General features: G+C 45.9%; 3 protein-coding genes across 3 annotated transcripts in view; 1 reads left to right on the top strand and 2 right to left on the bottom strand.

The window, feature by feature from the left end:
* The first annotated feature begins 5639 nt into the window (after nt 1-5639).
* Nucleotides 5640-9732, top strand: MRPS22 (mitochondrial ribosomal protein S22). Its single transcript, XM_073674432.1, has 8 exons — nt 5640-5798; nt 5872-6020; nt 7258-7422; nt 7508-7651; nt 7729-7812; nt 7890-8035; nt 8592-8694; nt 9504-9732. Exons 1-8 carry the CDS (start codon nt 5720-5722, stop codon nt 9588-9590), a joined length of 957 nt encoding a protein of 318 aa, XP_073530533.1. The 5' UTR covers nt 5640-5719; the 3' UTR covers nt 9591-9732.
* Nucleotides 9733-12568: 2836 nt separating this feature from the next.
* Nucleotides 12569-39324, bottom strand: COPB2 (COPI coat complex subunit beta 2). Its single transcript, XM_073674430.1, has 22 exons — nt 39187-39324; nt 35389-35526; nt 35217-35303; nt 33428-33554; nt 32636-32784; nt 32391-32537; nt 32199-32298; nt 31612-31754; nt 31268-31467; nt 31031-31141; nt 28127-28215; nt 26430-26536; nt 26199-26342; nt 25804-25934; nt 23470-23677; nt 23279-23389; nt 21241-21455; nt 21039-21131; nt 20643-20823; nt 20479-20547; nt 12995-13120; nt 12569-12903 (listed from the first exon to the last, which is right to left on the bottom strand). Exons 1-22 carry the CDS (start codon nt 39187-39189, stop codon nt 12811-12813), a joined length of 2772 nt encoding a protein of 923 aa, XP_073530531.1. The 5' UTR covers nt 39190-39324; the 3' UTR covers nt 12569-12810.
* A 25513-nt stretch (nt 39325-64837) lies between these two features.
* The window catches only part of LOC141258011 (retinol-binding protein 2-like), a 13912-nt gene continuing 6942 nt past the window's right edge, over nt 64838-71807 (bottom strand). Inside the window, exon 4 of the mRNA XM_073673003.1 lies at nt 64838-65010. Coding sequence (XP_073529104.1) covers nt 64957-65010 — 54 coding nt within the window. The 3' untranslated portion in view covers nt 64838-64956. The remainder of the gene's footprint in view (nt 65011-71807) is intronic.

Genomic DNA, 71807 nt, shown 5'->3' with positions numbered 1-71807 from the left:
ATCTATATGTGATACTCACACAAAAGAACCCAGCAGTACAGAAAATGTTTGAACAGGTAAGGTGACGCTGGGTATAATGGGGCTGGATGCACAGCGGGGTGTGAGAAATCACTTTCTTTGCTGGTTACACCGTGTACAATAATCATTCTTGTGTTCTAGAATAAATTATATTGTATAGAATTGTAATTTGGATTTTTTTGCTTCAATTGTTATTAGGATATTATTGTCAGAAACCAAGCTGCTATAAGGGCTTATTCAGACGTCCATATTTCACCCACTTCAGTTTTTCACAAACAACACATACCCATTATAGACTATGCGGCTGTTCACATGTGCCTGTTTTTGCTGTGTATGCAAAAAAGAAAAAACTATACGGAGATATATGTCTGTTATTGATCAAACTCGTTAGTTCACCTCTATGAGTCCATGAAAGACTCAGCCACCATACTGACGGCATCCTAATACTGTCCGGTTATCACTAACTCTTTGCTAGGAGGAACTGGAGATACCGCCAACTGTTTTTTTTTGTATATGAGAAAAATGTATGAAAAACTTATGGTAAAAGCAGATCCACTGCTGAAAATCTGATGCCGTGCACTGACGGAAATCATTCAATTTTTTCACGCATGAGAAATACCCGACGTCTGAACGAGGCCATAGAGAGAGAGCGACTCGTTACAGGATCAAGACGATGACACTAACTTGGAGAAAGAGAAGACATCAACTGCGAGCCGCCGGGTTAGCTATAGTGCAGAGCGCCTGTCAGAGCTGATATTATCTACCACTGTACAGAGGCAATAATGATCTTTGTGCACTGGTTTTGATCCAGTAACAATAATATTTAGTCCCTAAGTGTTAGTCATGGTAGAGGTAATATTGCCCATATTATTTACGTCTTGTAAGGTGGTATTATTGCTAGTGTTTTTTGTACAGTGTGTTTTGGCTAGCACATTCTGTATGTAATATGCACTATATAGTGAGTTATTTGATAACTATATACATTTTTGTTAAAACCTCATTTGCAGAATAATTCTAGAACATTAGGATGGATAATACATACATGTGAACATACATTTAATTTTTCCCAGAGCAACACACGGCTCTTCAAAGAAGTGAATTTAGGTGTTTTTTGAATTCAGTGAAGTATTGAGAGATGGGGATAATGTGGCCGATTGTGCGGTGGTGGCTACCTCTACCATCCAACAGTGAGGCAACAGTGACACCTGGTGGACAATAGAGAGAACACAGGCTCAATTATCTGTTAACATGCATTGTTTTTTTTGTGGCATTTATGTTGTGTTTTCTACAATAAGTATAATGTGATTCCAGAAGGTATCTTGGAATTACATCATCTATCAGTTAGAACAACTTCAAAAAGATCCCTAAAAACATCCAGAAAAAAAGTCATGTAAAGCACTGAAATTTTAAAATGCAATTTGTTAGCTCAAAAAACACTGTATCAGACCCTCAAATGTTTTTGTTTTTGTTTTTTTGCATTGGATGTTTCTTTGGTAGCGCTCTGTTCTAGTCACCTGACCGCTGCAGTCAGTCACAGGCCCCATCATAGCCTTTGCTGCCAGCAGACCACCTGAGCGGTCTGTGCTGGATCCATGGGGGTAACAGCAGGCAAGTATGTCTCGATTTGTTATTTTTAGGCCATCCCTGCTAAAGAGAAGTTTTTATTAATGATGGAAAATCCTTTAAAAGTGATTGGCGTTTTTGTTGCATTTTTTACATTATAACTCACCTGATTCTAGAAGTAATCTTGGAAACACGCGAGCTATTAATCAAATGACTCCTAGTGTGAAAAACAAAATAAAAAAATGAAAGAAAAAACAAAAGGTAATAAAACAGATTAATTTAAAAAAACACTGATAAAATGCCAAAAAAGGCCCAAAGAAAGTAAAGACATGTTCCTGATAGTTTTTGCAAACTGGCTGAGGTTTTTTTCTTTTCTATGAAAAAAAAAAAAAAAACAATTGGTGCCCCGAGATGTTACATGAAATGTAAAAATTAAACGAACTACAACCGGGGTGATATTTGTGGATTTTTTTCCCCATGTTTAGGCCTCAGTCACACTTTTTTTTTTGCATAAGAGAAAAAACAGCCCGTGTTTTTCATAGACAAAACACATTCCCATTATAGTCTACGGGGCTGTTCATGTCTGTGAACCGCGTGTCCATAAACAAAAACAGGGACTTGTTGATCTGAGTACCGGATTCCGCACCATTCTGCTCCGTATTTTGGCCATTAAATTCAATAAGTGCATGAGAAAAATAGATGGCATATCGAAACCATCCACGTTACATCTGTTTATTATGGATCCCACGGCTTTCAGTATCACCTCTATGCTGATGACACAAAGATCTATCTCTCTGGACCCGATATCTCTTCCCTACTAGTGTTGAGCGAGTATGTTCTATTAACCCTTTCGCCGAGTATGCTCGGGCCGAGCTCCGAGTATTTTTCTGCTCGGTGATAAGGTTAAATCGCTCCCGTGTACATGATTTGCAAATGTCAAAGCTGTCAAACAGTTGCAAATCATGCACACAGGAGCGATTCAACCATATCACCGAGCAGCTGTAAATATTCACAGCTCGGCCCGAGCATACTCGGACAGAAGATACTCGCTCAACCCTACTCCCTACTAACTAGAATCCCACAATGTCTGTCCGCTATCTCATCCTTCTCTGCTAAATTTCTAAAACTTAACATGGATAAAACTGAATTCATCATCTTTCCACCATCTCAGTCAACCCCCCATCTGACCTATCTATCAACGTCAATGGCTGCTCACTCTCCCCAGTCCCGCAAGCTCGCTTACCTTGGGGTAACCCTGGACTCTGATCTCTCCTTCAAACCACATATCAAAGCCCTTTCCACTTCCTGCCGACTCCAATTCAAAAATATTTCCCAGATACGCACATTCCTCTCAAAGACTCTGCAAAAACACTAGTGCATGCCCTCATCATCTCCCGCCTCGACTACTGCAACCTCCTGCTCTGTGGACTCCCTTCTAACACTCTCGCACCCCTCCAATCTATCCTAAACTCTGCTGCCCCACTGATCCACTTGTCCCCCCGCTATTCCCCGGCCTATCCCCTCTGTCAATCCCTTCACTGGCTCCCCATTACCCAGAGACTCCAGTTCAAAACCCTAACCCTGGCATACAAAGCCATCCACAACCTGTCTCTTCCATACATCTGTGACCTAGTCTCCCGGTACTTACCTGCACGCAACCTCTGATCCTCACAAGATCTCCTTCTCTACTCCCCTCTTATCTGTTCTTCCCACAATCGCATACAAGATTTCTCCCGTGCTTCCCCCCTACTCTGGAACTCTCTACCCCAACATATCAGACTCTCGTCCACCGTGGAAACCTTCAAAAGGAACCTGAAGACTCACCTCTTCCGACAAGCCTACAACCTGCAGTAACCACCGCTTCACCATACCGCTGCATGACCAGCTCTACCCTCACCTACTGTATCCTCACCCATCCCCTGTAGACTGTGAGCCCTCGCGGGCAGGGTCCTCTCTCCTCCTGTTCCAGTTGCCGTTGCGTTTTTGTTCCAAGTGTTTTGTAGTTGTTTTTGCTATGTATACCCCTTTTTCACATGTAAAGAGCCATGGAATAAATGGCGCTATAATAATAAAGGTAAAAAGTGACATTCTGACCAAAATACTGGTGAAAATGTGATCCAGCACACTGATGGAAATATGAAAGAGAGACATCCTGGCAGCTGATCCACAGGCATCATGTATCAGGCACTGGCTGTATGAGCTCGGCCAGGTATGTGTAACGCTGCAACTTAAAAAAACACCAGGCACCGAGCTGTACAGCAAACTAGTTTGACAGGCGGATCCCTGACAACTTCTCCCCAACTGCTGCAAGTGACTGATAGGTCTCTCCCTATGCACACATGTAAGGAGAGGCTTGTCAGTCACTGGCATTGGGCGGGGAGAAGTCACCAGGAATTTGCCTGTATGACTAGTTCCCAGGATGGCTCCGTCCCTGATGACTTTTAAAGTATATCGTTCTCTGAAGCGCAGCAGCATTTCAGAGTGCAACATACATGTATGGCTGAAATCATACAGCCAGTGCCTGCTACATGCTGCTTGTAGATGACCAGCATGTCTCAGCTGTCAGGTTCCCCTAAAGGTGCATTTACAGTGCGTTAGACAACAGCCAACTTACATTTTCCCACAGGCTGACAGCGCTGCACATGAGCACTGAATGATCTGTAACAGATCGCTCATTACTTATTGGCTGCCATTGTTCTTGGCAGCACAGGTCATGTTTACACAATGATGTTTTGTGCAGACCAAAGGATCATTATACCTGATGAATGAGCGTTTTGCTGGTTTGTGGGGTGATGGGCAGCCTGCACGATTATGGTGGAGCGGGGGGTTTCAAGGTTCCCTTATTCCAATAATCGTGCAGAGTAAATGGCCCTTTTGGGCTCATTCGGACGAGCGTATTAAGTGTCTGTACGATGGATAACAGGCAGACAGCACACAGACCAATGGCAGTCACTGGGGCGGCTCACATGAACGCTTCTACACACAGGGCACAATCTCGCAGCTTGCATTGATATGATTCTGGTTTTGGATCAGTCTCGCCCATTAAACTCAATGGGTGCGTTAATTAAATTGATGCTGTATGGACACCATCCGAATGTCAATCACTTTTTATGGATCCATTGCAGTTAGCAAAGTAGAAAACAGCATTTGGCCTCGTATAATTTTTCATTTGTTGACGGACGTCGTACGGATGACGATATTGATGAAAACAAGAAGTCCGAACCCGGCCCTGGGGGCTGAGTCATCAGAAAAGTCACAAATTATTTTTACGAAAAATCTTTCATCTTGTGGACTTTTTAAGCCAACTGTGACAAGATATCGAACATGGGTGACGCTTATCAGGACGGGCATGGCCAAAATGTACTGGGGGCCGTGACTGGACAGCGCCCCTGACACAGACGATGAAACATCGGCCAGGTTTGTGGAGCGCAGCGTTCTCATACAATTGGCCGCGTTTTTGTCACAAATGTGTTTTTACTACAGTATAAAAAAACCCTGCTGCAAAATAAATGCAGCTCAGTCGGCTCTTGGGGACGTCCCTGTAACGAGTTGTCCCATCTTACGCCCGCACACCCTGGATGAGGACGGCGGACAGAGCTCCGGCCTGATGAATCGGCCCCATCGTGCGTTTTTGCAGGGTATCGGTTCTCATGAGGTTCCCATAGGCGTCTCTAAAAGATAATAAAGTCCGTCTATAAAACAGCCACAAAGCTGCTTGTAGAAAGCACAGAAAATAAATGCCGTAGTTTACAAGCGCAGGGTGTGAATGAAGCCCAATGCGCCACCTCCAGGATTACTGCACTGCAGCTGTCTTTTCAGAACACTAGGCGGCACCATGGCGCACCAGGAGACACAGCTGACCAGCAGAGGGCGGCACTGACTTCTGGTCACTACTACACGAGTCCTGTATTTTAGGGGTGGGACGAAAAAATGTGACTTATAGTTCTTATCAAAAGACAGTTCTTAGTAGTAGGTAAGAATGAATATACAACGGCTATCGCCGACATAGCATCATAGTAGAAATACAACAATGCCTGAACGACCGCGCTGTGTAGTCTACTGCGCAGGCGCACAGCTCTGCTCCCTTCGCCGGACTCCACTTCCCGACGCTCCTTGCGGCGGATGTGTCCGTACAGGCATGGCTGTCCGCATAGCATGGCTGGTGCGGAGGATTCAGCCGCAGAGGGCATGCGGTCACCGGCGGCTGTGTGCAGCAGGTGAGGGGCCGGGGCACTGGTAGTTGCCGTGTTCTTCTTGCCTGTCGTGCTCACCCTGTTTCTCTGCGTGCAGCTCCCGGCTCGTCCCGCTTCTCAGACCCGGAGGTGCAGGACATCCTGAGGAAGATGACGGGTCTGAACCTGCAGAAAGTTTTCCAGCCCATCACACAGGTGTCCCGGCCGCCCACCTACAAGCTGATGACCCAGCAGCAGTATGATGAGGTACGGTGGCCACAGAGGGCCAGGTGCTGCCCCAAGAGGGGTAAACGCGTCCTGTCTGGGTCAGGTCACAGCCCAGAATGACGCCGCATGGTGACGCCGGCAGCTGGATATGGCTCTGGGATTGGAGCCAGCGGGTTACCGAATATTATAGGGAAGCTGAATGACATGATACTGTGATATCTGCCATCCAATGTCTTGTTTCTGAGAAATCCAGGTGGTTCTTATATGTAAATGAGCTGTTAAGATCTATGGGCCGGACATAGATCTCCCAGAGCTTATTATAAATAAAAGTGAGAGTTCCCAGTACGAGACATGTAATGACTGACGGTCGGCTCTCCTGATCTACGTGTCTCACACTGGTAACACCCCCTTTCATTTATAATAAGCTCTGGGGGAAGATTCTCAAAATATATGGGCCGGACACAGATCTCCCCAACAGCTCATTTACATATTAATAAGAAAATGTTGATTTCTCTGTAATAAGACATTGTATCACAGATATCACGGTATCATGTTATTCAGCTTCCTGTGACCTACATGCCTATGTAGACGGCTTAGGAAGGTTCATCCTACTGACAGATTCCCTCTGTCAGCACGTTTTACATGTGAAGCAGTGTTATGGCTGTATAGGCACCTGGCCCCCTATGAATATGGTATATTTTTGTAGAGATGCATTATACCAGAGATGAGTGTTGAAGTCATATGCAAATCAGGGTGGAAGTGCCGTGGGGGCGGGTCTGGGCACTTTGCTGCTCATTCCAAATGCACTGACGTGTCCAAGAAGCCACAAGATTGGAGACAGTGTAAAGGGCCGTTAACACCATCCCACTAAGACACCCCACCTTCCTGCAGGGGATGGCACGCCACTCAGTGTAGACTGTGTCACCAAATGCCTGGATCACCCTGAGGACCGAGAGAAAGAAATGCAGTAGAAAATGAAAACTCATAATTGCACGTACACAATAGTCTCACCCCAGGCGACAGAATATACACCAGATCCACACAACAGGGGCCTCAAGGTCATTAGACCAAACACAGAGGTCATCGTCATGGACCAGGTTCGATCAGTTTTCCAAGTCACTGGTCACATTTCTGGCTCGTGTCTCCTCAGGATATAGCGGAATATAATCCAGAACGTGGCACATTGCCCTAGACATTAGCGGCATGACTTCCATAGTGGGGTACTGTCTATATTTACCAAGTGATGTGAGACCCCCCCCCCCCCATCTCTCTGCAGGCCCTCCAGAAAGCCGTGGTGGCTGCTCAGCAGTACCTGGAGATGCCTCCTATGCCCAGTGAGCGAGAGCCAATAGATGAGACACTGGCTGTGGACGAGATCCTGGATGGCACAGATACTGCTAAATTTGTGTTCACAGACATAACGTATAGCACCCCCCACAGTGTGAGTACTCTCCTCCGTGGCAGTGACCGCTGTCCGCCACTGGTAATTGTTGGGCCCTGACCATCACATGTTGTCTTCTTCTTAGGAAAGGTTTATTGTAGTGAGGGAGCCAAATGGTGTCCTGAGGAAAGCCACATGGGAGGAGAGAGACCGCATGATCCAGGTATATTTCCCCCGGCATGGACGCAAGATGGTTCCTCCACCGGTGTTCAGAGAGGAGAACATAAAGGTGAAGATATCTAGATGTTTCTTCCAGATCTCCTCTGTTACCGGCGGTTGATCACGACCTTGTGTTTGTCTCTTCAGCTTTTGTTCCAGCAGGACCGGCATGAGGAGCTTCTGAACCGCTGCCTTGTCCAGTTTGAGCCTGACGCTGCTGACTACATCAGGGTAAGGGTTCGGGTCAGTGGCCTTCTGGTACTTCAGTGTCTACACCATCGCTCACACTTGTCTTTTTGGAAATGCAGATCAGAAACCAAACCTTTGAGGACGTTGACAGACAAGGAAAGTATGACTTATTGCGATCCACACGACACTTTGGCGGCATGGTGTGGCACCTGTGTTCCGAAAAGAAGGTTGATGGGCTGCTGGTAGATATGCTTCAGAGAGACTTGTAAGTGTCTTCATAGGGTCAGGGTCGGGAGGTTATTGGGAAATGAAATCCCATTTGATCATCCCATTAAAATATACATCATGGGATGGGATACTTGATGCACTGTCGTACTAGGTAGAACTTCCTCCAAACTAAAGAGGACAGAGAGCAGTGTAGAAATACCTGGGGTGATGGGCATGTAGGCCATTGGCCATGATTGTAAGTGCCCAGAAGGCAGCCCCTTTATGTGCGGATCACGGCCCATCTTGTGCTCTCTGCCCTGAGTGATGGTATTAGCATGGGTGGTGTAGTTGATGATTTCAGGACACGCTTGTGACTCTGGGGTTATTAAAGCTTGGATCTCTTAGGTAGCAGACATTTACCATCACCTCTGTTCCCCTACACAGCGCGGTCATTGACTGATTCCCCTATATCATCTTTCTCATTGCTCAATACTGTACATGTAATTCTTTGTATATTGTATCATTTTACTGCAACTTTATAATTATTTTTGCTTGTTTTATAGAGAAGTTACAATAAATGGAGAATCTTATTTATTTTTTTATCTTGGTTGTAGACTAGAAGATGCGGTAAGTCTGGTGCGGCTGTATCACATGGTGCATCCGGACACTGCCTGTGCCAAGGAGTCCCAGGGTGCCGATGGCAGGGAACTCATTAAGGTATTACAGCATTTGCCTAATTATATGTAGGGGCACACGGTTACTCTAATTTCTCTATCGTTTCATTGGGGGACACAGGAAACCAGTCATTGTCTACCTGAGCAAATCTGAAATATGTTCTTATTTGGTTACTTCTTATCTAGGGTGTAATGTGACGTTTTTGCCCTCTAAATACCATAGAAACGTAAGCGTGCTAAAAGCAGTGGAGAGCTTCAGTAAAGATGACAGAATAGAATAACCTGGAGAAGGCCCCAAGATGAGCATAATGCACCTTACTGATACAGGACTTCAGAAGGCTGTAATGTAGTCAGGGTAAAGAGAATAACCTAATAATTTATAAATGTCCGGTCAGTGAGGACTACAACTGCAAGACTTAAGCTATGACTTGATGATTATAGCACTGATACCATATAGTACTGGAGTCGCTGACGTGTGGCCTAGCCCTCGCGGGCCCGATGCCGGTGGCGTAGACGTGTGGCCTAGCCCTCGCGGGCCCGATGCCGGTGGCGTAGACGTGTGGCCTAGCCCTCGCGGGCCCGATGCCGGTGGCGTAGACGTGTGGCCTAGCCCTCGCGGGCCCGATGCCGGTGGCGTAGACGTGTGGCCTAGCCCTCGCGGGCCCGATGCCGGTGGCGTAGACGTGTGGCCTAGCCCTCGCGGGCCCGATGCCGGTGGCGTAGACGTGTGGCCTAGCCCTCGCGGGCCCGGTGGCGTAGACGTGTGGCCTAGCCCTCGCGGGCCCGATGCCGGTGGCGTAGACTCCCCTCTATGCCATTCAGTATCCTGTTAACTTTACATTCTTTTTGCAGCTGTTTGTAAAAATGGAGGCACAGAAGCCAGGTTATCTAGAACTAGCTCTTCAAGTCTACCCAGAGTCCGCAGCTTCATCCTCCTGACACCACACAGGGAAGACACTGGAACCACATCTGTGCACCATCAATGGACGCTGGAGATTTTTCCTTTATCTGTATATTAATAATGTGTATTTGTAATTTCTATATAAAAATTAAAACAAAAACCGTATTGTTACTCACCCTACTTGAAGTGTTTATATATGGGCAGCCTTTCTGGCTTCTGTATGCCACCCATTCCAATTAATGGGTTCATTGTGTGATTGCTAAGAACACTGAACCAATCATGGGTATTTCGTGTATAAAAAGTCAAAATTGCTAATGTGCTTTCACTTATTGGTTGTCTAGTAGTGCCTCTCTACACCATAGTGCAGTACTACCGGTTTTGTACTGCTTTTCACCTTTTGTCAGTAAATAAGATTCTATCCTCAATATAGAAGTGATGGGCAGCCTTTCCTGATTTATCTGCTTGTCATTAAATGGCCGCACAACCCCTTTCATTTCCAAAACTTTATATCTTTTTAGTGTCCAGTTGTAATTATTTAGGGATAATCATTGTATGAACAGTGTTTCTAAAAGCATGATCATAAACCTTGAGAACACTTGCCGTTTGTGAATAGTTCTCCATGCTTTATACTGCAGCCTTACCTGAATTTGCTTTTGTTTTAGGCTAAGTGCCCACGATGCAGAAATGCTGCAGATTTTTTCTGTATCTCCCTGGCAGGAAACACGCATGTGGATTCTACATGTGTTTTTCGTGCCAGGTAGAAGCGTTTTTTTTGCATGCATTTCCGCATGCGGGTTATCAAGCGCTTTTCCAAACGATTTTAGCATCACTTGGAAAGTGCTTGATAACTTGGTCACACTATATAAATCCATGCAACCGGCATGGATTTATATAGTGTGACAAAGTAATAGTTAAACAAAAAAAAAAGAATAAAAATTATAAAATAAAACATTATACTTAACTTCCGATGGTCTAAAACGACCTTCGGTGATATCATTTAGTCATGTGACAGGTCACCGCAGGTCCTTTTAGACCACCGTGAGACCAGACGCAACAGAGAAAACACCAGGGGCCATCGTAAGGTAAGTAATGTTTATTTTTTATTTTAAATTCTTTTTTTTAACAGGTTCTATGGTACCAGAGTCTGGAGGAGAGTCTCCTCTTCTCCAGACCCGGGTACCATCCGCATGTGCACATGTAGTGATGCGGATATTAAGCGATTCAATGCAAGTCAATGGCGGCAATTACGCTGCGTGTCCGGAAAATGAATGGACATGCTGCGTATTTTTCCGCAATGATAATCCGCAGCGGAGATTTCTGCAGCATGAGCACAGCACAAGCGGATTATCATTGGGGACCATGGGGCACATATTACCAAGCGTTTTCGCTGCGGAAATTCCGCAGTAAAAACGCTTGAAAAACGCATAGTGGGCACGCAGCCTTATGAACAAACCCAGTAGGAAGTAATTTTTAATATAGCAAAAAGTATACAAAAACATTAATATTCATTTGTTTTTGTATAACTAAGTCATTAACAGTTATGTATATCTTTGCACAGAATTTTATTTGCTTCCTAAATGGAAAATTTAATTTTCACAATTAGTCTAAATTAAAAAAAATAAATTTACTGCTACAAGTGTCTTAGCCCCTTACTGACCGGACCAAATTTTTTAAATCTGACCAGTGTCACTTTATGTAGTAATAACTCTGGAAAGCTTCAACAGATCCCATTGAATTTGAGATTTGTTTTTTTTTTGCGACACATGATATTTTATAATAATGGTAAATTTAGGTTTATATGTTTTGCGTTTATTTATAAAAATATCAGAAATTTGACAAATGTTTTAAAAATTGCAATTTTCAAACTTTAAATGACGATCCCTTTAATCCCAATAGTCATACCACACAAAAACATTAATAACATTTCCCTCATGTCTGCTTTACATCAGGACCACTTGTAAATTGTTTTTATTTTAACATTTTAGAAGGTTTAAAAACGTAGCAGTAATTTTTCATTTTTTCAAGGAAATTTACAAAACTTATTTTTATAGCCACCTTTTCAGTTTAAGTGACTTTGGGGGTCCTATATGTTGGAAACCACCCAAAAGTCATACCATTTTAAAAACCGCACCCCTCAACGTATTTAAAATTGCTTTCAGGTAGTTCATTAACCCTTCTGTTTTTATTCAGGAAATAATGGAAATGGTCATGAAAAGAATGAAAAAGTTTATTTTTACCACCTAAATTTTGATAACTTCTGAACAGTCCGCTAAAGCCGGAAGACTCTAAGGCCGGTATTTGGCCATGAACTGCCAAGACAAACGCTAGTCTCTTGTATCTCAGGTCAGTAAAAAGACGTCCATTGGTCACTAAGGGGTTAATTTTACTAGCTGAGTGATTCTGCAAAAAAGAAAAAAGGGTCAAATCCATCAGAGCTCCTGGTGGTTCCTCTCCACTACCTTCTCTCAATGTTAGAGATGGTAAAAGTGAGGACGTTGTATACAGATCTGCAGGGGAGAGGAGAAATAGTATTTCAGGGAGGGCAGAGAAAACACTGTATAAAAGTGTAGCACATGAAGAGGAAAGAGGTGCAGGATAGAAGCTGTGCTGATACATGAAATCAAGTGAAGAAAGCAGCACCTTGCATACATATGAACATCACATCCAGCTTCCATTACCAGGAGAGACACTCATACAAAAGAAAAATCTGAGACCGCATGTCAGGGTTTTGGAAAATGATGGCATTAAAATTGCAGACAAACTTAACCACCAACATGTAAAAATCAATATCCATAGCATTTAAAACTACCACAATCGTTAAGAGGTCATTTTGACAACAGACATTAATGGTATTTACCAGAAATAGGTAGGTAGGGATCAAACAGCAAAAAGGTCTCCACCTCTAATCTCTATCTGAACCTGATGTATATACATGCTGTATATGCAATATAGCAATCTGACATGTGGGAACCTTTATAAATTAGAAGTAAGTTCATGACTGGAAAATGAGAATAAGTAGTAGACAAGTTCGCAATAACTTTTATTGAGTTAATGCACAGAAATCAAAGGTTTACGTTTCGTCAAAATAGTAGAGAAGAGTTAATGATAAGGAAATGTACAAGGAAGGCCCTGCTGCTACACTGATGGACTGTGTCTAGACATGGAGCATGATCATCAAACCGATCCCAAGTGCAGTTTGGCCAAAAAACTGGAAAAAGCCATTTTGGTCACTTAAATTAAAATTCTGTTGAATACAGTTTAGTCAGAAAGCTCATCATCCAGGTTTATGTCTGTTGTGTCGATGTCATCTAATTCCATGTTGTCCAGGTCCTCTTCCAAGTCCAGGAAAGCCTAAAAATAAGATCAGCTCACAGTTTATATCACAACCCAACAGCCCTGGTGCTGCAGAGTATGGCCATTAACATCAGTTAACAGCACCTACCTTCTCTTCTGAGGTTTTGGATGCAGGCGGTTCTGTCGCTGGCACGGGGCTGGGTGATTTTGGTGCTGGCACTGTGGGGATAGGTGCTGCTACTGGGGGAGTGGCTTCGCTTTCTTTTTCCTCTTCCTACAACAACATTCACATCAGTATTACAACAGCTGATAGGAATCTATGAGGAGCTGTGTACTTTAAAGTTGCATATCTTTGCAAAAGTGGTACGGAACGCTATTGTGTTTGAGAAAAAGACAAAAACTGCCAGAAACTATGTGAAACAGTCTGACATTTCATATTTTGGACTCCGATTGCCTCAACAAAGCAGTGATTACGTGGGGGGCAAAGGAGAGAGAGAAATATTAATATTGTTTTTTGGGTATCTAGATGGAAGTCTACAGCACAGTGCGGAATAGGCAGCAAACTGTGACCATTGCCTTAGGCCAGCCTTTAAAATATCTTTCTTAACCCCTTTACCCCCGATGGTGGTTTGCACGTTAATGACCAGGCCAATTTTTACAATTCTGACCACTGTCACTTTATGAGGTAATTACTCTGGAACGCTTCAACGGATCCCCCTGATTCTGAGACTGTTTTTTCGCGACACATTGTACTTCATGATAGGGGTAAAATTTCTTCGATATCAGTTGCATTTATTTGTGAAAAAAAACAGAAATTTGGCGAAAATCAGAGAGATATGTCACACAAAATAGTTAATAAATAAAATTTCCCACATGTCTACTTTACATCAGTACAATTTTGGAACCAAAATTTTTTTTTATTAGGGAGCTATAAGGGTTAAAAGATGACCAGCGTTTTCTCATTTTTCCAACAAAATTTACAAAACCATTTTTTTAGGGACCACATCACATTTGAAGTGACTTTAAGGGGTCTTTATGACAGAAAATACCCAAAAGTGACACCATTCTAAAAACTGCACCCCTCAAGGTGCTCAAAACCACACTCAAGAACTTTATTAACCCTTCAGGTGCTTCACAGGAATTTTTGGAATGTGGAAGAAAAAAATTAACATTTAACTTTTTTCACAAAAATGTTACTTTAGACCCAATTTTTTTTTATTTTCGCATCGGTAACAGGAAAAAATGGACCCCAAAATTTGTTGTGCAATTTCCCCTGAGCACGCAGATACCCCATATGTGGGGGAAAACCACTGTTTGGGCGCATGGCAGGGCTCGGAAGAGAAGGAGCGCCATTTGACTTTTTGAATGTAAAATTTGCTTGAATAATTAGCGGACGCCATGTTGCATTTGGAGAGCCCCTGATGTACCTAAACAGTGGAAACCCCCCAAAAGTGACACCATTTTGGAAACTAGACCCCTCAGGGAACTTATCTAGGTGTGTGGTGAGCATCTTGACCCCCCAGGTGCTTCACAGAAATTTATAATATTGAGCCGTAAAAATAAAATTTTAACATTTTTCCCACAAAAATGTTTTTCAGCCCCCAGTTTTGCATTATCATAAGGGTAACAGGAGAAATTGCACCATGCAGTTTGTTGTGCAATTTCTCCTGAGTAAGCAGATACCCCATATGTGGGGGAAAACCACTGTTTGGGCGCACGGCAGGGTTCGAAAGGGAAGGAGGGCCATTTGACTTTTTGAATGTAAAATTTACTTGAATACTTAGCGGATGTGCCCCTGATGTGCCTAAACAGTGAAAAAACCCCACAAGTGACATCATTTTGGAAACTAGACCCCTCAGGGAACTTATCTAGATGTGTGGTGAGCACCCTGAACCCCCAAGTGCTTTGCAGAAGTTTATAACATGGAGCCGTGAAAATAAAAAAAAAATCAAACTTTTTCCACAAAAATAATGTTTTAGCCCCAATTTTTTTATTTTCACAAGGGTAAGAGGAGAAAATGGACCCCAAAAACTGTTGTGCAATTTCTCCTGAGTACGCCAATACCCCATATGTGGGGAAATTGGATGCACGGCAGAGTTCAGAAAGGAAGGAACATTGTGTGACTTTTTGAACGCAAAATTGTCTGGAATTGAGAGCGGACGCCATATCGCGTTTGGAGAGCCCCTGATGTGCCTAAACAGTGGAACCCCCCAACAAGTGACCCCATTTTGGAAACTATACCCCTTAAGGATTTTATCAAGGGGTATAGTGAACATTTTGAATCCAGAGGTACGACACAGAATTTGATAACATTAGGTCATCATATTGAATAAGTTGTCATTAGTCTTGAGCGCAAGTGCTGCTACTTGAGTTTGCATCAGGTACTCAGGTATGCACCATGTATCGCGGGTGTTCGAGTGACATGCTCGAGTCCCCGCTCGCATGTTTCATGGTTATTAGACACCCCAAAAAAAACATGCAGGATCGCTCGTGCATGGCAGGCGATCCCCGCAAGTTTTTTTTGGCCACGAAGCATATGGGGTAGAGACTCGAGCATGTCACTTGAGCACCCTTGATACTCAGTGCATTCCTGAGCATCCGATGCAAACTCAAGTAGCGAGCACTTGCGCTCAACACTAGTCACCATATCTTTTTTTTTTTTTTTACTTTTGAAAAAAATCCCAACCCTAACCCAACCCTAACCCTAGCCCTAGCCCTAACCCTAGCCCTAGCCCAACCCTAGCCCTAGCCCAACCCTAGCCCTAGCCCAACCCTAGCCCTAGCCCAACCCTAGCCCTAGCCCAACCCTAGCCCTAGCCCAACCCTAGCCCTAGCCCAACCCTAGCCCTAGCCCAACCCTAGCCCTAGCCCAACCCTAGCCCTAGCCCAACCCTAGCCCTAGCCCAACCCTAGCCCAGCCCTAGCCCTAGCCCAACCCTAGCCCTAGCCCAACCCTAACCCTAGCCCAACCCTAACCCTAGCCCAACCCTAACCCTAGCCCAACCCTAACCCTAGCCCAACCCTAACCCTAGCCCAACCCTAACCCTAGCCCAACCCTAACCCTAGCCCAACCCTAACCCTAGAGTTTATTTTTTACGCCGTTCCTCGTGCGGTATAAGTGATTAGACGACTTTATTCTTTGAGTCGGTGCGATTACAGCGATACCAGAATCATATTGGGTTTTTATGATTGACAGCTGTCACACACTAAAAGACACATATTTTGTAAAATCTAGTTTTTGCATCGCCATATTTTGAGAGCTATAATTTTTCCATATTTTGGCCGACAGTCATGTGACAGCTTGTTTTTTGCAGGATGAGTTGACGTTTTTATTGGTGCCATTTTCAGGCACTTGACATTTTTTGATCGCTTTCGATTACGATTCTTGGGAGGCAGAATAAACAAAAAACAGCAATTCCAGAATTTTTTAAATGTTTTTTTTTTATGCTGTTCCGCGTGTGGTAAAATTGATAAGGCAGCGTTATTCTTCAGGTCAGTACGTTTACAGCGGTACCGCATTTATATAGTTTTTCTATGTTTTGGCGCTTTTACACAATAAAAGCCATTTTATAGAAAAAAATATTTTTTTGCATCGCTTTATTCTGAGAGCTATAACTTTTTTTATTTTTCGGCTGATGGAGCTGTATGGCGGCTTGTTTTTTGCGAGACAAGATGACGTTTTCAGCAGTACCATTTTTATTTATATTCGTCTTTTTGATCACGTGTTATTTCATTTTTTGTTTGGCGGTATGATGATAAAGCATTGTTTTTTGCTATTTTTTTTTTTTTTTACCGTGTTGACTAAAGGGGTTAACTAGTGGGACAGTTTTATAGGTCAGGTTGTTCCGGACGCGGTGATACCAAATATGTGTACTTTTATTGTTTTTTTTTTTCATAATATTTATTGATGGGTACATTATATTTTTATTGGATTATTTTTTTTAATATTTTTACAATTTTTTTATTTATTTTTTCACTTTGACAGTTTTTTTATTTTTAGACTTTGTCCCACTATGGGACTTTCACTTTTTTTATTCTGATCGCCTGTATAGCACAGGAATGGAGCACCATACCTGTGCTATACAGGCTGTCAGCGCTGCACAGTGAGAAGATAGTTTGGTCATGCACTGCGCATGACCAAAAAATCTTCCTGCTATCTGGTGACCTGGATGTTGTCATGACGATATCGGGTCGTCATGGCAACATCCGGGAAGCCGCGGCAGACAGTGCTGGAGGCCGGAAGAGGAGGTGAGTATCCCGATCACCTCCCCTTGCCACTGCAATGCAGAGATTGACTTCGATCGCAGCATTGAGGGGGTTAATGTGCCAGGAGCAGTGCGGGACCGCTCCCTGCACATAGTACCAGGTGTCAGCTGTGACAATCAGCTGACACCCGACGGCGTAGCCCCGTACTGCTTGTGTGCAGGCGCGATCGCCGTATGACCTAATAATACGTCATTGGTCCAACTGGCCCAGGTCACCAAGACGTACTATTAGGTTATACGTCAGAAAGGGGTTAAAGGGAATCTGTCAGCAGGTTTTTGCTATGTAATCTGAAGACAGCTGGAGATAGAGGCTGAAACACTAAATTCAGGGATGTGTCACTTTGTCAAAGTGTGTGCTGTTAACTAACTGTGAAGGATTTATTACTAAGAGATTAACATTGCAGGACTAGTCCAGCAACTAAACACCTCACTGTCTATGGATATTGTATATAAAGAGCCTGGTGTGGGCGGGGGCAGCTTTCTCAGCTCTTCTTCATCGCTAAATCTAAAAACTCTGATTGTGTCAGAACTGCTGCACCCAGTAATCTAAGTGACACATTGTTGTATTCAGGGTCTCTCGGCCTACATCAGGCTGCTCTTAACTGAGGAAGCAAAAACCTGGCGACAGATTCCCTTTAAATAAATGGGTCCCTATATCATTTTTGGTTACTGCAATCACCTCCAGCACATACCTACACACTATTAACTTATGACATTGGCTCTGGCATGTCTTAGTGTGAGGTGTGAAGGGTACCATAAATGGAACCTATCATGTCCCCGAACACTATTAACCCGCAGATAAAAGGATAATCTGCAGGTTAATTACAATGCTGTCCAATCGCCTTTCTGAAAGTGCGGCTACTGGGAAGACATGAACTCTATTCCTCCCAGGAGCCGCCGGCTTTTAATCATCAAGCTGTGCATGGAGGGGCTACAGCATTGTGAGTGGCAGCTGTCAGCACACCCCGCCACTTTGCCAGCTAAGTCTGTACAATTACACTGCAAAGCCGGCTGTCACAGTGTCGGTGTGCACTTACAGCCGCCGCTCACTGTACCGAACAGTTACTGTATCCTCTCATGCGTGCCTCTATGACAAAGCCAGCTGTCAGTGTCGGTGTGCACTTACAGCCGCTGCTCACTGTACTGAGCAGTCTCTGTATCCTCTCCGACGCGCCTCTATGACAAAGCCAGCTGTCAGTGTCGGTGTGCGCTTACAGCCGCCGCTCACTGTACTGAGCAGTCACTGTATCCTCTCTGACGCGCCTCTATGACAAAGCCAGCTGTCAATGTCGGTGTGCACTTACAGCCGCGGCTCACTGTACTGAGCAGTCTCTGTATCCTCTCCGACGCGCCTCTATGACAAAGCCAGCTGTCAGTGTCGGTGTGCGCTTACAGCCGCCGCTCACTGTACTGAGCAGTCACTGTATCCTCTCTGACGCGCCTCTATGACAAAGCCAGCTGTCAGTGTCGGTGTGCGCTTACAGCCGCCGCTCACTGTACTGAGCAGTCTCTGTATCCTCTCCGACGCGCCTCTATGACAAATACAGCTGTCAGTGTCGGTGTGCGCTTACAGCCGCCGCTCACTGTACTGAGCAGTCACTGTATCCTCTCCGACGCGCCTCTATGACAAAGCCAGCTGTCAGTGTCGGTGTGCACTTACAGCCGCCGCTCACTGTACTGAGCAGTCTCTGTATCCTCTCCGACGCGCCTCTATGACAAATACAGCTGTCAGTGTCGGTGTGCGCTTACAGCCGCCGCTCACTGTACTGAGCAGTCTCTGTATCCTCTCCGACGCGCCTCTATGACAAATACAGCTGTCAGTGTCGGTGTGCGCTTACAGCCGCCGCTCACTGTACTGAGCAGTCACTGTATCCTCTCCGACGCGCCTCTATGACAAAGCCAGCTGTCAGTGTCGGTGTGCACTTACAGCCGCCGCTCACTGTACTGAGCAGTCACTGTATCTTCTCCGACGCGCCTCTATGACAAAGCCAGCTGTCAGTGTCGGTGTGCGCTTACAGCCGCCGCTCACTGTACTGAGCAGTCTCTGTATCCTCTCCGACGCGCCTCTATGACAAAGCCAGCTGTCAGTGTCGGTGTGCACTTACAGCCGCCGCTCACTGTACTGAGCAGTCTCTGTATCCTCTCCGACGCGCCTCTATGACAAAGCCAGCTGTCAGTGTCGGTGTGCGCTTACAGCCGCCGCTCACTGTACTGAGCAGTCACTGTATCCTCTCCGACGCGCCTCTATGACAAAGCCAGCTGTCAGTGTCGGTGTGCACTTACAGCCGCGGCTCACTGTACTGAGCAGTCTCTGTATCCTCTCCGACGCGCCTCTATGACAAAGCCAGCTGTCAGTGTCGGTGTGCACTTACAGCCGCGGCTCACTGTACTGAGCAGTCTCTGTATCCTCTCCGACGCGCCTCTATGACAAAGCCAGCTGTCAGTGTCGGTGTGCGCTTACAGCCGCCGCTCACTGTACTGAGCAGTCTCTGTATCCTCTCCGACGCGCCTCTATGACAAAGCCAGCTGTCAGTGTCGGTGTGCGCTTACAGCCGCCGCTCACTGTACTGAGCAGTCACTGTATCCTCTCCGACGCGACTCTATGACAAATACATCGGCTCCCAGGAGGAATAAAGGTAATTTTCTCCAGGTAGCTGCGCTATTAGTACGGTGGTCAGATGGCATTGTAACACTATTAATCTGCAGATTAACCCTACATTTGCCAGTCAATAGTGTTTGGGAACATGACAGGTTAACAATATCCCCTCGCCCCCACAACACTGTTCATTAGTCTGCAGCATTTTCTGCTTGTTGCTAAAAGAAAGTCTTGCAAAAATCCTACAACAACAAAGGACCCATGTAGATTAGATAGCTGACGGCCGAACAATTGCTACTGCCCACATTCAACAGTAACAGAAATCCTCTTTACTATGTGATGCTGCTTATTTATGTATCTCCTGAAACATTGGGCAAATAGCTTTCCTCCAAAAGCAAGAAAGCCCTGATATCAGCACAAACAAGACTCCTCCTGAAGGGGGCACTATAGCATACAGGTCACCAGCTGCCTATGACTGGCTTATGTACGTGCCTATTTGAATAAAGGCAAGTACATTAAGCCACATTCAGACTAGACTGTTTCCGGCCTAGCTCAATACAGTTGCATTGAGCGAGGAGGCTTGCATCTAGTCAGATTGTGGCCAGGAGAATGCATATTGCAAACTTGCGGGTACATGACCGCTGCTCCTGATGCCGACACCGGAGAAGCCTCACAGTATGCAGTGAGCACAATGTGATGATTTACAAACTTTTATATTGAACATTGATTCATTCGTTCATACACAAAGGGGAATTATGGAGCAGAACTCACCGCTATGGCGGCCTCTTCAGAGGGTTCAAATCCCTTTGCTTCTTCCAAGACATTTCTCTCTTCATTTGGCTGCACAAATGGAGATGAACGACAGCCTTCACTACATTAGCCTTTGGTTAGGTAACCAGCCTTACAGAAATGCCAAGCATTGCCCAGGTACTCACAGTGACATGGCGATACTCGCTGCCAGGACGCAGCATTGTGCCTTTCTGCTTCAGGAACTGCTCACCCAAAAAGGCCTCTTTCAATCCAGGAAACAAATTCTCATACTCGGTGGGGTCAGCCAAGGAGTCCGCAGCCTTCTGGTTGATTTTAGACAGACTTTCCTTCCACAGCTTTACCACCCTAGTAACACAAATTAAAGCTAAATTCATCGCCTATTACATGTGCCAGATGGTTCTAGTGCACATTTCACTGGAAAATCAGATCCTGGAGATAGAACATTCATGAGATGAAATGTCCATATTTTACTAGATATTTCTTTTAAGCCCACAGAATAGTCATACAATAATGTCTATACTAGGAGAAAATCCCATAGAATAAAAACTCAGCATTTCTACCTGGACACCTGACTCGGCAGGTATGTACGTGCCAGGAAGGCCGCCTCAGGCAGACGACCAGTGGAAATCAATAGCTCCAGGCAAGTGTCTATTCTGAAAATGAAAAAGTAACGATTGTGACAACGCAAACCAACTTCTCCAATGCAAGACAAAGGAAAAGTCTAATAATTTACAAGGGCAGGTTTACTCTGCCGGCACTTACTTCCCCAATAAAAAGTAGCTCAAGAAAGCCACGTTGTTCTTGCCATCTCTCTCTGCCCCCTCTGCCAGCTTGTTCACCATGGAGGCATTTCCAGAAGACGTAGCTAACAGAAGTAGACCTCCATAGTCCTGAGCGTTGTGCAGACACTCCTGGGCCAGGCCAAACTGGCACTTGCTGATGGCCAATTCAGCCAGCTGCTTCCACTTCTGTTCAGACTACAGACAGAAAGAAAAAGAAAACCGGAAAATTACTATTAGCACCAAGTACTAAAGAGAATATAAACCAGAAGAAAACCCACCCAGAAAACAAGTCTCTTTATATGCAGTAATCCAACACTTACTACATCTCTCAACCATTAACCCCTTCCCGCTCCATGGCAGCACCTGCCTATGCAGCTGTCTCTGATTTCTACTGTTTAACCACTTCAATCTATGACAGTGGCATTTAACTGTGGCACAACACTGGTGGTGTAATTGGCCGCCCATCACACCTTCCTGGCGGAGACCCCAGGATGCCATTGCAGCCTGTGGCAAAGGAGATTGTGATTTTTACTAAATACTGTAAAACTTAAAGGGAACCCACAATTATAAAAAATGCTATTAACCTGCAGATATGGCGTTAATCTACAGGTTAATTCCGTTATTAACCTGCCCGATGCCCACACATAGCCCAACGCTGACAGGAGAAAATAAACTTTATTCCCTCTGGCAGCATTCAAGTTTCAGTCACAGGGGCGACGGCGGGGCAGCTGAAACCCAGCCCCCGGCCATGACTGGCACTCGCACTGCGTCAGGGTCTTCTTACAGTCGGGGCAGGGGGCGCAGTTACAGCTGCCACACTCTATATACAAAGCGGTGACTGAACCCGCACCGGTGCCACCCTCATGACTGAAGCCGAATGCTGCCGCAGGGGAATAAAGTTCATTTTCTCCCCGTAGGTGCCGGGCAGGTTAATAACGCTATTAGTCTGCAGATTATTTTCAGGTGACAGGTTTCCTGTTAGTCTTCGAATCAAATGATTGCAGGTTAAAAGTCCCCGAAGGTGGAAATTAAAAAAAAAAAAAAAAAAAGTTTTTAAAAATATTAAGAAGAAAAAAACATAAAAATCGGAATCACCCCCTTTTTCCAATTCAGAAATAAATTTAAAAAATATATATTCATATTGGGTATTTTTGCATCTGTAAAGTCTGGTCTGTTAAAATATAAAATGATATAACCACCCAAAAAATGCAATGCAAAGTGTTCAAAACGTCGTACGTGCCCCAAGATGGTATTAATAAAAACTAGAACGTTGCATTTAAAACTAAATTCCTCATACAGCTACACCGACAGAAAAATAAAAAAGTTACGGGTTTCAGAAAGTGGCAACATACTCCATTTTTTTTTTTTTTTTTTTTTTTTTTTTAAAACGAAACTCATTTTTGTATCACTACAATCGTACTGACCTGGCTAATCATATTGGTAACTGTACAATAAATAATGTAAAAACAATGGCAAAATGGCTTTTTTTCACAATCTCACTTGGAATTTGTTCCCATCTTTCAGTACATTAGATAACAACATTGATGGTGCCATTTAAAACTACAACTCGTCCTGCAAAAAAACAACATACCCTCATGTGGCTATATCAATGGAAAAACAAAAAGGAAAAAAAGAGGAAAAACAAAACCATAAAAATAAAAATTGGCTGAGTCCTAAAAAGGTTATGGAGTTGTCCAAGATAAGAAAAACATGGCTGTTTTTTTTTTTTTTTTTTTTGCAGGATCAGCACCACACCAGTCGAAAGGGCTGTGTCTGGTACTTCGGGTTGGCTCCTTTCCAGTGAATGGAGCTGAGCGGCAATACCACACAGGGTCAAGTGATGTTTTTGAAAGAAAGCAGATATGTTTTATTAGTTTGGGACAACCTGTAAGAATCTTACAGAACGCGAAGATAATGTAGTATGGATGTGATGATGATGGTGCATGGGAATCCAAATGTAAGGCGTGAGAATCGAGTCCTACATATCTTACAGAATCCAACCACAGACCGCACGTTACCTCTGCTTCCACCGCCAGCTGATATGCAATTTTGAGTTCTCCCAGCTGCAGCGCCAGCTCAAAGCGATGCTCCGGATCTGTGGAGACCGCCAGCGCTTGTTGTTTGAAGCCCTACAAACAGAACGCCATGTATTGTCACACACTGAATGCCATCTCATACAAGGTGAGAGGTTAGAAAATCATGTCCTTACTTGTTTCTCCAGAAAGTGGGCAACACGTGTCCTCTGCTCTTTCGGGATAGTTGGGATTACTTTGTCTGCCATGCTGAAGTCTCTCCTCATTACAGCGGTCTGATACTCCAGGACCGACACCAGCAGAGAGTAGCTGACTATGTTCAGTTCTTTGTCTCCCAGGTACAGGCGATTATCTTTAGGTATGTACCCCAGCAAGTACATGGTTCTACATAGGGGAGAAAGCAAGGTGGTGGGTACGGAGAAGTCACAAGCAGCCACTGATGTACAGTGATCACGTAGGCTAGCTAACGGGTTATGATCCCAAGTGTTCACCTGACCAACTACATGAGACAAAGAACCACTACTACTACTCCAGGTACAACTGGGTGATGGATGCAAGACTGGCCTAAGTCTAAAATAGAACAAATACACTCAAGGAATCACTGTGCAATGGTCTGGTAAAAGGGAACCAGTCAGCTCCCCAGCCCTCCTAAGCTGCCACCATAACTGTATATAGGCCTATTCCTCAATTATAAAAGAGCCTTTATGTGCCATACATTACTTCTAAATCTAAAAAAATCAAGTTATAAATTTGGTTTTCAGAAATAAAATTAGTTAAGACTAATCCGTCCTTAGATTTTGTAATCACGCCCAAGGGAACATGACAAGCAACATTTCCTGCACGAAGCCGGGTGCCTGCTCCCTAGCTTAAAGAAGCACTCCTCCCATCAAAGTTTTTATCCTCTTAATATCTTGCAATCATCATATTATATAGCGCTGTGTACTTACAACTGTTTATTTTGCCTTTCTACCCAGCAAATTGTTCTGTTTTCCACCAGGTCTATGACATCACGTGATTAAAAACTAACTACCTGAATTCTTCTAAGCTCTATGTAGAAAAAGGAGGTAAATTTTCCCTGTATGAGTCATCAGTCACTGCAAAAGTCCCTGGCAGAAGGAGGAGCAGCAGCTGGGTCAGAAGATGAAGAGGGAAATGATAAATGCAGGAACAAGAGACTTTCTGTTTCTACATAGAGCAGAGAAATGAGCAATTGTAAGTACACAGTGCCATATAATATGATGATTGCAATATATTAAGAGGATAAAAACTTTGATGGCAGAAGGAGTGCTTCTTTAGTCAGCGCACTGTGCATGCTCCGGTAGGCATTATTGATGCCAATCATTATGTGCCATCAGCTGCAGTGAAGCAGGATCGGTGTCACTAATGCTTCTCTGGGCATAAGCACTTTCTATGATGCCAGGGAGTGTAACCCCGACTTCACTGCACATGGCCAGGAAGGCACAACATCGCGTTCATGTGTGAGAATTGCAGAGCCTCATGGTGATGTCGCCTCTGAAGTTAATGTTATGCACCCTGGGTGTGACTACAAGATCCAAGGCCAGACTAGTCCAGGCTAGTTTTTACACTGTAAGTCAAATTTGTAACTTGATTTTTCAGACTTAGAAATAAGTGTATGGCACAGCGGACCTTTTTATAATCCAGGAATAGGCTTATATGAAGTTATGGTGTTAAGTGGTATAGTTAAGTTACCAACAATACGACAAAAAAGTTATATTTTTTGTAACATGGATGTCATAGGCTTCTATATGCCGTACATCAAAGCCTTCTGGGAGATCCTCCTGATGTATGTTTTACCAAATTAACCGGAGGGTAAATAAACCCTAATTAAGGGACTTTTTAAAACATGACTTATTATTACATTTTTAAAAAGTGGTAAATTTAAAATTACACCAGCCTGTCCATGTTATTTCTGAAATATTCTATCTCTAAAACCTATCTGGTTCATTACTCAATGCAGATATATTCCTAAAATCTCAATCTCTGGGATTCATATAGTTCATTGATCAATCTGGTTATTTTACTAGTTCTATGCTAACTCCCCTATGCTGCAGCTCATAGGTTCATTTATCAATTCCCTGGTGCTCACTAAAACATACATACATATATATATATATATATATATATATATTTTATAATGTGTGATTAGCATAGAACTAATAAAATAACCAGATTTCAGGAATATATCTAGATTGATTAATGAACCTGATATTTTTGAAATATTTTATTTCTAAAACCTAACAGAGACAACATGATGTAATTTTACATTTAAATTACCACTTTTTAAAAATGTAATAATAAAAGTCACGTTATAATACATCCCTTAATTAGGGTTTATTTACCCTCCGGGTAATTTGGTAATACATATCTACTCATCCCTAAAGGGGTGTATATACTCATTGGTTGTATCCTCCTGACGTATACCCACAATGTAAACTGCAATCGAAATGTGAATATGCCGTAACTATGCACCAACATAAGTTATCACTCACCTGTCCAAATGTGCAATGGTAACAATTTCTCCACCTACATAATAGTTGAGTCGGTTTACTGTACTGGTGTAGATGAAACAGTCTCCAACCCAGAGACCGGTTTTCACGATCTCCTGAATTTCACCAAGCACCTTAAAAAAAAAAAGTCAGAATTACAGCCTTATGGATCAGCAACCTTTATTAGAACTGCCTATCTATGTGGTGATGTGCCCCTTCCTATGTGCTACCAGGGCTGCTCTCGGGTCCATCTGATGTGGTGCTTGTCCATCGTGTGGACAGGAAGGCAGGGAGCACTCAGAGATAAATACTGCTAACCAAGGTGTCAGCCATGGGAAAGGTAAGACTTTTAGGGGGGGTTGTTTGTTCTAGGCCACAAACTAATAATCTCTGCTTACCTCAAAAGCATCTTCTATGCCATCCTCAGAAACGCCTTCATGAGTCTCCTGGGCGGTGGCTACCTTCTCAGAGAGGTATTTCAGGATAAAGAAAGATTCTTCTGTAGCAATGCACACCAGCTCTCCAGAGTCCGACCAGAAAATCTGGCAAACAATGAGAATGGTCAAAGGGTAAGAAATAACCGATGCAGCAAATGATAAACTCAGCAATAGCAAAAGTGTCACAATCACATGTTTTGGCTGAATTTCTATCCTCCGGACCAGCTCTGTATTCTCCCAGTCATAGAAGGCCAAACCGTTCACAGATCGCACACCTAGTAAGAATCCTCCATAGATACCTGAAATTAGAGGGAGACATTAATGAGCAACACAAATTGTTTCTGCTACTGAACTGTTCATTATAAAGCACTAGCCAGCCGGGTAAATCTTCTCACAGACGGGGTGAACCCAATAGTTTACCTTATCTATCACTTCCATAAACTTTCAATATGGTTTAAAGCAGACCGCTCACCAATTTTAGCATGGCCACATCATGGAATAGTGGCTGTAGAGCCAAATAAAACGGAATTTTCTTTTTTTTTTTTTTTTTTTACATTTCTCCTCTCTGCTGTGGAGACATTAACTTGTAAAATCTATAAGCAAATGTTCACTAAGACTTAGATGGCATTGGCAGAGATTCATCTCTTGTGGCATTTACTAGGGGGGATAAAAAGAACATACCACCAGAGAAGATTAAAACAGACTTTCTCTGTATGAGACATGTAATGACCACCCGGCTCCCATTACTGATCTCACTGTCTGCACCTACTGTGATTACAAGCAATTGAGGTGAGCAGAGAGCTGTGTGTCATTACAAACATCTCGGCATCTCTCATTTCACAGCAGTTAGTGTGAGACGAAAGGGTAGTACAGCAGAGCTGACCGCACTAAGAGAAGAGCAGCAAGAGATGCTTGTAAGGATACTCTGCTCTACTTCCCTCCCCGTAATTATAGCATGTGCCGGCAAGTGATGTGGACAGATCTGTGTGTCATTACAAACATCTCTGCATTTCTCATTTCACAGCAGTTAGATCTGCGGGAGGAGAGCTGCGAGGCACCTCCTGCTTATGATTGGTCAACGTCATAGAGAGGAAAAAGTACATGTCCCCAGAAAGAAATCTCTGCTGATGCACTCTTGTTTTTAGCAAAAAAACAAGTATATATACTTTACTAGCTAACATCTCCACAATAGAGATGAGAAATTAAAGCAATATAAACACATTCTAAAAGAGGTCCTCTTCAAAGGGATTTTTGTAGACTTTTAAAGAAAAAAAAAGTTATCGGGTGCCGCTACTTCTCTCCACCTGTTGGCGTAGCGAGAGGTGCTGTAAAATCACTATAATACTGATGGCACATCCTAGTGGTGGGTGAGGTTCTGACTCCCAGCACACCCATCGATCAGCTGATTATAAAACTGTGATGGCATCCTGGTGAGATCCAAATTCCCTAAACTGATTACTAGACATAGTCTTCCATACACTTGGTACTGGAGCTCAGTCCTATTTAAATGAATGAAAATGAGCTCCAATACCAGGTACATCCACCGCGCAATGTACAGAACTGTGCCTGGTAAAATGTAAAGGTGCCGCTCACTGGAGCTGATCAGCAGGGATGCTGGTAGCCGGACTCTTGCCAATCTGATATTGATGGTCTATCAATAAACAAGACCTGATCAATCAGGTAGACAGTGTAAAATATTCATGCATCTTCAGAAAGAAAATTACAACCTGACCAAGTAAGACACTAGAAGAAAAGTATACAGTGACAGATCACACTTTTGGAAGACAGTGGTCTTCTATCAACCATTGCAAACAATTCTAAATTGCTCACTTGTGTAAGAGAAAGACACAAAATTGCACATCATGAACATAACGTGTCCCATAACTAACCTTCTGCACCAAAGTCTGGCTTAAAACTCTTCTTTTCTTTGAAGTTTTTGAAAATCTTCACTAAACTGCTGCTTTCTCGGATGGCGTACCTTCAGGTAAGACAGGAAGCATCATTAGGAGGAGGCTCACATGAAGCAGAATGACATCATAGGGGTTGTCTGGTTAAAAAAAAAATTTATCACCTATTCCCAGGATTGGCAATAGCTCACTGATCGGCGGGTGTCCCACCCCTGGGACCTGCACCTATTAGTAAAATGAGGAATATTTATCCCCAATGGTGAACAGTGATCTTCATTAAAAGATGGCAGTACAGGTCAGATGCCTGACCGCCGCTGCGTCTATTCTTTATTAGGCTGCCAGAAAAAGCAGAGCGCGGCGGTCAGTAGTCCCACAGGGAGTGAATGGAGCAGAGACAGAGCGCGCCGCTCCATTCTAATGTGGATAAAAGGTCTGGCAATTGGCGCAGGTTAAGGGCTGTCAGACCCTCGCCGATAAATAATGTTATCGTCTATCCTGTGGACAGGCGATAATATATTTTAATAGGACAACCTCTTTAATACCTATAATCCTATTAATTCTGATAATTACATTTATGATTACATCCATAAATCATGTTTATGCCTTACTGCAATAAATATTAACCCATTTCACTACATTTGACGTAAGACTATATCATGGTCGGGAACAGGTTACCACAAAATGTTCTAAATTTATGTCATGGCAATCATGCGGGCACAGGAGCAGTGACCTCATGATCACCGCCAGGAGCTCAGCGTAAGTTATAACCAAGCTTCGCCTGTCATGGGCAGGAGTGGTGCACGCACCATCCCGAGCCATTTAACCCCCTAAAGGCCGCAATCGTGAGTGATCGCAGCATTTAGAAGGCTGCGATTGGCACCTGCGCGATGTCATCGCGAGGGCCCGATTGTTGCCATGATGACCTCTGGGTCTGCCAGCTACGGTGGCCTTTAGACTATGCCCAGAGAGCCCATTTAATTTATGAGTGCATGTCTCTAGAAGCAGAAGCTGGGCACTACAATGACAGATTTGCACTTTTCACTCAGATCCACTGCTGCTCATTTCTGGAAAACACCCATGGAGTCAAAATCCTCACTGCATCTGAAGATAAATTCCAAAAGGGGTATAATTTCCAAAATGGGGTCACTTGAGGGGGGATTCTGCTCTTCTAATACTTAGGGGCTCTGTATATGGAGTCCGCAAATTATTCTACGATAACTAGTTCTCTGAGAGTCAAACAGCGCTCCGTCCCTCCCGAGTCTCGCCGTGTGGCTAAGCAGAACTGTACAGCCACATATGGGGTATTGCCACGTTCAGCAGAAATTGTGGGACAAGTTTTGATGTCTTTTTTACCCATTTCCCCATGTGAAAATGTAAAATCAGGAGCTAAAATTTTTGTGGAAAAAATGTAATCATTTTTTTCTTCACTGCCCAATGGTTTAAAATTCTATGACACATCTGTGGTGTCAATATGATCACTGCACCCTTAGATGAATTCAGTGAGAGGTGCAGTTTGTAAAATGGGGTCACTTATGTAGGGTTTCCGCTGTTCTGGCACATCAGGGGCTCTGCTAATGTGACATGGCACCCTCAAACCATTCCAGCAACATCTGAACTCCAACATTGCGCTCCTTCCCTTCTGAGCTTTGCACTGTGCCTCAATAGTAGTTTTCGACCACATATGGGGTATTGGCGTACTCAGGAGAAATTTCGTAACAAATTGTATCGTTCATTTTCTTCTATTACTCCTTTTAAAAATTAAAAACTTGGGGCCAAAGCAACAGTTTAGTGGAAAAAATGGTAACTTTCCATAGACTCAGCCCAATGTTATATAATTCTGGAATCACCTGAAGGTTAAAAATGGTCCCTACAACCCTAGATGAATTCCTCAAGAGGTGTAGTTTCCAAAATGGAATCGGCATGTCAGGGGCTCTTCAAATGTGTCATGGCATCCACAATCTATGCCAGCCAAAATTGCGCTCCAGAATTCAGTTGGCGCTCCTTCCCTTCCGAGCTCCCAGACAGACACACATATAGGGTATCGGCGTACTCAAGAGAAATTGCACAACAAATTGTTTGATCCATTTTCCCCTGTGACCCTTGTGAAAATGCAAAATTTGGGGATAACTTAACATTTTTGTGGGAAAAAAATAAAATTTTCATAGAAAAATTTAAAAAAAAAAAAAAACACACTTTTTTTTTTACATCATCTCTAGCATTTGACGTTACTTCATCAGGTGGCTGCGCGAATACAGACCACAAACTTCCATTTTTTTATATTAATCTGGTGAAATCACCCGTGGATCTTCAGCAGCCGTACAACCTGGGATCAGGTCAGAATGTTTTAATACCATCTTTGATAATTATTACCGGATAAGACTTTATTTTTGCGCCATTTTTTCTCCTGAGCAGTTAATATCTTTCAAATGTGATGTGGCCCCTACGAAAATTGGTTTTGTAAACTTTGTTGAAAAATTGAGAAATTGGTGATCAACTTTCAACCCTTATAAATTCCTAACCGAAAAAAAAAATTACGTTTAAAAAATGATGGTGATGTAAAGTAGATATGTGGGAAATGTTATTTATTAACTATTGTATGTTGTGTGATATAACTGTTTTAAGGGCATACAAATTAGAAGTTTGAAAATTGCAGATTTTTGCCTAAAATTTCAATATTTTCACAAATAAATGTAAAAAAAATCAGCCTAAATTTACTACTAACATGAAGTATATAATGTGTCGCGAAAAAACACAATCTTAGAATCACTGGGATATATTGAAGTGTTCCAGAGTTATTACCACATAATGTGAAGCTGGTCAGAACTGTAAAATTTTACTGGTCATGAAGGTGAAAACAGGCGCAGGGGTGAAGGGGTTAAGACTTACTCCGAGGAGTCGTGAGCCCATGCAAATTCTTGTGCAGATCCAAAGCTCTTGTTTCTTAGGGCCATGGCAGTGTAAATGATGTATTCTCCATCGCCACACACCACTACGAACCTGGAGGACATTGGAAATAAATGTACTTACGGACAACTCCCATTGATTGTAGCCTCCACAGATGAAGTATTGTGTCCCCCATAGCACCTTATGCCCTCCCCCCCACACACACACACACAGTCTTACCTCCCATTAGGGTTATGTTGGATAGTCTGGGGATATATTTCACAGCTGCCCATGTCCTTTACAGCTAGTGGAAGCCTCTCTCCATCTTTAATCTCTGTCTCACCCATGGCTTTCAGATTAGCCTGCTGCACTTCAGAGTGCTTGGCCCAGATTATTTTTCCATTTGCATCCATGGACATTGCTGGCTCTTCACGACCCAACTACAGAGATATGGAAAGACGACGTGCTGTCAAATTCACATTTTTTGGTAAAAAGATAACAATGGCATAAGCCAAAAGTAAGCCATAGGCAGATTTCTTCATATAATTATTTGAACAGTCAGCAGAACTGACAATAGACCTCACCTTGACGATGATGCTACCCTCATCGTACCCTAGAGCCACATTATTGGAGCCACGAAGACCAGACACACACCACACCCGCTCCATGCCATAGTTCAGGGTACTCTCCAGACGGTAGGTGCTAGAATGCCAGATCCTCACAGTCCCTAAAGAAGAATGGAGATTGTGAAATGGAAAACTTACTAAAAACGCTCTCTAAATTTGCACAATGTCCTAAATGGGTCTATATTTTTGTTAAGATTAGCTGTATTATATTCCCCCAGTTTCTCTTTAAAGTGCCCATACACTTTAGAATCCTGAACTATCTCGGTTTTGAGTTGAAATTAGAAGCAGTCTTCTTACGTAAAAACTTTAATTATTAAAGCCAGCAATCTCTCAGTGACCGTGGTCTCCTGCACAGGTCAGGGAGATCAGTACAGTGGTCACAGGGGTTGGTACCAACTTTTCCACAAAATTTCCCAGTGCATAACAATTTACACAGCGTTCAGTGTGATAAAAGTGATGCGACACCACCCCATAGAACAGTAATATTCCAGAAAATAATAAATAAATACAACCAACAGGGAAGTAAAATTGTAAGGAACACGTACCATCTTCTGAGCCAGTGATGATAATGGGAAGCTCAGGGTGGAAGCTGACACAGGAGACGTTCTGAGCGTGACCCTCCAGGGTCTGGACACAAGTTTTGTTCTGAATATGAGGAAATATAATAATATATCTTTAAATTGAATAGCAGACTAAAAGCCTAATACATCGCTAACTAGTTTGCTCGCTTTACTAACCTGGTAGTCCCAGATCTTGACCAGTCGGTCATCAGCTCCAGAGATTAGGTAGGGTTTGTCACCTCCACTGTAATAGTCTATGCAGTTCACCCCTTTCTCATGCCCCTCCAGTGTGAAGTTTGGGGAGGAGGACCCGAGCTGCCATACCTGCACAGCAGAGAGATTAGTAGAAATTATATATACATTAAAATCCATAAAGACCATAATTCACTGGATCTTATATACCAGGCTCTGGTATACTCTACCTTAATGGTGCGATCTAGAGAGGCGCTAGCAAATTGGTTGTTATCCTTGGGGTTAATGACGATCTGCATGACGTAATGTGTGTGGCCTTCAAACACCTGGGAGCAGGACCACTTCTTATCCCAGTCCCACAGCTTGATCAGCATGTCATCTACAGGAAAAAGATGGCACATCAGGCTACATTTCCCATGTACAAGCATCTCAAGTTATTCTCATGTTAGCTGGTTAATAAAACGCTGCACTCAATGTTATTTCTGATACAGATCTAAGACCAAGCAACAACTGACGTCTGGGAATGAGATCCATTAGATTAATTCCAGCAACAGCTTAAATAAGTCAATTACCACAATGGAGGGAAAAAACAATTGCTGGCTGGGTCCATATATCCTGCCCAGAGGTCACAGATATATACCAGGCTTTACACTAGAAGGTTCCCATGCAAGAACCTTCAAGCCAAAATGACCTCACCTAGATTCCTTAATTTTCACCCCAGGCTTTCTAGTCATGGACTGTGGCCCCCACTAGAAATAATAGGTATTAGTGATATGTTCCAGCCTGCTGACGTGGGTTTTATGACTTGTAGATCATCACAAACAGAACTCAGCCGATTGTTTACAGCTCTACGGTCGCCCATCAGGGATTTAATTTCCCTCTAATTGCTTTTCATTAGGATTGGAGCAGAAGGAATACTAATCCTAATGTCAGTATATTAGGTAATTTACCTCCCCGGCTATATATACCCACACAAATCCTATAAGAGAGATCAGTTTATGTTAACAAGCTCAAAGTCTTACCACTGCTGGTCAGTATGAAAGGCTGGGTGGGGTGCACGGCAATGCAGCGGATGTAGTCGGAGTGGGCCTCGAACATGTGGACTCTCTCCAGGGTGTTGTAGTTGAAGACTCGGATCTGCATGTCATCCTTAGAAGAAAGTACAGGTCCACGAGATCAATGACTCCATAATTAAATAGAATGTGTCGGAAGGTTTTTGCATACTATAGGGGTAGAGACCCTGATCCCCACAATGTGTTACTTACTGGGCTGTGTTATCAGTAGGAGATTATCACTACAGGACAACAATCCTGTAGATTATCACTACAGGACTACGTGTCTCGTGCCTCCTGGTCCGACCACACTCCCACACCTGACTAGCACCTTTCTGTCACTATACAGTGTACACAAAAGCTGTGGTGTTGGCAGGGTTATACCGGGCTCAGCATTCTGAGCTCTGCTAGATCTGCGGCAGAGAAAACTGTAATTCTATCATATCTGCTGCTCCCAGTAAACTAAGTGACATCGCTGGAATCAGGGTCTGTGCTTCTACATCACTCTGTTGTCAGATTACCTAACAAAAATCTGCTGAAAAATTCTCTTTAACGCAATCATCTACCTAGATATTAAGCCAATAAGTACTGCATCTACTTAGATTTCATACAATGACTGATTCTAAAATTGTTGTCCCTGTCACAAAGTTTCCCTGTCCTATGAGAACTTACAATTTATGGACATCCACTTTAAGAACACCACTGCAGACAGTTTATAATCTAAATCAGTACCTGTCTGGTCTCATTCAGAAGAACGTATTTTTGACCTATGTTCAAAAGGGAAAGCACGAGAAAATGCCCATGCATGAGCTACTTGAGATGAATGTTTTTCTATACTGACCAAGTGTCCATGTGCAAATAAAAGCACGCCCTAATCTATCCGTTTTTTGGAAGAAACTCACCCACAGAACTCAAAGGATTCCAGACTGGCACCATATGTATGGCTTCTGTTTATAACAGAACCATTGCTAAAATTACATAGGATAATGAATTGGGCCTGTTATTTTTTATATTCTGTATGGAAAAGATGGACATATGGATGACAATCAGGTGACTTTACACACGCTCGTATGAACCCGGCCTCACATAGAGGGAAGTTAACACTAAAGCAGAACTTCTAAAAGCGTGAGCTGATGGAGGTATAGGAAGAGAAGAGCACTTCTCACTGACGGGATATGAGACAGTCATGCCTGCATCACACACATTGCATAAGGTAATAGGGAGAAATAATGAAGCTCATAAATTAAGCTTGGAGAATATTTCAGGTAAGAAAATAAAGGGGCTTTCTAGGTTAATTAAAAATAGTGTCAGGGAAAGCATTTGCACAAAAGTAGTAAAGAAGATGTACTCACCCTAAGAATCCACTTAATATTTAGTTTGGTTGTTCATAATAATGATAATAATGCCTTAATATTAGTCACTGTCCTAGGGCTCCTCTTCTCTTAGGCCCTTATATCCCTTTTATTTACTGTCACAGACCCAGCAATCACTGGATCCGTATATATCAACTATAGAATTATTACCAGAAAGGGGGCGGTCAGTCATCGCCCCCTGGTAATTCCCCAGTGTGCACAGATGAGGGGGCAGCATCAGCCCCCCATACATGTGCATATCTCACACACTGTAATTAATGCGGCTGCACAGTAACCGCTCAACTAAACAGAAATTGGGGAATCTTAAGAGTCGTTACGGTCAGCAATCAAGTGTGAGAAAACCCATTTCATAGATCCCGGTAGGAAGACGCATCGCTTATACTCACTGCTCCGGTGACGACCCAGTTCTTCCTTGCCACAAACTTTGCTGCTCTGACCGGTAGATCACACACTTCAAAGGTTTTCACCAGGGTCTGGAAGAACAACAACAGGTTTTCATGGACAAGAAAACATGGCGTGTCCTCTGTATTTATATAGTCCCATGTGATACCATATTACCTGCGTCTCGTGATTCCATACACACACACTGCCATTGTACAGACTGGCCAGCATCCATGGCTCTGTAGGGTGCAGGTCGACGCTCTTCACTCGGTCGGACCGAGCTGTCAGCTTCCTCTTGATGTCAAGTCGCAGAGGCTGCAGATAACAGATGAGGCTATGACGACCATCAACATATAAGCCACCTGCATACAGCATTACTACACCGTACACCACGTAGCCAACTATAATCAGCACATGTGGCGGGCCCGTTATTCTGTATGGAGGGCTATGTGGCGGGCCCGTTATTCTGTATGGAGGGCTATGTGGCGGGCCCGTTATTCTGTATGGGGGGCTATGTGGCGGGCCCGTTATTCTGTATGGGGGGCTATGTGGCGGGCCCGTTATTCTGTATGGGGGGCTATGTGGCGGGCCCGTTATTCTGTATGGGGGGCTATGTGGCGGGCCCGTTATTCTGTATGGGGGGCTATGTGGCGGGCCCCTTATTCTGTATGGGGGGCTATGTGGCGGGCCCGTTATTCTGTATGGGGGGCTATGTGGCGGGCCCGCTATTCTGTATGGGGGGCTATGTGGCGGGCCCGTTATTCTGTATGGAGGGCTATGTGGCGGGCCCGTTATTCTGTATGGAGGGCTATGTGGCGGGCCCGTTATTCTGTATGGAGGGCTATGTGGCGGGCCCGTTATTCTGTATGGAGGGCTATGTGGCGGGCCCGTTATTCTGTATGGAGGGCTATGTGGCGGGCCCATTATTCTGTATGGAGGGCTATGTGGCGAGCCCATTATTCTGTATGGAGGGCTATGTGGCGAGCCCATTATTCTGTATGGAGGGCTATGTGGCGAGCCCATTATTCTGTATGGAGGGCTATGTGGCGGGCCCATTATTCTGTATGGAAGGCTATGTGGCGGGCCCATTATTCTGTATGGAGGGCTATGTGGCGGGCCCATTATTCTGTATGGAGGACTATGTGGGGCCCATTATTCTGTATGGAGGACTATGTGGGGCCCATTATTCTGTATGGAGGACTATGTGGCGGGCCCATTATTCTGTATGGAGGACTATGTGGGGCCCATTATTCTGTATGGAGGACTATGTGGGGCCCATTATTCTGTATGGAGGACTATGTGGGGCCCATTATTCTGTATGGAGGACTATGTGGGGCCCATTATTCTGTATGGAGGACTATGTGGGGCCCATTGTTCTGTGTGGAGGACTATGTGGGGCCCATTATTCTGTATGGAGGACTATGTGGGGCCCATTATTCTGTATGGAGGACTATGTGGGGCCCATTATTCTGTATGGAGGACTATGTGGGGCCCATTATTCTGTATGGAGGACTATGTGGGGCCCATTATTCTGTATGGAGGACTATGTGGGGCCCATTGTTCTGTGTGGAGGACTATGTGGGGCCCATTATTCTGTATGGAGGACTATGTGGGGCCCATTATTCTGTGTGGAGGACTATGTGGGGCCCATTATTCTGTATACTGGTTGGCCAGCAACTTTGTCCAAGTTTTTTATTTTGGCCCTCTGTATGTTTGAGTTTGACATCCCTGCTCTAAGAGATTGCCCTCGAAGAGACAACCTATATACCAGGGATGTCAAACTCAAACTGCTGAAACCTGCATTTTTCCCTTCAGACCACTGGTTGAGAGGCGGCCGTGCATCACAGCTCTCTCCAGTCATGTTTCCTCCCATACAAACAAATGGAGACCGCTGCTGACACAGAACAACCTCTCCGTTTCCAGGCGCAGGTTCAGTGCGGCCCAGTTCTGGACACCGATGTGGATTGACGTCTATGGGACATTTATGGAACATCCTGTGGGATATCTACGGCATTTCTGCATATGCCATAAATGTTTAATATAAGAATACCTCCGAAAAAAAGGTATATGTAAAAAAAAAAAAAGTATTTTATCACCATTGGCTTCTGCTAGGTTAAAATAAACTCATGTGCGCATGACCGCTGCAGTCAATCACTGAGCTCAGCAGCTCATGTGCTCTACATCAGCTTCAGTGACTGGCTGCAGCAGTCATGTGCGCTGTAGTCAGGACATCACCACTGCAGTCTGGCAACAAACACTGGGGCAGCGGCGGAGAGGCCATCCCAGACCAGAGGAGGGTGACTAATACCTGACTTTATTATTTTAACCTAGTGGAACTTGATGGGAATGGACATCTTATACCTAGAATACCCCTTTAAAATGTTCCAATTCACCAATGTGAACATCTTGTAGAACCATTCAGAGCCGACGCTTCTCACATCCGAGCATTTCTTGTTTTCACTCTTCCTTACACTGACCCTCCCTGACTGTCCTGGGGTTACACTAGCCTTGTCCTCCGCCAGCCTCCAGCAAAGACGGTAGAGGTCACAAGATACCATCACTGGAGACCATATACTGAGGCGCCTGGCGTCACCATACAGATATATAGATCTGATTTTAACAGTCTGCACAATTTAGTGCACATTCCCTTTCTGCAGACATTTTATATCCCACGTGTGGACTTTATTCTTAGGTCTCATTTCACCTTTTGTTGGCCTCCATTTTTTAACCCTGTAGTGCATAATATACACGTATTTCAGTTTTGGGGTCAGTGTGTGGAGGGTGCTCAGGAGCTGAACTCTGATCGCTGCTGTTAACAATTTAGATGCCTCTGTCTCTGGTATCAATAAAACCTTCAGCCTTCAATCAGCTCAACTGATGGAAAAATAACATTGCAGGTCCCAGAAAATGGAGACAAAAAAAAAACTTTTTAAAACTTTCTGAAATTTTTTTCACCACTAACAAAAAATAAATAAATCGACACAAATCCAATATTACTATAATCGCACTGGAGGTGCACTGTAGTCATGACATCAACACTGCAGTCTGGCAACAAACACTGGGGCAGCGGCGTAGAGGCCGCCGTGGACCCGGGGTCTCCAGGTCATTCTTACCATGCATCAAATACCGTAAGAAACACCCCCTCCCCCCCCCCCCCAAAAAAAAAAAAAAAAAAAAAAAAAAAAAAAAATCGATGGCAAAATTGCATTTTTTTAATCATTTCATCCCATTTGCTGATACATTACATGACAAAATTAATAGCGTCAATGAAAACTGCAACTCACCCCACGGAATAAAAAAAAAGATCCTCATAAGGCTATGTGAGCAGATAGATGGGAAAAAAAGTCATGGCTCCTGGAAGAAGGGGGTGAAACATGCAAATGGAAAGCCGAAAATTGTCTGTGGAGGCGAAGGGTTAATGAGCGCAGTGCCACACTGTATTCTGCAGACCGATGAGCCACAAACCTCGGAGCTGTGTCCTACGCTGTTCTGATTTTGGAACCAAAAGGAACAGTTCTAGAGAACGGCTCTGGCAGACGCCGCTGTGGCTTCATCTTCCGCGCGGTCAGACGTGGACGTGTGAATACGGCCCTATCTGACAACAAGCAGAAACCAGGAGTCCTGGTGCCTCCTCTCCGGGTTGTCACACGAATTGCACAGTGCAGGTGACAACCAATATGGCTAAGAGCTCTGGCCGGGGTTGTCAGCACTGGTCCCTCAGGTGCGGAGGACAGGTGATACATAATGGCAGACGTGACACTCAGAGTCTGGGAAAGCTGGGTGACCACCACTGTAACATCTGCCACGGCCAGAGTTGTCAGCCAGCTCTCTACAACCTGACACAGAAATCATCACATTGGGGAACTAGAAGTCCCAGCATGCTGCAGCACATCATTATTCCCATCCGCCCACAGACACTCGGGACACACAACCGAGAGCTCCCGTCCACAGCGCACAGCTCCGGCCTCCACTCACCATGGCTCCGGTTCCCCCTGGTCTCTCTCCCTCTGACTGACGTGGAGCTTCCGGGACTGATGGCAGATCTCGCGAGATTCCAAACCCTTCCACTTCCGGCTCATGAGATCAGTCCCGTTGGCGTTGCATCGCCATCTTGTGGTTGGCAGTGTTAGGAGATTGTATGACGTGGCTACGTCGCACCTTCCGGGCAGCCATATTGCGACTGGCATAAAGATGTCGTGGTTTATCCGACCTGGAGCCAGTTATAATGATTAATATTAGGGCAATCGTTGCTTTCATTGGTCTTGAATTATCAGAAAAGATTATCCTCATTTTTGCTCTTTGGTTTTGTAGCTGAACTTGTGATTCTGCAGGTCGCACGATTACGGTGATACAGAACACGGACGGCTCTCTTCTTTAGTGTTTAAAAAACAATCTTTGTTTTAGTTTTTTCATTCATAGACCGGTAACCTTTGTATGGTTCCATCAGTTTGCATTTTGTGTTACGAGCTGGAGTTTTTATTAGTAGTATCTTGGGGCACACAATGTTTTGATTACTTAATTTTTGGGGGGGAGGTGCGGTGACTAATTCTGGCATTTTGTGTGGTTTTTCGTTACATTATTTACTGTACAAGAATTTTGATGAAGTAGTAACTGCAAAATATCTTTGTTTTTTAAATTAAAGCGCCACTCTGGTATTCTTTTTTTACTTTACCACTATAGAAGAATCACTAATGTCTGTAGTAAAATACAAGCCGCTTCTGCTGTTCTCATCACCGCTCCGGTCCTCTTCTGCTGTTCTCAGCACCGCTCCGGTCCTCTTCTGCTGTTCTCAGCACCGCTCCGGTCCTCTTCTGCTGTTCTCAGCACCGCTCCGGTCCTCTTCTGCTGTTCTCAGCACCTCTCCAGTTCTCTTCTGCTGTTCTCAGCACCGCTCCGGTCCTCTTCTGCTGTTCTCAGCACCGCTCCGGTCCTCTTCTGCTGTTCTCAGCACCTCTCCAGTTCTCTTCTGCTGTTCTCAGCACCGCTCCGGTCCTCTTCTGCTGTTCTCAGCACCGCTCCGGTCCTCTTCTGCTGTTCTCAGCACCGCTCCGGTCCTCTTCTGCTGTTCTCAGCACCTCTCCAGTCCTCTTCTGCTGTTCTCAGCACCGCTCCGGTCCTCTTCTGCTGTTCTCAGCACCTCTCCAGTTCTCTTCTGCTGTTCTCAGCACCGCTCCGGTCTTCTTCTGCTGTTCTCATCACCGCTCCAGTCATCTCTGCTGTTCTCGGGGCCGTTCCAGTCCTCTTCTGCTGTACTCAGCACCGCTCCAGTCCTCTTCTGCTGTTCTCAGCACGCTCCAGTCCTCTTCTGCTGTTCTCAGCACCGCTCCAGTTCTCTTCTGCTGTTCTCAGCACCGCTCCGGTCCTCTTCTGCTGTTCTCAGCACGCTCCAGTCCTCTTCTACTGTTCTCAGCACCGCTCCGGTCCTCTTCTGCTGTTCTCAGCACCGCTCCGGTCCTCTTCTGCTGTTCTCAGCACCGCTCCGGTCCTCTTCTGCTGTTCTCAGCACCTCTCCAGTTCTCTTCTGCTGTTCTCAGCACCGCTCCGGTCCTCTTCTGCTGTTCTCAGCACCGCTCCGGTCCTCTTCTGCTGTTCTCAGCACCTCTCCAGTTCTCTTCTGCTGTTCTCAGCACCGCTCCGGTCCTCTTCTGCTGTTCTCAGCACCGCTCCGGTCCTCTTCTGCTGTTCTCAGCACCGCTCCGGTCCTCTTCTGCTGTTCTCAGCACCTCTCCAGTCCTCTTCTGCTGTTCTCAGCACCGCTCCGGTCCTCTTCTGCTGTTCTCAGCACCTCTCCAGTTCTCTTCTGCTGTTCTCAGCACCGCTCCGGTCTTCTTCTGCTGTTCTCATCACCGCTCCAGTCATCTCTGCTGTTCTCGGGGCCGTTCCAGTCCTCTTCTGCTGTACTCAGCACCGCTCCAGTCCTCTTCTGCTGTTCTCAGCACGCTCCAGTCCTCTTCTGCTGTTCTCAGCACCGCTCCAGTTCTCTTCTGCTGTTCTCAGCACCGCTCCGGTCCTCTTCTGCTGTTCTCAGCACGCTCCAGTCCTCTTCTACTGTTCTCAGCACCGCTCCAGTTCTCTTCTGCTGTTCTCAGCACCGCTCCGGTCCTCTTCTGCTGTTCTCAGCACCGCTCCGATCCTCTTCTGCTGTTCTCAGCACCGCTCCAGTCCTCTTCTGCTGTTCTCAGCACACTCCAGTCCTCTTCTGCTGTTCTCAGCATCGCTCCAGTTCTCTTCTGCTGTTCTCAGCATGCTCCTGTCCTCTTCTACTGTTCTCATCACCGCTCCGGTCCTCTTCTACTGTTCTCATCATCGCTCCAGTTCTCTTCTGCTGTTCTCAGCACTGCTCCAGTCCTCTTCTGCTATTCTCAGCACTCTCTGGTCCTCTTCTGCTGTTCTCAGCACCGCTTCGGTCCTCTTCTGCTGTTCTCAGCACCGCTCCAGTCCTCTTCTGCAGTTTGCAGCACCGCTTCAGTCCTCTTCTGCTGTTCTCAGCACGCTCCGGTCCTCTTCTGCTGTTCTCCGTGCTGCTCCAGTCCTCTTTTGCTGTTATCGGTGCTGCTCCGGTCCTCTTCTGCTAGTTGTGAATAACCCAATTGCTCCAGTGTTTGGTGGGTGGAAGTCACTAGACCGAGGCTCTCAGACACTTACAGTAAGGGCGCAGTCAGACGGCCACATAACATAGACGATGATCACACTGCAGTGCTCAGACTGGCTTATTTTCACTAAAAATGCAGCAAAACCTAATAGTTATGTTCACACATCATGTTTTTTTCAGCGTTTTTTCACTACTAATTACTTCCAATGGGTGAAAAACGCTGAAAGAAGTGACATGCTCTATTTTCCAAAAACCCAACCAAGGCACAAAATACACAACAACAAAAAAGCAAGATGTGTGAACAGAGAATTTTCGTTTCTCATTGACTTTGCTGGTACTGCAAAACGCAGCTGAAAGTTTTGCATAAAAATCGACAGCAAAAAATGCTGAAAAAGCAAACATGTGTGAACATAGCCTTAGGCTATGTGCCCACGTTGCATTTATGAAGCAGAAAATTTCTGCTGCATAAATGCAAGTCCTCTCCCGGAAAAACGCATGCGGAATTCCGCACGCGTTTATCGCGCATTTTTCGCGCGTTTATCACGCGTTTTCCACATGCGGAATTGCCTTGCGTTTTTTATGCATTGGACAAAGGCAATTCCGCTTGCGGAAACGCAAAATTAAATGACATGCTGCGGATTTTTGAACGCGGCATAAACGCTGCGGAAAAATCCGCAGCATGTGCATAGAACTTGCGGAATCCCATTGGGGACCATGGGGTGCGGATATACATGCGTTTTTCAAGCGTTTACGCTGCGGAAATTCCGCAGCATATACGCTTGAAAAATGCTACGTGGGCACACAGCCTAAGAGTTTGTGACCATTACCTGTGACTTCCAGTCAATCAGAAGTTGCAGTCACAAGATGGCAGCGCGGTGCCCGGAAGATCAGAAGACAGCAGCTGATAAGTATTTTACTAGGGGTAGAAAACAGACAGGCCATGTTCACATGCTGCATTTTTTTCTACAGGCTAAACCTGCTCTCTTGACAGTTAAGAAGCTGCTTACAAAAAGCAGGTTTTGCTGCGTTTTTTGGTGCAGATTATACAAATAATAAAGGTAGTTTTATTCACCAAAAAGACAGCAAAAATGCATAGCTGTGTTCTTGCTCTTTCTATGGTGGAAAAACGCTAAAAGAAGTGACATGCTGCAGTTTTCAAATTCAGTCCGGAAAAAAAACCTAAATGTGCTCATGAGATTTCTGACATCTCGTAACTTTTGCTGGTACTGTAAAAAGTAGCATTTAAAAAATGCTGCAAAAATGCAACTTGTGAACATAGTTTTAGTGATACCACTTCATCTGTGGAAAAAAAAAAAAAAATACCGGAGTGGTGCTTTAAATTCAGGTTGCATCCTGTTCCTAATAGGACCGAATCATATCATGGCTCGCGCACTGGATGCTCCCAGAAAACATGTGACAGTCTCTGCCTCAAAAACAGCCACAGTGCCATTACTTTCCCCCAGGTGACTAGATTGGTGGCCACTCTCATGATGCCACTGGTCCTTCTTAGCTGTGCTCTGACTGGTGATACTAGGAAAGAAGTGTGACAATTGGGTATGGGGCAGGCAGGGTGGTGCTGCCTGCAGGGAACTATGGTAGGACAATGTGGCCCCCAGACACGGTGCTGGAGGGTATGTTTTAGAGAAGGCACATAGGAAGTAAGTTAAGGAAAATGGTTCGAGCAATGTGATTGGTGGCTTTGAATAATCCATGGTGAAGATAAACTACTGAAAGGGGTTCTTTGTGAGAAAAGGTGTCCATGCACCCATAGGTGCCGGTTCATTAAGCTTGGCATAGCACACGCCAGTCTTAATGAAGGACTTGCTGGAGTACGATGCCCCAAATTCATTAAGAGGTTGCACGCCACTTAATGAATTTGGCACATCTTCTCGGTGGCATGCGCCTCTCCAGAAATGCTACTGCAGTCATGAAAAACGCGGTCATTTTTGTTGAATTTGACGGGCGGGCATAGCCATGTCTCGTTCTGCACCCAGCTCCACCCATTTTGGAAAAGCTGCTTCAAACTGGCATGAAAATGCCAAAAGTCATACACGTTTTGCGCAACTTTTGCGACTCACCCCCATAGTGGATGGCCGAACAGCTACCGTATCTCTATTGGATTCCCTAGCGAGTTCATGTGTTTTCTATAAGGAGAGGGGATGAGATGCATTTAATAAAGCTGTTACACCAAAAAAAGTGTCGCAAAAGCTTTGAAAACTCACTTCTTAATGAATTTGGTGCCTTGTAGTATATCAAGATCTGCATAGTGTTAGTTGGCGCTATGCCAGTCTTCACGATTCGGCCCCTATGGGCAATTCTTTTTTAACCCCAACTCATCTGATTAGGGAGTCAGGAAGCCCATACAATAGATCAAAACAGCAAATTTGGACAACTTTTCTCCAATGTGCATGGAGACCTTAGAAAAGCAAAAGACAAGAGGTGGATAAAGTACAAGTGAGCGGGTTGAAGGGAGGGAAGATAACAAAGCGCACACTGAAGGCCTCATACACATTAGATGAAATCTGAACTTATCAGAAGTGTATGGGGGCCTCCTGATAGGTAAGGGGAGAGAGAAGAATTACAACTCCTGATCATTTTTTTTTCAGGGGAAAAAAGTTGCTGCCATAGATGTCTGGCAGCAGCTTTCTTCTCTCACCCTGCTGAAAATGCATTAACACTCAGCTGAGTGCTCGTATGTTTTGGGGAGGCGGGTGAGATAACTGTCAGCCAAATGTTCCCATGTGTATGTGTGGCACCCCAGGGGTCTGGTTTTCCACAGTAATGTAATGTTATGTCTGAGAGCAGGTGGGAGGTCCTTTGGTCAGGGATCCTGTGCATGCCACACCTCCTGCCCAGTCTTGGGAGGGGAAGAACTTCCCCTGTATAAACCCTGAGCTGAGGCAGGGTTAGTGAGTCAAGGAGAGTAGAAACAGCAGAAGCTCAGTGGGAGCAATATTACTACGAGTCAGGGGCTGGCAGCTGCAGAGCTCGCCCTGACTGAGAAGCTTTCTTACCGGACCCGGCGTCCGAGGCTGTGGGGACTAACTCTTACCCAGCAGCAGAAGCCGACCGGCAGGGGATTTCAGGTCCTCAGGCCCAGAAACCCGAAGGCACGGTCACACGCGTGGGACCAGCACCGCCATCGTGGAGCGGAAGCCATTAGAAGGCCCCGAGTCACCGGCCATACGGGTGAGCACCACACGGTACACTCAGGGACGTGGGCTACTTATATCCGCTTCTAGCAAGGTAGCCAGAAGAGTACAGTCAGTTTGGGAGGCCTACAACTCCGCCTGGCCAGGGGAGATCCCATCTGCTCAAGGACTGACCAGGCCCCGTTCACTAGCAAGTACTCCGGGAGGGTCTATCGTTGTTACCAGTAAAGACCCTGAATTACACCGCACCGTCTCTGAGTGGTTCCTGCTACCCCCATCATCCACATCTGCTGCCCTGAGGCCATACCCCTCCCGTTGGGGGTTATACCATCTACGCTGCACCATCCATCCACCGGCCTCAGCGGACTGTCCTGCAGCGGCAGCTCCATAGCTGCATTCAACGGGTGGCGTAGTCGTCCTGCATCTACCGCTGTTACATCGCCGCTCAGTTTGACTCCCTGGGCACGGACCGGGTCACCGCCACGAGACTACAACCCTCAAGAGATCCGGCTCCGGGTAAGCTCCCGCGTGCGCAACGCAGCGCGACACAGGCCCAGGGGCGCGTCAACTTTGGCGTAGTCGGCAGGATTTCGTGCCCGCAACCACCGGGTACTGCGTGCCTGAAAAAGAGACTTTTCAAACTTACCTGTGGTGAAGATTCCCGCCATCCGGCGCCATCTTCAGCCTTCTTCCCGCCATCGGTGAAGTTTCCCGCCATCCGGCGCCATCTTCTGCCTTCTTCCCGCCATCCGTGGAGTTTTCCCGCCATTGGACGCCATCTTGAGGACGCCGCGCGGGAAGAAGAGGGGCGTGGACTCCGAAAGCGCGCGAGAACTGAAGCCCCGCCTCACGTCCGGACGTTGCGTAAGGTCCTGGAAGGAGCCCAGCAGACGCCGACGTCACAGGAGCGCGACGGAAGGTCCTCAACCCTGACGATCCACTGCGGAGCCGCGGCCTACGGAACAGGATCATCGCAAGGTAGGCCACGGTCCACTAGGGGGGAGGAAGATGTCGGATACGGAGGAGAGCTTCACTGCCTCAACCCCCGCCAGCGCTACCGCTGCTGCAGTTATGCCCTTCACCATGCCCTATATCCCGGGAGCAGCTTGGCTACCCCAGTACTCAGGGGAGTCACATACCCTGCATGACTTTAGAGAAAAGCTGGATAGCCTCTTCCAGGTGTACCCCCTCACAGAAGAGCAAAAAGTGAGCATCCTGGTGGCCCAACTAACCGGGGCAGCCAAAAGGGAAGTAAAATCCTGGCCACCTGGGAGGAAGACTGTCGCAGGGATACTAACCCGGCTGAAGGACACCTTTGATACCCGCACCTCAGCCGAGATTAAGCTTAGATTCTACGGGTGCAAGCAGCGAGCGCATGAGAGTATAAGGGACTATGCACTAAACCTACAAGAGGCCCTGAGGGCCATTAAGCAGACCGACCCTGATGGAGTGGGAAACGAGGACAGGCTGTTGACCGAACAGTTTATAGAGGGACTGTATTGTAATACCCACCGAACCCAGTTGAGGGCAATGGCCTTACAGGATCCCCATCTGGGCTTTGCACAGTTCAAGGACAGAGCCATCCGGGTGCTCCGAGAACCGGCACCGGGTGGCGTTGTGACCCACAGGCGCCCAGCTAGCACTTACCACCAGGAGGCGGCGCAGGCTTTGGACAATGACCCAGCTCCAGACCTACACCATCAGGTCCAAGAGCTAGCTAAGAGCGTTGCTGCGCTAACCCGAACTGTGCAGTCTTTACAGGTTTCCACCCCAGGGAAGATCCAGCTGGCATCCGGACCGGAGGACATCCCGTGGCGTCGACCAAGGAGGACCCCACCGGCCAGAGGAAGACCCAGTGACCGATACAGCGAGGACGGACGACCCATCTGCCGCCGCTGCAATCAACCTGGACATATGGCAAGGTACTGTTCTTTAAACGGGCACAACCTGGGGTAGAGGGCCAACCCCCAGGAAAAAGATCACCAGGCCCATCGAACTGGCGCGACAGATATGTGGGAGGACGTCCAGTCTTGCCTGTGGTACTGGATGGCATTCCCATGAGTGCCCTACTGGACACCGGGTCACAGGTCACCACCATCCCGTACGTGCTCTTTAAGCAGTACTGGAATGACTCGGATATTACCCGCTACCCTGACGACGACTTGAGTATCATCGCCAGCAATGGCCAGCCCGTGCCACAGATCGGATTTAAAGAGGTGACCATCAAAATCGGTAGAGTCGAACTGGCGGCACAGGGACTGATCATTGTAGATATTGACAAGCATGAGAGTCACCCAAAAATAACTCTAGGAACTAATGTAATTAAAAATTGTCTTGCAGAGGTGATTTTCCTTTTACAGCAGGTTGCCAAGAACGCCAGCTCCGGCGAGCAGCGGGTGCTCCAGAAAGAGATCCGGGCACTGATGCGACGGCAACAGGTGGAACTCTCCGGCGGTGAGATTGGTAGCGTAAGAATGTGTGACCCTTTTCCTATTGCCATGCCCCCAAAAAGTGAAATGATGATTTGGTGCCGGGCAGCTATTGGTCTGAGAGGTAGAGATTACCAGGCAATGGTAGAACCAGTTTACTCGGACAGTAGGCCCACCATTTTGACAGCACGGGGGGTGGTTGATGTACGCCATGGGAGGGTGCCCGTTCGCATAATAAATATCGGGGAGAGGGAAGTGTACCTGCCCCGGTATGCCACGCTAGCCAAATTATATACCATTAACCAAAATTCTATACAATCTGTGGAACCCTTGCCTCCATCTCACCCGGAGGAAGGTAACGGCTCTAAGAAAAACATGGAGGACTGGTGTCAGCAGCTACATCTGGGTACTGACTCCACTCCCGCACACCAGAAACAAGGAGTCTATCGGGTGGTTCAGGAGTACGAGAGAGTGTTCAGTAAACACCCGTTAGACTTCGGGCGAGTCAAGGGGGTAGAACACCACATCCCCACGGGAGACCATCCTCCTATAAAAGAGAGGTATCGACCCGTACCCCCTGCCCACTACCAACACGCCAAGGGGATGCTTAGAGACATGAAGGAGGCTGGGGTGATCAGGGATAGCTGTAGCCCCTGGGCAGCTCCACTAGTCTTAGTCCGAAAGAAAGACAACACCATGAGGATGTGTGTAGATTACCGGAAAATCAATCGTATCACACACAAGGATGCGTACCCCTTACCAAGGATAGAGGAGTCATTGGCTGCTTTAAGATCTGCTAACTTCTTCTCTACCTTGGATCTCACTAGCGGGTACTGGCAGGTTCCTGTAGCAGAGGCGGACCGGGAGAAGACCGCATTCACCACCCCGATGGGACTTAGCGAGTTCACCTGCATGCCGTTCGGACTCTGCAACGCACCGGGAACCTTCCAACGACTAATGGAGTGTTGTCTGGGCCACAGAAACTTCAAGACGGTCCTGTTGTACCTGGACGATGTCATCGTATATTCCAAGACGTATGAGGACCACCTGAAACACCTGGCGGAAGTGTTCGAAGCTCTGGCAAGTTACGGCCTAAAGGTGAAACCCTCCAAGTGTCACCTCCTGAAACCAAAGGTGCAGTACCTGGGACACGTGGTGAGCGCTGACGGAGTGGCTCCCGACCCTGATAAGATCACCGCAATTAAGGAATGGCCAAGCCCCTCCAGCGTAAAAGAAGTGCGGCAGTTCCTCGGGTTGGTAGGCTACTACCGAAGGTTTATTCCCGGTTTCACCAAAAAGGCAGCACCTATGCAGGACCTCCTGATAGGCCAGTCCCGGAAGGCCAAGAACCAGAAGCCGCCCTTCAAATGGGAGGAGCTGGAAGAAGAGTCCTTCCGCCAGCTGAAGATGGCCCTCACGGGGGACGAAATCCTGGCGTACCCGGATTATAGCCAGCCCTTTATCCTCTACACCGACGCCAGTAACATCGGGCTAGGAGCCGTACTGTCCCAGATCCAGCAGGGGAAGGAACGAGTAATCGCCTACGCCAGCCGAAAACTGCGACCCACCGAAAGGAACCCCGAGAATTACAGCTCATTTAAGTTAGAGTTCCTGGCCGTAGTATGGGCAGTCACCGAGCGCTTTAAGCATTACCTCGCTTCTTCCCGGTTCACCGTGTACACGGATAACAACCCGTTGACACACCTGGACACGGCAAGACTCGGTGCCCTGGAGCAGAGGTGGATGGCCCGTCTGTCCAACTACGAGTTCACAATCAAATACCGGGCAGGACGCTCCAATACCAACGCGGACGCCCTGTCCAGGATGCCCAACCTGCCGGACGGAGGAGAAGATCCGGAGGGACTGGAAGAAGTTGAACTCCCTGCGTTCCACCGTCATGGGACTATCCAGTATTCCCACCGGGTAAGGAGTAAGCAGGCTGCTACGTTGAACCCCTTACCCCACTACAACTGGGCGGAAACGCAAGACAGCGACCCTGCCGTCCGACTGGTGAAGGAGATGCTGACTCGGCCGGAGGCTCGCCTTGAACCAGACGCTCCGGAGGAAGCCAAACAACTATGGGCAGAGAAGAGTCGACTGTTCCTTTACAAAGGGAAGTTGTGCCGCAGAATGGTTAACTCCCGGACGCATGAATTACTCTGGCAAGTAGTGGTGCCACGAAGAGACGCAGCCATGGTGATGGAGGCATACCACGACGGAGCTGGACACTTCGGGTGGAAGAAGCTGGAGTTCCTGCTGCGCGAGCGGTTCCACTGGGTAGGCATGAGGGGAACCATCGAGAAGTGGTGCAGAGACTGTGGCCCGTGCAACCTGAGAAGGAAGGACCGTGCCAGCCAGAAGACTCCCCTGCAGTCCATCGTCACCCGGCAACCGTTGGAACTGGTAGCCTTGGATCATGTAAAACTGACCCCAAGCAGAAGTGGCTACGTCTACGCATTAACCATCGTGGATCATTACTCCCGGTTTCTGGTTGTCGTCCCCGTCAAGGACTTAACGGCTCAAACAGCAGCTAGAGCCTTCCAGCAGCACTTTTGCCGTCCACACGGGTACCCGGACCAAGTGCTGATGGACCAGGGACCTGCCTTTGAAGCGGAGGTCTTCCAGGAATTCTGCAATCTGTATGGCTGCCGGAAGATAAGGACGACACCCTACCATCCGCAAACTAATGGACTTTGTGAGAAAATGAACCAGGTGGTAATGGATCTTCTAAAAACGTTGCCCCTGGAAGAACGCAGTCTGTGGCCTGAGAAGTTGCCCGATCTGGTGGACCTATACAACCACATCCCGGTAGGTTCCACCAACTGTACCCCGGCTTACCTAATGAGGGCAAGACCTGGTAAGTTACCTGTTGACCTGGAAATGGGAGTCCTGACACCCGAGGACACTTCACCAGAAACAGACTGGGACACAGAGAGGCAGCAGCAGTACCGGAGAGTACAGGAGAGCGTGGAGCGAAGTCTCTGTCAGGCTAGGGAAAGACAAGAGAAAACTTACAACCAGTATGCTCCCGCTGTTCCCCTGGTACCCGGAGAGCAGGTCTTGAAGAGGAAGAGACGGCTCCACAAGTTGGATGACCAGTGGGAGAAGGACCCGTACACCGTACTGCCCTCAAGCCACGAGAACCCGAAGGTTTGTACCATCATTAAAGACGGAGGGGAAACCACAGCCATTGTATCCCGGGACCACCTGAAGAAGTGTCCCGAACAACTGAGGAACCCTGAAGAGGAACAAGAAGACCATCGACCCGTAGAGGAAAGGGAAGATGTGGTTAGTACTGTGCTCGGGGACTTCCCTCGGTCTTGGACTCAAGTCAATGGTGCAGTTGTGGTACCCGTACTCACCTTCCTCCAACCAGCATCCCAAGCACCTACGGAGCAACAGGTAGAGCTGGAAGAACAGCCGGTCCAGGAGGCAGAAGACTCCACACAAGCAGAACAGGAGGATCAACCCTCTGCTTATAGTGAGCCTGCCGTACCCCTAGTGAGACAAAGAGCCGGTAGACAGCTGCCCAGTTTACCCTTGACAGCTCCTACACCCTGTAGTTCAGGGCTAGACAGTCAGCTCCGTAGGTCCACTAGGGCCATTAGAGGCCAGTTACCCGCACGCTGGAGGATTTGAAGTGTATAAATTGTTTTATTTATGTTTATCTGTGTATTGTTGCTTGTGTATAATTTTGTGTTTCCAGTTATTTTTAGGAATCCTTGGTGGATTTACCGGGAATCCTTGTACATAGTTGGAGCGTAACCCAGGATGGACTAGAGACTGTTAAGGACTCGGGGTAGGACAGACCCCTACCTGGTTACGTCTCCCTGTTTTGGTGAAATGGACACCTTGCTTTCTTCAAAGACTGCACCCGGTTACGGACACGCCGTGACCAGCTTTATGTGTTTCCTTATTGTAATGTTATTGTTTATACTTTGTTATGTTACAAAAATATGTTTAGTCCCGGAGTACTAAATTTCACTAGGGGGGAATGTGGCACCCCAGGGGTCTGGTTTTCCACAGTAATGTAATGTTATGTCTGAGAGCAGGTGGGAGGTCCTTTGGTCAGGGATCCTGTGCATGCCACACCTCCTGCCCAGTCTTGGGAGGGGAAGAACTTCCCCTGTATAAACCCTGGGCTGAGGCAGGGTTAGTGAGTCAAGGAGAGTAGAAACAGCAGAAGCTCAGTGGGAGCAATATTACTACGAGTCAGGGGCTGGCAGCTGCAGAGCTCGCCCTGACTGAGAAGCTTTCTTACCGGACCCGGCGTCCGAGGCTGTGGGGACTAACTCTTACCCAGCAGCAGAAGCCGACCGGCAGGGGATTTCAGGTCCTCAGGCCCAGAAACCCGAAGGCACGGGCACACGCGTGGGACCAGCACCGCCATCGTGGAGCGGAAGCCATTAGAAGGCCCCGAGTCACCGGCCATACGGGTGAGCACCACACGGTACACTCAGGGACGTGGGCTACTTATATACGCTTCTAGCAAGGTAGCCAGAAGAGTACAGTCAGTTTGGGAGGCCTACAACTCCGCCTGGCCCGGGGAGATCCCATCTGCTCAAGGACTGACCAGGCCCCGTTCACTAGCAAGTACTCCGGGAGGGTCTATCGTTGTTACCAGTAAAGACCCTGAATTACACCGCACCGTCTCTGAGTGGTTCCTGCTACCCCCATCATCCACATCTGCTGCCCTGAGGCCATACCCCTCCCGTTGGGGGTTATACCATCTACGCTGCACCATCCATCCACCGGCCTCAGCGGACTGTCCTGCAGCGGCAGCTCCATAGCTGCATTCAACGGGTGGCGTAGTCGTCCTGCATCTACCGCTGTTACATCGCCGCTCAGTTTGACTCCCTGGGCACGGACCGGGTCACCGCCACGAGACTACAACCCTCAAGAGATCCGGCTCCGGGTAAGCTCCCGCGTGCGCAACGCAGCGCGACACAGGCCCAGGGGCGCGTCATATGCCCAAATTTACACAATGATATGAGTTTCCCACCCTCCCAACACTTTAATGACAGTTTTGGTGTTTTGTCAGTAAGGTCGGCTTGTGACACTTTACACTCCCAGGGGCAATGATTTATGGGCCACAGTGAGCCTTCCACTCCCAACAACAGGGTTTCTTACCAGTGGAGGGATATAAGTTGTGCAGTAGGTCAATGTGCTGGTTCTTTTTTTCATCCATTTTTGGTCTGTGTGTCCATTTTTACTATCTTTAGGTCATCTATCTTTAGAAAAAATGTTGGAGGTTTCCTATTCTTCTGTCGACTTTTTTGTTGAATGGATGTGTAAAAATCAGACCAAAGCTGGTATTAGAGCAGTTCTAACTCCAACTCAGAAGTTTCTGGTGAAGACCTCAAGTCGAGGTGGAAACGTGTTGCTCTAATGCTAATAACGTTTCTGATATTTCACATTCCTTTCAATGTGATTTGCAACTCCTGTCGAGTTTGTTACAGGTGCAATGCTTACTAGCACCTCCCGATGGTTTCTCTATGAGCCGCTACAGTTCCTTTTGGCATTGTTCTACTGTTCCGTATTGTCTTCTCAATACTTAGAGATTTCTGGGATTCAGTCCATGGCTGGTGAGCACAGAGGCTTGTGATCGCCGCAATCTCCATTCTATACCCTTGATGATTGTAGGCGTTTTTTACATGAAAGCAAATAGCAGTATTCAATTGGACATGGAAAAAGGGAAATATCACTCAATAGTTTATCTGTTAAAAACAGATATGTACGTGAAACTGACGTGTGAATGGGAACTTAGTTGGAGTGATTAATGGCTACCTGTGTGCAGAAAGGCATGGCTGGCTCTAAGGGCGCAGGTAGACGGCCGTATACTGTTAATTGCACCGAGCTGAGCGTGACGGCTTCATAAAAATATATGTAACTGTTTTGCTCGGGTCAGGAGAGCTGCCGGCCAGTCCAAGCATTGCTGGCAGATTTCGATCTGATTTATACGGCCGTCTTACTGCGTCCTAAAAGGCATTAATTAGGCTCTTCTGCGGAGTACTAATGTCGGAGACTGGTATGCACCATGCAAGCAGGCATTATTTTGCTTAGCATGCATATATATTGTGATAAGGAGGTCGGCATTGTATGTCATACTGGCAGGTTCTGGATGTGGACTGCACCTTGTTACTATACAGGAGAGTCTTAGCTGTCGGTGCACTTTGTCCAATGTAATAAAGGACATTAGTGAGTGATGTACGGTGATATTCTAGTCCTGCCTTGGCTCTAGCAGTATTTTATGAGCTACAGATAAAGGTTATAAAATCTGGTCTTATCTAAGGAGCCAGCAGATAAAACGGGCTGTACAACATCAGAGAAACTGATTCGGCCCAAATTGCCAATAATCTAAAATGTATGGGAACAATTCAGCTAATTCAAGTCGTTACATGGTGGATTATAATGAGGGCAATCTGGGCTACCGCTCTGGGCCTGAGGCTTTGGGAAGGGAGTGGGGAGCATGGCCAAATTGACCCATTATAATGTTTTGTGCACCACAATCGGCGGCGCACATCTTGGGGCAAGGAGCTTTCCTGGAGCTCCGCTGCTGGCAATACAGAATGTCAGCGTAGCTCCAGGGGATGACGTTGGCCACAAGTGGAGCCCCGGGGACCGTAGCAGAGCGCCGGGAGAACGGAAGCAAGGTGAGTATGTGTTGTTGTTTTTTTTAAATATGTGTATGGGATTTGTACTTGTATATAATAGGCTATGTTGGGGCTCATACTATATATTGGGGGCTATGTGAGGGCTAGTACTGTATTCTATAAGACGCACCGGACCATAAGACGCACCCTAAATTTTGGGGTGGAAAATAGGAGAAAAATATTTTTTATAAGATGGGGGTCCGTCTTATAGTCTGAATAGGTATCTTACCTGGGGGGGCGGTGGAGTGGTGGTCACAGGAGGCAGGGTCCCTCAGGAAGCCGGCGGAAGTGGAAAAATGCTGCAAACCCGGGGTGCTCAAGCAGCGGAAAGTTGCGGTAGTGGGGGAGCAGGATCGTAGGAAGCAGGGGCCTCCGTTCCCTCCCTCAGGAACCCGGTGGCAGCAGCAGAAGAGGTGAAATGCTGTGGGGCCAGTGTCTGGCTATAGGCGGTAAGGCAGAGCAACGTGCGCTGCTTTTCCGGTGGCCGCGGTCATCTTCCTGAAGCTGTGAGCTACAGGAAAATGGCCACCCGAGCCGGCGCATGCGCAGACTGGGATCTCCATTTTCCTGTAGATCCTGACTGCAGGAAGATTGCCGCGGCCACTGGAAAAGCAGCTCACACTGCTCTGCCTCACCGCCTACAGCCAGACACCGGACCCGCAGCATCTCACCTCTTTTGCTGCCGCTGCCGGGTGCATGAGGGAGCGGAGGGCCCTGCTTCCTACGATCCCGCTCCACCACCACCACAACTCCCGGTAAGTTCAGACTATAAGACGCACCCCCCATTTTCCTTCGAAATTTGGGGGGGAAAAAAGTCTGTCTTATGGTCCGAAAAATACGGTAATCAATATTAATATAAAATAATTATAATTAATATATTAATATTGAGCAGAATTAATTTCAGCCTATTGGTTCTGCCCTCCACAACAGTCATGGTCTCTCATGTGGCCCCACAGGAAAATTAATTGCCCACCCCAGCTCTGTTATATATAGCGTTGTGTTTTGTATAGAGCTGTACATAAGGGAAAAAAATTGCACGCCGCTGCTTCTCTTGTTTTGCATCTACAGATGTGCGCCAGACCACGTGTGTTAATGACGTGACTTATTACACGATCTATTAAAGGGGGTAACATGACATGTCACATGATACACTGGGAGATGGGGGGCCATGCCTTCTAAACTGCCCGGGGTCCTGGCTATTCTTAATCTGCCCCTGCTTGGGTCACTCATGAAATAAGCAGACGGCAGCAATTTATTCTCTTCATCCTATAGAAATTATGCTGGGTGTGCGCTCATCCAATGCAAGCGTGAATGTGTATGGAAAAGACAGAGGAGATCGCTGTTGACTGACCAATATCGAACTTCGTGAGTGCAATGGTCTCTCTGTTGATTTTAATATAATATATTTCACTACATTTGTGTATATGCATCTATTAAGAAATTGTTGGATGTGTATGATGCTATCAAGTTGTTATTTAGGCAGCCCATTGATTTTAATGGGTAGCAATGCTTCATTTGCCAAGTGGAAGTGCAGCAGAGGATTTAAACACTGTCAGCTGGGTGCTCTACAAGTTATTGCTAATTGCTAGGAGTCCCAAAAACTAGATATCCCAACATTGGGTGGTCACTTTCAAAAATATACACTGCTCAACATTGCAGAACCAAGAAGGAAAGTCGTGGAAGTATGGAAATCACAGACTGGATAGACATGTTAATGATATGCAAATGATGATAAAAACAAGACAACATTTTCAAAGCATCTCGATTTATTCAGTATCAAGTATGAGCGCCACATGCAGAAATCTCCACACTCTCCTCGGCTGCTATCAATTAGCGGTCTAGGAATGTTCCTTCACACTGAATGCACTTGTGTGGCACCCCTGAGGGTTCTGTCGCCACAGAGGTACTGCACCTCACCCAGAGGTGTGGTGTCTCCTTCTCTCAGGTAAGGAGGGAGTGCTGCCCGGAACCCCAACACCCGCATTCAACACTACACTACTCCAGGCCGGCTGGAAGGGCAAGATGCACTGTGTTCTGCTGAGCCCTGTCCCTGGATGGAGTGGGGGGAACCAAAGAGAGGGGGAACCAGTAGTGGTGTGGGTGGAGGACGTAGAACAGGGGAGCACTTGAATAGTGGGTGTATATAAAGGGAAGCCATCTTAGGGTGGCAGGTCAGTCAGTCAGTGAGTAGTAAAGAGAGGAGGGGAGCAGAGAGGCCCAGGAGGGGAGCAGAGGAGGAAGGCTCCGTCGACAGAAGGGATCCCAGGGGGTACGGTGAGTGCAGGACGGCACCCATACGCCCGAATCTGCCAGGTGTCAGAGGGATCAGGCCGCAAGAAGGGAACCGGTCCCTGGACCAGCCGTGTTACTCCAGGTCTCGGCTAGAAAACCGGAGGCTTCTGCACTTCCATGGTGCAGTTGCCACAGTCTCACCCTAGTCACCGTGAAGGGCATCAAGTAGGTCCGGGAACTCCAGGTTGCCCAGAGGGACTTCAGAGCACCCGATCGGGACTGTGTGTGGGAAAGTGCAGGGCAGGAGGGAGAAGACCCGGCGCGAGAAGTTGGTCTAGTAAGGAACATAAAGAAAGCGGGGTTCCGTCAAGCGCTCCTGATATACTTGAGAAAGTGCTGGACCCCTTGTCTGGTAGACGCAGTGCGACGCGGGAAGCTGACACCCGTACAGTGTACCTGAGGAACTTGAACAGAACTGTGAGTAAACTCGGATGACTGCACTCCACTGCCTCCGTCAGTTATTTCCGCTGCGCCATCTCTCCTGCACCACAAATATATTCAATCCCCCTTTTTGTTGACCGCCCTGGGCCACGAACCAGGCCGCCGCCACTGTGACATATCCCTCCCCCAGCATCTACAGGTCCGGCACTGAGTACCCCACTGTTAGAACCTTGCTCTTAGGTTTTTTTTCCTTTGCTGGTCACATGACCTTGTTGGCCTATTTAATCCTGCTCCGCCCTTCTGGCTTTGCTGGACTTCATTGTATATCTACTTTCTAGCTAGCCTGTGCTCTGTGTCTTGCTCTGTTAGTTTGCTTGGTCTACTGACCTCTATGTTCTATATATTTTGTTTGTTCGTCTGTCTGCTACTATTTCTGTTAGGAGGTGTCCCATATTCCTCCCAGTCCTTAGTACTTGTAGGGATTCCTTCCCCACATCTATAGGTCTCCGTACAGACTAGCTTAGGACTTTAGCAGGTCTGATCGCAGGATCAGGTCCCCTGTTACATCGTAGGGATTAAGCTGAGTTCTATCGTAGGGACAGATCTCCTCTCTTTCCTTAGCTCTGGTAGCAGAACATAACAGTAAGTCCAGCCAGCAAATTCTCTAAGGAAAGATTTTTCTGTTCCATCATGGTGTCGGTTCAGGATTTGGTTCATCGCCTGCAGGGACTCTCTCTGGAGGTGGCCGAGCTCCGTCAGCACGTGAGTAACTGTCCTGGAGCACATTTCTTGGAGCCTAAGGTATGTTTGCCGGATTTATTTTTTGGTGAACACCGAGAATTTTTTTCATTCAAAAATGCTTGCTTATTGTATTTTTGTTTGAGACCTAAGTCCTCTGGGGATGAATCCCAGCGCGTAGGGTTCATAATGTCACTTTTGCGCAAAGAGCCTCAGGAGTGGGCCTTTTCTTTGCAACCTAGTGATACATGCTTCAGATCAGTGGATAGTTTTTTTTCTGCTTTGGGACTATTATATGATGATCCTGACCGTGTCGCATCAGCTGAGACTGAGTTGAGACGTTTAAAACAGGGATCAGGTAATGTGGAAAAATATTGTACTCATTTCCGTCGTTGGTCTACTCAAACAGGGTGGAACGATTCTGCTCTGAAAAGTCTATTTCTTGCTGGGCTCAGTGAAAGGGTTAAACACCTGCTAATTGCTTATCCTACACCTGAAGATTTGCAACAGGCTATGCAATTAGCTATACGGGTGGATAGGAGACTGCGTGCTAGGGTTAATGAGAGCAAATCCTCTGCTATGTCAGTTTCTGGTTATGAGAATGTGTGTACTAACAGTGGTGAACCGATGGAGATTGGATCGGTGGCACCTCGCTCTCAAGAAAAAGACCGTCGATTTTCTGAAGGCTTGTGTTTCTATTGCGGAAAATCTGATCATTTGATTAAAGGCTGTGAGCTTCGTATGAAGAAAGAAAAAAAAAATGGTCAGTCACGCCCGTATTGCCTGTTTAAATTCCAAGGGTATATTTTTAGCTGCTTCCACGATTGCTCAGAAAAAATTAATGGAATTTCGGGTGTTTGTTGATTGCGGGTCTACTCTGAATGTAATTGATGGGGGATTCGTGGAAAGACTCAATTTAGAACCTGAACCTTTATCATCCCCCATTGCTGTGGTTTCTGTGGATGGTTCCCCTTTGAAGAATATTACTCTCAAGGTCTGTGAATTTCCTCTCACTATTAATGGTGTTCACCATGAGAAATTGGATTTGGTAGTGTTGAATAACTTGCCTTCTCCAGTAATATTGGGATTGCCCTGGTTAAAATTTCACAATCCTGTACTGGATTGGTCTACCAGTGAAATTAAATCCTGGAGCCATAAATGTTATGACAAGTGTTGTAACGGGCGTATTGCAGCTTTGGATAGGGGAGAATTGCCTGTTCCTATTCAGGATTTTTGGAGAGTTTTTTCTGAGAAGGAATCGCAGGTTTTGCCTCCCCATAGAGACTATGATTGTTCTATTGAATTTGTCCCTGGAGCGACTCTTCCTAAAAGTCGTTTATTTAACCTTACTATTCCTGAGAGGAAGGCTTTGGAGCAATACATACAGACAAGTTTGGCCGCCGGTCACATTAGGCCCTCTAAGTCTCCTGTGGCGGTTGGATTTTTTTTTGTAAAAAAAGGACGGCGGTTTACGTCCTTGTCTGGATTTTCGTGAGATTAACAAAATTACTGTACGCAATCCTTACCCACTGCCATTGATTCCTGATCTGTTTAACCAGTTAATGGGGGCCAAGTGGTTCTCTAAAATTGACCTTAAGGGGGCATACAATCTGTTGCGCATGAAGGAGGGTGACGAATGGAAGACTGCTTTTAACACTCCTGTGGGTCATTTTGAGAATCTGGTTATGCCTTTTGGTCTTACTAATGCTCCTGCATTTTTTCAGAATCTGATTAATGACATCCTTAGACCTTTGATCGGCAAAAATGTGGTTGTGTATTTGGATGACATTTTGATTTATTCGCCGGATCTGGAGTCTCATTGGCGGAGCGTGCGTGAGGTATTACAGTTATTAATGGACAATTCGCTTTTTGCTAAGCTGGAGAAATGTGAGTTCGCTGTACAGAGAATTAGTTTTTTGGGCTACATTATCTCCAGCAAAGGTTTTGAGATGGATCCGGTTAAGGTTCAGGCTGTGCAGGAATGGCCTAGGCCTATTGGTTTGAAATCGATACAGAGGTTTTTGGGTTTCGCCAATTACTACAGAAAATTCATAAAAATTTTTTCTAGTATTGTCAAACCTCTGACTGATCTCACCAGGAAAGGTGCTGATGCAGTTCAGTGGTCTTCTGTGGCCATTGAAGCTTTTGTGTATCTCAAGGAGAGGTTCACCTCTGCTCCCATCCTTATGCAGCCTGATATGACTAGGCCGTTTTTGGTTGAGGTTGATGCTTCCTCTGTGGGGGTTGGCGCAGTATTGTCTCAGGATAATGGGGATGGATTACATCCCTGTGCCTTTTTTTCAAAAAAATTTTCGGAGACTGAACTGAATTACGATATTGGTAATCGGGAATTATTGGCTATTAAACTCGCATTTGAACACTGGCGCCACTTCTTGGAAGGTGCGGAATTTCCCGTTCAGGTTCTTACGGATCATAAAAATCTGATATATCTTGATGCTGCCAAGCGCCTGAATGCCCGTCAGGCTAGGTGGGCACTGTTTTTCTCGCGGTTTAATTTCTCTGTTACTTACATCCCTGGTACTAAGAATGTTAAGGCGGATGCCTTGTCTCGCAGTTTTTCTCCCATAGTCGGTGCTGAGAAAGAGGAGAACATTTTACAAGAAGGTGTTGTGATAGCTGCTTTGGACTCCGTTTTGGAAAATAAGATTCATAAAGCACAGGAGAATGCCCCTTCTAACACTCCTCATGGGAGGTTGTTTGTGCCTGGGACCTTTAGGAGAGATTTGTTTGTTGAGTATCACGAATCTCGGTTGGCAGGTCATCCCGGAATCTCTGAGACCAAGAGACTGGTGGGTCGCAGTTTTTGGTGGCCTGGATGGCAGAAGGAAGTCATTAAGTGGGTGCGTCAATGTACTATATGTGCTAGATCTAAGTCCTCACATACTCCTGCTGCGGGGTTGCTTTGTCCTTTGGAGGTTCCCAGTGCTCCTTGGACACATTTAGCTATGGACTTCATAACTGACCTTCCCCCCTCTGAGGGTTTTACTGTCATCTGGGTGGTCGTGGACCGTTTTAGCAAGATGTGTCACTTGGTTCCTTTCGTCAAACTGCCCTGCGCTAAAACTCTCGCTAAGGCCTTTGTCAAGGAAATTGTCAGACTTCATGGCATTCCTACTGACATTGTTTCTGATAGGGGTCCTCAGTTCGTGGCTCGTTTTTGGCGTGCCTTTTGTGATAGGTTGGGAGTTCATTTGTCGTTCTCGTCCGGATATCATCCTGAATCTAATGGCCAGACAGAAAGGAAAAACCAGGATGTTGAGCAGTTCTTGCGTTGTTTTGTGGCAGACAATCAAGAGGGGTGGTCTGAGTTTCTGCCACTTGCTGAATTTGCTCTGAACAATCATACATCTTCTTCTGCTGGTTGTTCGCCTTTTTTTTGTTGTTCTGGGAGACATCCGTCGTTTGGGTCGTTCTCCAAGTTGGGATCTGCCGTGCCTGAGGAGGAGAATTTTTCCGGTGATTTGGAGAGAGTTTGGACGGATGTGCGTGGTAATCTTCAGGAGGCCAACAGAAAATCTAAAGACTACTTTGATAGGAAACGACAGGAGGTTTTGTTCGCTGTTGGTGACATGGTTTGGTTGTCCTCTAGGAATCTGCGGTTGAGGATTCCTTCTAAGAAATTGGGTCCCAAGTTTGTAGGGCCCTTTAAGGTGCTTCAGGTTGTCAACCAATCTGCTGTTAGGTTGGAGGTTCCTACCTCCTGGAAAATTAATCCGGTATTTCATGTCTCTCTGTTGAAAAAAGCTGTTGTATCGGATTGTGACGCCTCTGCCTCTGTTCCACCGGTGGTGGAGGACGGGGAATATGAAATTTCTCGCATCCTTAACTCTAGACGGTATAGAGGTAGTTTGCAGTATCTTGTGGCCTGGAAAGGTTTCGGTCCCGAGGATAACTCTTGGGTGAGGTCGGATGATGTTTCCGCGTCCAGACTTATCAGAGCGTTTCACAGGAGATTTCCTGATAAGCCTGGTCCTAGGGGATCCGGAGGATCCTCTTAGAAGGGGGGGTACTGTTAGAACCTTGCTCTTAGGTTTTTTTTCCTTTGCTGGTCACATGACCTTGTTGGCCTATTTAATCCTGCTCCGCCCTTCTGGCTTTGCTGGACTTCATTGTATATCTACTTTCTAGCTAGCCTGTGCTCTGTGTCTTGCTCTGTTAGTTTGCTTGGTCTACTGACCTCTATGTTCTATATATTTTGTTTGTTCGTCTGTCTGCTACTATTTCTGTTAGGAGGTGTCCCATATTCCTCCCAGTCCTTAGTACTTGTAGGGATTCCTTCCCCACATCTATAGGTCTCCGTACAGACTAGCTTAGGACTTTAGCAGGTCTGATCGCAGGATCAGGTCCCCTGTTACATCGTAGGGATTAAGCTGAGTTCTATCATAGGGACAGATCTCCTCTCTTTCCTTAGCTCTGGTAGCAGAACATAACACCCACGGCCCTCGGGGCGCGTCACTTGCGTACACAAATCAGCAAGATGCGCTGCTGTCAGCTGCCTGTGAATGTGCCGGTTGATGATGTCCCTGATGTGCTCAATGGAAGACAAGATCGGAGAGTCTGCAGGCCATGGTAGCACGTTGACTCCGTACAGGCTGCTAACAGTAGCTAGTGAAACATGGAGCTTGTAATTTCCATAATTCCACAAATTTCCCTTGTGCTGAAATTTAATTGTTTAGTATTATATATACAGTCCAAATGAGTGACTAATGTAAAGAGCTGTGTCATATGACCAGCCGTCACTCTGCTGAGTGGCAGACGTCTGAGGGAGAGATTAAGCAGATGTTACATGCTAAGTCCATGTCCCATGAAAAGCACTCCTTGGTTTGCAAATTGTGATGATACAGCTTATAATCTCTATCAGCCAGACGTTTAGATTTGGTAATCCAAGAGAAATATACTATTATCTTTGTGTTGACTTGTAAATGTATGTGTATGTCTGTGGCTGAGGAAGGTCAGACTGGTATTTGTATAGCCCTAAATGTTGTCTTCTCTTTGATTCTGAAACAATGATGTTTATTTACAAGAGCTCCTGCAATACCAACTATGTAAATTGATTAGCTCAAACAATGAGACCTGAGCCTTGTGAGTAATGCCCTCCCTAACCCCGACCTGTGATTGATGACCTTTATATGTAAATATAAAAAGGGTTTTCTATCCTGCTGAAGACAGACTTGAAACAGAAATTGGAAAGAGACTTTACAAGGAGAGTCAAGGGTCAGACTTTCTGAGACCATCAGACACTCTTCAGGAGAGTAGCTTGCAGCATGGCTTTACCCAGAGAGACACAGATTTGGATTCTACATGATTCCAGCCTAAGGGTATGGCCCTGACTGGAAAGATACAGATCTGCTCCAATGACCATCAGAGAGCCCATGGATACATTTGGGGAGACCAGGTTGGGATGATGAAGTCACCTGGCACCATGGATATGTTGTTTGGGGTTGCCAGGTGGGAACCTCTGGTCTCCTGGAACCCATGGAGACATTCGGAGAAGCCAGATTGGGACCAGCCGGTCATCTGGCCCCATGGAAACTCTCGGAGAGGCCAGGGTAGGACCCTCGGGTCTCCTGGCCTTGTACCTCGATGGACTGCTAGCTTCCTAAGTTTGCCACTACATGCTCTCTGTGGGGGCCCACCTGAAGCGGGGGAAGGGGGGGCACTGGTTGAGGTAGTTGGCACTGGAAGTCCCAAAGTTGCAGCTGTTCTATCTCAGGCGAGCGGAGAGGAAGGGTGAGGCTGTGTAATGTTGTACCATCTTGGATAATTGCTTGGACTGTTCTGTTATTGCCTGTTTTGTGATTCAATAAAGTATTGCCACACTGTTTTACCCTCACCCTGTGTTATCTGAGTAGTATTACGCCCACGGAAGACCCCGTCTCTTCACACAGGTGTATTTTTTTTATTTCCTTAACCTGTGTACAATGTTCGAGTACAATGTGATTTTTCTCACCTAACATCCGAATGACATCCAATTGACATGCAAATACGATCTGATTGCAATGTGGTTTTAACATGAGCTTTAACATAGAGTAATTCTCGGTCATTTACACATAGATTTCCAAGAAAATATTCTTCAATACATATATATTGCAATGTGGTTTTAACATGAGCTTTAACATAGAGTAATTCTCGGTCATTTACACATAGATTTCCAAGAAAATATTCTTCAATACATATATAGATATATATAAATATGTGAGTGAGATATATAATCAGTGCTTTCAGTGTGTAGCTTACTGTACATGTAATTTAGTAATAAATAATTAATTTTCTGAAAAAAATGGCGTGGGGTCCCCCGTAATTTTATTAACTAGCTGATGGAAAGCTGACAGCTGGGGGCAGATGATTATAGCCTGGGAAGAGGGTAATACCCATGGAGCTTCCCAGGCTATTAAAATCAGCTCACAGCCGTACACTTAGCCTTTACTGGTTATTAAAATGGGGGACCCTCCAAAAAATGACGTGGAGCCCCCCTATAATTAATAACCAGCAAAGGCTAAGCAGACAGCTCCGGGCTGATATTAATAGGCTAGGAAGGGGCCATAGATATTGGCCCTCACCCAGACTAAAAACATCAGCTCTCAGCTGCCCCAGAAAAGGGGCATCCATAAGATGCGCCAGTTCTGGCGCTTAGCCTCCGCTCTTCCCACTTGCACTGGTGCGGTGGCAAGTGGGGTAGTAGGGTTGATGTCAGTTTTGTATTGGCAGCGGACATCAAGCCCAGTTGTTAATAATGGAGAGGCGTCTATAAGACGCCTCCATTACTAACCCCATAGTCAAATTGTAAAAAAAAAAGCAACACCCAGAATGAAGGGAGCTTTCCCTTTGACTTGTATTGTAAAGTACAAAATGTCTTTCGATCTGAAAATTCCTGAAGAATGATCCGGTCACTTCTTTTAACCAAATGGCATTTTTAGAAACCTGAAGCAGCTAAAAGGCGCTCAAAAGCCTGGACATATGATCAGCAAGTCGTCTTTACATAGAAATGCATATGTTCATTCGTTTACTGTTAGAGGGATTCTGCCTCGGAAACTGCTTGAAAAAATATGTTATGTGTACATACCCTGATACTGCAGGGTGGCCCGTGACCTAGGCAATGAGGAGAGCGCAAGTGTATTAAAAATCCCTTTGTTCTTGAAAACTCATGGTTTTGATAAAAGGTAATTTGGAAAGTTGCTTGTTTTATCAGCACTTTGCCATTATAACCATTTAAGAACTTATCACAACCTCTTTAAGGAATACTAGGAGATTTCAGATCTGAAGCCAGCAGAATTGTAAATGCCGCTCTGGAGTATAATACTGGCTGTTCTATGGTGAGGATGCACTTTTATGTCTAGGAATGATTGAATATGCACATAACAATAAATGTTAGACTTTCTTAGAAATGTCTTTATTTTTTATTAATAAAATGTACATGGCATGTATCACAGACGTATCTACACTACAAAGAAGAACACTGGCAGTGTGCAGACAATCCGGAGCGCTGCTTAGTTCTTCTTTTTGAAAACCTGATGGCAAACTTGATCCTCACATGTCAGTTCCTGAAATATAAAGGTACAGTACAGTGAGTAACCCTGGGGTTCACATAGATCTTCAGCACATGCTGGCAGCAATCAAGTTGATTTTTCAGTATTATCCACCCGCTCACTCCACCATCCGGCTGTATGTGGGGATACACATGGTGGGGCTGTCCCACCAGAGGATCCATCAGTGGTGCCAATCGGCATATAATTCAACATGGCCTCATAGATCCGGCAGATGAGCCCATTTGACCTGACTTTTGAGTCAACCACTTGCAGTTTGTAATCAATTAATTCTCTAATATCCCATTAGTCATTATTGATAATATGCGTAAATAAGTGCATGGCGTATGTAGGGGTAGGACCCTTTATGTACTTTAGCCCAACAGTAGGCTGGGACCACTATTCACATCCACATATCAAAGGTGCTGGTAGGGTAGATTGCCAAGCACAGCAGTCCGCTGTCTCCATTAGTCCCATAGATATCAATGAAACAGCAGTGTGCACGATTACTGCCACACCATTCCATCAGGGGGCGCCAGAGACCATATTCGCTGCAGGTCCTGGGTTTCCAAACACCGGCAACATAAACACTGCCTATTCTGTGGCTAGATGACATGTTTTTGCACTGGGCCAACCCCTTTAATATGTTGTGCTCTATATGCAGTAGTGCTATCATTTATTTTCCTGGTTCTGATTAGTTTTCTCCCCTCATGATGCTATCTGTGAACCAGAACAAGGTTTGTGTCCATACACTCCTTCTGCTGTGGAGCCACAACTTCTAGCATACCCTTATAGCCTGCGCTGAAGGTTGCTAATCCCTTAGGCCTCGTGTACACGTAGAGTATTTGATGAGTTTTTTACCTCAGTATTGGTAAGCCAAAACCAGGAGGAAGGAGTCGGTGGACTCCGAAACGCATCGATATTAAACCTGCAATTTATCTATTATAACTTGTGTCATAATTCTAGATAGTACAGAAACACTTCCAATCCGGTTAGACTTGTATAGGTGACTTTCATCCGTGACAGCCATAAAAAAATGGCCGATTTTCTTCATTCCTCATTATTAGAGATGAGCGGTGTTCGACTAGAACTGTTCGCCAATCTCAAATTCGAGCTGTTTTGGGCGGTGTTCGAGTTGTTCGACGAACCCGAACGATTTGCAAAAAATTCGGCTGTTCGAGGTTATGTTCGATAACTGTTCGTGCACCAAAAGCGTGTCCTGCATGTCTGGTGCTATTTAGAGCACCAATCATGCAGGGATTGTCTGCCACTCACTGTAATGCCACAGCCATGGTGGTTGTGGCATTAGAGTGATTGCCCAAATCGATGGGAACTGTGCTCACAGTGAAACATGAAAAGCCGGCAATTCAGCAGCGGCGTACACAGGTACCCGACAATTTAGAACCGAAAGAATAGAGCTTCACACATAGATTAGATAGATAGAAACATGTCAGCCACATATATACGAAGTACAGTGAAAGTGCTGCTTACTGTACTTGTCATTTAGCGTAAAGGATTTATAAAAAAAAATAATAGTGTTTTCATGCACCGTCTCTTTAAAAAAGCCGCCGGCAATTCAGCATCTGTACCCGACAATTTAGAATAGAAGGAATAGAGAATCACACATAGATTAGATAGATAGAAACATGTCAGTCACATATATATGAAGTACAGTGACAGTGTTGATTACTGTACTTGTCATTTAGTGTAAAGGATTTATCAAAAAAAATAATAGTGTTTTCATGCACTGTCTCTTTAAAAAAGCCGGCCGGCAATTCAGCAGCGGTACCCGACAATTTAGAATAGAAGGAATAGAGAATCACACATAGATTAGATAGATAGAAACATGTCAGTCACATATATATGAAGTACAGTGACAGTGTTGCTTACTGTACTTGTCATTTAGTGTAAAGGATTTATTAAAAAAAATAATAGTGTTTTCATGCACCGTCTCTTTAAGAAAGCCGGCCGGCAATTCAGCATCTGTACCCGACAATTTATAACAGACAGAATAGAGCTTCACACATAGATTAGATAAATAGAAACATGTCAGTCACATATATATGAAGTACAGTGACAGTGTTGGTTACTGTACTTGTCATTTAGTGTAAAGGATTTATTAAAAAAAAATAATAGTGTTTTCATGCACCGTCTCTTTAAGAAAGCCGGCCGGCAATTCAGCATCTGTACCCGACAATTTATAACAGACAGAATAGAGCTTCACACATAGATTAGATAGATAGAAACATGTCAGTCACATATATATGAAGTACAGTGATAGTGTTGGTTACTGTACTTGTCATTTAGTATTAAAATAAAGGATTTATTATTAAAAAAATTGGCGTGGGGTTCCCCTTAATTTTAGTCTCTAGCGGAGGTTAAGCAGACAGCTGGGGCAGATGTTTGAAGCCTGGGAAGGGGGTAATACCCACGGAGCTTCCCAGGCTACTAATATGAGCCCCCAGCTGAATACATAGCCTTTACTAGCTATTAAAATGGGGGACCCCCCCAAAAAAATGACGTGGGGTCCCCCCTAATTTAATAGCTAGCAAAGGCTAGGCAGACAGCTGGGGGCTGATATTAATAGCCCAGGAAGGGTGCCATGAATATTGGCCCCCTCCCAGGCTAGAAACACCAGCCGTCAGCCGCCCCAGAAATGGCGCATTCATAGGATGCGCCAATTCTGGCACTTAGCCTCGCTCTTCCATGCTGCCCTGTAGCGGTGGCAGGGGGTAATAGGGCTGGGGTTGATGTCAGCTTATAATGCCAGCTGACATCAAGCCCAGGTTAGTAATGGAGAGGCGTCTATAAGACACCCCCATTACTAACCCCATAGTCAAAGTTAAAAAAAACACAAACACCCAGAATAAAGTCCTTTAATTGAAATAAAGACACAATTCTTTATTGTTCTAAATTAAACCATACTTACCATCACGCCCATTCCAGCTGAAGCCAACGATCTCCTGTAATAAAAATAAAATAATAAAGCAACCTCATCCTTACCTTTCCATGGTTCCCACGACAGCTTCAGCTCTGCTACATCGAGATGACAGGCTGGACCGCAGCAGAACGCCGCCATCCAGCCTGTCATCCCGCAGACACTGAGAAGCGCAGGCATGCTTGCGCTCCACATTGTCTCTCTGTGACGGCATAAAGATGAGCCGAGGTCATGTCCAATGAACTCGGCTCACCTCATGCACGTCACTTACAGCGTGGGAGAATTCTCACGCTGAAGCGCTGAGTGCAGGAGAATTTTCCCACGCTGTCAGTGAGGTGCATGAGGTGAGCTGAGTTCATTGGACATGAGCTCACCTCATGCACGTCACTGACAGCGTGGGAGAATTCTCCTGCACTCAGCGCTTCAGCGTGAGAATTCTCCCACGCTGTCAGTGACGTGCATGAGGTGAGCCGAGTTCATTGGACATGACCTCGGCTCATCTGGATGCCGTCACAGCGAGACACTGAGGAGCGCAAGCATGCCTGCTCTTCTCAGTGTCTGCGGCATGACAGGCTGGATGGCAGCGTTCTGCTGCGGTCCAGCCTGTCATCTCGATGTAGCAGAGCTGAAGCTGTCGTGGGAACCATGGAAAGGTAAGGATGAGGTTGGTTTATTATTTTTCTTTTATTGCAGGAGATCGTTGGCTTCAGCTGGAATGGGCGTGATGGTAAGTATGGTTTAATTTAGAACAATAAAGAATTGTGTGTTTATTTCAATTAAAGGACTTTATTCTGGGTGTTGTGTTTTTTTTAAATACTTTACTAGAAATTCATGGCGGTCATGTCTAATACTGGCGTGACCCCATGAATTTTGGGCTTGGGGCCAGCTGATAATACCAAGCTGGCCCTAACCCCTTTATTACCCAGTGAGCCACCGCACCAGGGCCCTGGATGAGTTGGGTACAGCGCCAGAAGATGGCGCTTCTATGAACGTGCCATTTTCCGGAGTGGCTGCGGACTGCAATTTGCAGCGGGGGGGGCCCAGAAAGCTTGGGCCTCCCTGCGCTGCTGATTCCAGCCCCCAGCTGCCTAGTTGTACCTGGCTGGTACAATTCTTGGCTTCAGCTGGAATGGGCGTGATGGTAAGTATGGTTTAATTTAGAACAATAAAGGATTGTGTCTTTATTTCAATTAAAGGACTTTATTCTGGGTGTTTGTGTTTTCTTTTAACTTTGACTATGGGGTTAGTAATGGGGGTGTCTTATAGACGCCTCTCCATTACTAACCTGGGCTTGATGTCAGCTGGCATTATAAGCTGACATCAACCCCAGCCCTATTACCCCCTGCCACCGCTACAGGGCAGCGTGGAAGAGCGAGGCTAAGTGCCAGAATTGGCGCATCCTATGAATGCGCCATTTCTGGGGCGGCTGACGGCTGGTGTTTCTAGCCTGGGAGGGGGCCAATATTCATGGCTCCCTTCCTGGGCTATTAATATCAGCCCCCAGCTGTCTGCCTAGCCTTTGCTAGCTATTAAATTAGGGGGGACCCCACGTCATTTTTTTGGGGGGGTCCCCCATTTTAATAGCTAGTAAAGGCTATGTATTCAGCTGGGGGCTCATATTAGTAGCCTGGGAAGCTCCGTGGGTATTACCCCCTTCCCAGGCTTCAAACATCTGCCCCAGCTGTCTGCTTAACCTCCGCTAGAGACTAAAATTAAGGGGAACCCCACGCCAATTTTTTTTTTAATAATAAATCCTTTATTTTAATACTAAATGACAAGTACAGTAACCAACACTATCACTGTACTTCATATATATGTGACTGACATGTTTCTATCTAATCTATGTGTGAAGCTCTATTCTGTCTGTTATAAATTGTCGGGTACAGATGCTGAATTGCCGGCCGGCTTTTTTAAAGAGACGGTGCATGAAAACACTATTATATTTTTTAATAAATCCTTTACACTAAATGACAAGTACAGTAAGCAACATTGTCACTGTACTTCATATATATGTGACTGACATGTTTCTATCTATCTAATCTATGTGTGAAGCTCTATTCTGTCTGTTATAAATTGTCGGGTACAGATGCTGAATTGCCGGCCGGCTTTTTTAAAGAGACGGTGCATGAAAACACTATTATATTTTTTAATAAATCCTTTACACTAAATGACAAGTACAGTAAGCAATACTGTCACTGTACTTCATATATATGTGACTGACATGTTTCTATCTATCTAATCTATGTGTGAGGCTCTATTCCTTCTTGTCTAAATTGTCGGGTACCGGTGTATGCCGCTGCTGAATTGCCGGCCGGCTTTTTTAAAGAAAGCGTGTTCTGAGCAGTTTGTCAGCTTTTGGACACCTTTGAAGGTGTTTTCTATGTGTTTCTATGTGTTTTTGTTTGCCTGCCATTGGTTTTAACGGTGTTCGACGGTGTTCTAAGGTGTTCGACGAACAGTTCGACGAACAGTTCCTCGAACATCCCGGTGTTCGACGAACCGAACCGAACCCGAACACTACGGGGGTGGCTCAACACTACTCATTATAATGAATGTGTGTTTTAGCCATGAAAATCAGAGATGAAACACATATGTGAAAAATGGATTCTGAATGAGGCCTGACCTAAACTGATATGCTACAGCAAACTATCCCCTCTGGAGGGGATATTGTGCCCACAATGAGGGCAATGAAGTCGCGGTGATCGCATTAAAGTTAATTAATTAATGTCGCCGCCCCCCCGCAAGTATGATCGCTGTGATTGGCTGTTCAATTTTTAATCACAGGCAATCAGATTGCCTGAAACACTGATGTCCAGCCTAGGATCGATGCTGCTCTGATTGGTGCAATCACCGATGACATCGATCGGACCAATCACAGACGTGCTGTGATTGCCCTGTGACCACCCTGCATGTCCTCATAGTAGCAGAGGATTTGTACAGGGCGGTCACACTGCTGATCTGCGCTGTGCTGCGCCTAGTGGTGCCACAGAAGCCTGTGACACCACAATTCCTGTTCCTGCTGCTGCTGAAGAAAGAAGAGAGAAGACATCTGTAAGTAAATCTCTGCCTGATCTCTCCGAATCCACCCCAATCACCCTGTAAGTCTCATGCTGGGCCAAACTAATTTGTATGCTCAACAATTTTTGGCACAAAACCGCTAATCATTTTCTAACTGGACTCCTGTAGACGCAGTAGAAATTATGAAGTTTTTGGGGCCTGGTCCTTCATATGGTGATACTGAAGAAGCCAGAATATTGGAGTGTTGATGTTTTGTATAACACTCCAGTGTTCCAAATGGTCATAACCCGGACACATTTTGAGGCCATGCACAAGTTCTTGCATTACATCGATAATGCACGGTGTCCTGCAAGAGATGACACCAACTTTCATTGTCTTTTCAGTCATCGAGGACTTCAACAAGTTTGCTGAAGTGTATGTGCCCCAAAGGAACATCTGCGTGAATGGGTCCTTAATTCATTTTAAGGGGAGGCTTAAATTCCAGCAGTACCTGCCCAGTAAGAGGGCCAGGTACGGAATTAAGCTGTACAAGCTGTGTGAGAGTACCTCAGGGTACACCCACAAGTTTAGGGTTTATGAAGGGAAGGACTCTCGGATTGAACCCCCTGAATGCCCCCCTGTCATGGGAGTGAGAGTGAAAATTGTGTTGGATTTTGTGCACCCACTGCTGGATCAAGGTTATCACCTCTTTGTGGATAACTTTTATACCAGCATACCACTCTTCAAGCCCCTCTCTGCGTGAGGTACCGCAGCCTGCGGTACTGTCCGCAAAAATCAGAGACGCCTCCCGAAGATGCTAATTGGGCAGAATCTCACAAAGGGTGAGAGCAGAGCCCAATGTAGCGACAACCTGCTGGTG

This window comes from Phyllobates terribilis, unplaced genomic scaffold (assembly GCF_046119375.1).
Source record: "Phyllobates terribilis strain yellow unplaced genomic scaffold, ASM4611937v1 Scaffold_3__8_contigs__length_932513732, whole genome shotgun sequence".
NCBI classification, from domain to species: domain Eukaryota; kingdom Metazoa; phylum Chordata; class Amphibia; order Anura; family Dendrobatidae; genus Phyllobates; species Phyllobates terribilis.
The sequence above is the reverse complement of the archived record's forward strand: the minus strand, read 5'-3'. Positions and strand labels throughout refer to the sequence as shown.

What these genes read in the sequence shown, in the direction of transcription:
- MRPS22 (XM_073674432.1), top strand. Translation starts at nt 5,720, where the DNA reads ATGGCTGTCCGCATAGCATGGCTGGTGCGGAGGATTCAGCCGCAGAGG. An exon ending in CGTATAGCACCCCCCACAGT is followed by an intron (nt 7,423 to 7,507) that starts GTGAGTACTCTC and finishes TCTTCTTCTTAG; the next exon opens with GAAAGGTTTATTGTAGTGAG. An exon ending in ACGCTGCTGACTACATCAGG is followed by an intron (nt 7,813 to 7,889) that starts GTAAGGGTTCGG and finishes TTGGAAATGCAG; the next exon opens with ATCAGAAACCAAACCTTTGA.
- COPB2 (XM_073674430.1), bottom strand. An exon ending in CATCACTGGCTCAGAAGATG is followed by an intron (nt 31,755 to 32,198) that starts GTACGTGTTCCT and finishes ATTCTTCTTTAG; the next exon opens with GGACTGTGAGGATCTGGCAT. An exon ending in AGGGTAGCATCATCGTCAAG is followed by an intron (nt 31,468 to 31,611) that starts GTGAGGTCTATT and finishes ATATCTCTGTAG; the next exon opens with TTGGGTCGTGAAGAGCCAGC.